Genomic DNA, 70,179 nt, shown 5'->3' on the forward strand with positions numbered 1-70,179 from the left:
GGGATGGTCAGTAGTTGGGGACGAATTGTAAGCTCGTATTTCACATTGCACATCCTAGATTTGATTCCTGGCGCTAATGAATCACACGATGATGGTTAGAGAGAGGCTGAAATGACTCTGTGAGTCTTTCAGACCCTCATAAGGGTGAATTGTCGTGACAAAGTCACCAGCTGGTCTCCATTTTTTAAAATAAAATAAAATAAAATAAAAAATTAAACAACTAAGGGGGCATGGGCATGAATTGAAAGTCTAGAGGGTAAAATAGTATGAGGCTAGAAATTTTCCTTCTTATAAATAGACGAAGAAAAAACTCATTGAAGCTATGGAATAAAAATTAAAGTGTCATTTTTTTTTTTTGCACTCATCGTATTTCAGTTTCTCTTATTAATTATATGGTGGAACCATCTCAATTTTCTTCATTGTATCAAAATAGGATTTTCTTTATTTGGAAACTCAACAAACACATGTTCCCACAGCACCTAATAAGTATTATTACGTGTTATTCCACATTAAAAAACCAGGAAATCTTCTATATCCTTATAGAAGTTAAACTAATCACCTCATCGTCAATCAAATTTAAAATAAAATATCAACTTTCTTATGCCAGTTTATGCAGATAATTGAGCTCTATTTTGGAAAGGTACATCATGTCTACCTCAAGTTGCTATCAGCAATCTCTATTAGGGTGCATAATAAGTGAATTATTCACCAACTCAAGCTACTTACGTATCCAAAATTTCTCTTGTAATTAATAAAATCAGTTCAGTTTGAGTCATTACCAAGGAAACAAATAAAAGTGGGTTCAAGGTGTCAATTTCATAAATGAATGCATACCAACTGAATCCACACGATTTCTGTGACTAATTGGTGCATTCAAACATAGGTTTTTTGTTTTTGTTTAAGATTCACACATAGGCATACTTTTAGGAGCAAAGTTTCTGCTAAGGAAATTTAAAGGAAGTTTCTCTGGCAAAGCAAAGTCAGCTAAGGAAATTTAATGAAAGTTTCCCTGGCAAAGCAAACCCAATGAAAGTTTCAAACTTAGAACCAACCATTTGAAATATTGACACTAGGGAGAAATTTTTTAGTCTGACCAAAACATGGTCTGATATACTAAGTATAATAATACAATTTGTTGAATTTTTTTTTTTAATTTCTAACCAATTGTATTATTACACTTGGTATAAGGGGTTGTATTCCCGGTGCATTGAAAAATCTCTCCTATATAGGGATTGTTTATCTTTTCTTTTTTTTTTAAGAAATTTTTTTAAAGAAATTGTTTTTTGCACTGTAAAAAGTCATCACGCATTTCTATCTTCTTTATTTTTTTATTAGAAAGGAGTGCATACTGAATTGCTCAAAATGTCGATAACAGCTCCATTTTTACAATATTATTTGTAAATATCTCTGTGTTTACAATAGTGCCTACTAATTTGTCATTCATTTGGTTAATATATATTTGATTAGCAGCGCTCCCAAGTTTTTTATTTTTTTATTTTTTAAACCAAAATATAAAAAGTGAAATAAACATATGAGCATTGATTTGTGAAGTTGAATCATAGATAAACTTGGCGCTTGGGATTGTACATATGTACATGAAAACATAAACAAAATAGTTCCTGTAATTTATTTGGATTTTCGCTTCCGCCCGTTCGTAAGTTTTCTGTAACACTTTCGTCTTTGTAATTCATTAACAAGTTAGTCAAATGTATTGAATACGAAAAAACACTTTTTCACTTGGAATTTTATGTGAATAAAAATAGATGAAAATCGAACTAAGTTGACGTATTAAACTAAAGGCAAAACAAAACGAAATAATGAGGACAAAATGCAAGGAAAACTTCTAATAAACTACATCAACTAGTGATGCAATTTGAACGCGGATCCTCTTTGTGAGGATCTCGGAGATCTTTTAATCGTATATTATGCGGTCAGAAATCAATTTAAAATTAATCACAAATAATACCTGACGAAAACTGACCATACAATTTACAATGAACAGATATGATTAAAGAATCAATAAGATCCTTACAAAGAGGAACCAGAGAGGATCCTCATTCATTCAATATTGAGAGAGAGAGAGAGAGAGAGAGAGAGAGAGAGAGAGAGAGAGAGAGAGAGAGAGAGAGAGAGAGAGAGAGAGAGAGAGGCAGAAACTAAATAAACATAAATTTATAAGATTATTATCTGTGGTTACAATTGGAAAAGAGCTCATAATTCCAACACCTTGTCACCGATATCACTTAATAAATCTTACAACAAAATTTAAACAACACTATGATTCATTAAAAACATGATTATTAAATTATTACCAGCACTCAATGCAGAAAAAATGAGAAAAATTACTGAGAGGGGAGAGGAGAGGAGAGGAGAGATAAAAATACGAGAACTCAAAGACGTCAAAACTCAATAGCAGCGGTATAAGGCAACGACGCCGCCACGCCGCGGCGGTGGAGAGAAAATAGTCATGATGACAAGAGCTACGACAATCACCAACAGAAGTGCCGCGAGACTAAGACCACCGTCGTCGTCTTCAAAGCAGCAATACTTCCCCATCACCTGATAGCTTGAAAGCTTGAAAGGTTTTGGAAATGGAGAATGAGATTACTTGAGAGGGAATGAATGAATGAATAATTTGATGAGCGATTTGGTTTATAAAAGTAAGAAGTCAAGTTGACTTGAATTGTTTATTTGCGGTTGCCTCGAAGTCGCAAGTCTGTTTCATATGGTTTTATATAGAAAGATTTAACAAAAAATCAACGGTACTGTTTATTTTAAAGAAAAATTATATTTTTACACTAAAAAGTCAAACATGGTACTATTCATTTTACCCTTTATTTTGTTCTTATCATTAAAACTCAAAGTTTTCAAGCCATTTTCATTAGTTTTTATTTTTATTATATATGCACGGAAATTCCTCCTTTCTTACACGTCTAATAAGCCAAGATCTGAACACAAATACACAAGGGCGATCACAAACCAACAAGGTCTTCTGCTTTGCGATTGTTGAGAGAGAACGTTTATAGTACGCAACCATACATTTGCTTTGCAAAGAGGCTATTTTCAAGACTCGAACTATGACCTTTCGGTCACAAAGAAACAACACTTCTACTTCGCTAAACCTCATTTCAAAATAATATATACTTTCGCAACTTGGTTAGCTACTCATACACGTTAATTAATGTGACAGTCATTGTTCTTAACTTCTTATAAGTAAATGAAGTTATAAGTAACATCAAATGACACGGATGGGTTTGGCCGGTAAATTTGGATTGTATGTACGTCTCGTTACACTTAAGTTTGAATCTTCCTCTTAAGAAATTAAAGTATTTTATTATCACAGCTAAAAACAGCAGGATCAAGCAAATGAAGGGGAAAAGTGTAAAACTAAGAGGTAATTATCATTTACCAAAGGAAATTGTGCAATTATAACTTACCACTATGTCAAATATCAAACTTTTTTACTGGAATAAAAATGTGAGCATTATATGTTGGAATTTTGTTGAGTATTTTAAAATACAAATTCATCGCATCCGTTTCCTTTCCTCCCATTTACTATGCCATATTATTGTTTTTTAATTTGATATTATTGCATGGTCGTTTCATCACTTATAGCCTCATTTGCTATTAGCCAATTCATTTAATTCATATCATAATTGAGAGTTTTTTTTTTTTTTTTTTTTTTTTGAAATTCAAGTACGATATTCATTGAATGATAAGGAATATGTACAAACGGATGATAGGGTGCTAATAGTGGGCTCAAAAAAATAGTGAGCTCGATAAAAAATTTACCGAAGATTTCAACCAGGTTGAAGAGAAAAAAAACATCATGCACCAAACAACTTAACTAATAATATTATCTTCAAACAAAAAATTTGAGATTATATTGAAAGATTCCTCAAACAACGAGACTTGGTGTTTTAATTTCTATCTTAACCTTGCTAGACGATGTGGGGCCTTGTTTGTCTCTCTACGACTGAACGGAGTTTTCCACCGTGCAAAAGTCATTAAAATCTAGGAGTTTTAACGAAAAGCTCACGATACTGTTCATTTTAACGAAAAATCACATTTTTACACTAAAAAGTCAAACTTGATACTATTTATTTTATCCTTATCATTAAAACTCAAAGTTTTCAAACCATTTTCATTAGTTTTCCTTAAAATCTACCGTGTCCTCCAAGAGAGGCCCAAGTGGGCCTTTGTTAGCTGCTGCATTAAGTTGAATTGCAGTTACAACCACGAGGGCATCTCCCTCCACCTCAATAAGTGCATTCGGCCATTAAATGGGCAATTACATAATCTAACGGTTTTACACCCTTTTGTTTTCTTATAAATATTCTCATTTACTATTTTTTAGAAATGTTATTGGCACTTCAAAAATCTCATTATACACTTCTCACAATTGTATTTTTCTTTCCAAATATAGTAAGTTTGAAGTGTAGAATGAGATTTTTGGAGTGCCAATGACAATTCCTTTATTTTTATAATGAGCTCTAAAAGTTGCCTTCTATATATTATTGATTCTTCATTTTCTGTTCAAAGATATTCTTCAAGTTTTATGTACTTGTTAACCCTAAAAACTACCAAACATACGTGGCGCGCAAGCCGAGTAACTAATAAGCTAACTACGTCATTTGGTTGTGTGCAGGGCGTGCCAACTCGTCAAGCAAGCTCAACCGAGGAGTAAAATATGTTGATATGTGTTAAGTGCGTTGCTGACTTCTTAATCTTGCGATTGCGGCCGAGGAAGGAACATGTCTCGGCATTCGGGTTCTATAGCCTGAAGACAAGGTTGCTAGTTCTACGAAGTTTACAAATCGTCAGCACCGGGTTCGGTCTCCATAATTATATTCATAAGAGTATAAGTATGACAAACAGGTATCAGACTATATGAACACAAATACTCCAAAGAGATAAATGTCTTGATGGTAAATGTGGTTCGACTGTTGAAATGCCGAACTCTAAACCGGTATCAGACTATACAGACACAACTCGTAACACCTCATTTCACTGAGAGAGCTGATGAGATGACCTCCACCAATAAGGACTTGAAAACCCTTATTGGTCGAGACTTGGATAAATAACCAGTCGACCTCGAAGCAATGATGTTTATCCAAACTGAATGTGCTCCTTGGTCGGCTGATTCTACGGCTCCAGTGATGTCTATCCAAATTGAAGATGTCGTTGATTGCCTTCACAGTATTGTTTATCCAAACTGAAGATGTGTTGGCGGGAAGAAAGGGGAAGAGGAAAATCTCAAGGTTGTTGAGAAGCTTTGCGCAGGGCAAGTTGTGTGTTGATTTGAAGGGACTTTGAATGATGCACTCCCCTCTCTATTTATAGTAGCGAACCCCCTTATGGCTAAACTAGAACTTTACTAGGATTAGAACTCCTCAACCCAATATGATCAGGTCTCGACCAATCCTAATCCCTATAGAACTTTGAACCAAGCTCCTTAACGAACTAGATTATCCCCTAATCCCAAGCATCCTCAGCTTTAAGACTCCTTGTTGCACTAGGGTTCAACTACCTCACCCTTATCTAAACTAATCCTCTTCATAATGGGATTCGGCCAACCTCTACTAGACGGCCCATGACAAGATTCTAGATGAATGCTACTGGGCCGAAAACGACTCTAAGCTAGGCCCAAAATATTATTTTGGGTCCAAACAGTACCAAAGGAAAGAATCAAATAGTTCATTTGATCAAAGTATTGCGAGCGTATGCTTACGAGGATTAAAGAATGTTGTATCTTGGAGGTTAGGGCACTCTACACCGAGACATTGTCTTGGAGGGGCGAGATCTGACCGTAAGGATAGTGAACAACCTAAAATCTTGTTCTAATCAAGCATCGACAAAGAGCGTTTTCTACCTACAAAAGACAAGTATTTTATCTTATTTCATTTATTTTATTTAATAATTTGTGGAAACAAAATTGTGATATACTAATATTAATTTTATGTGATTTATTGTAGAAGAAGTAGCATCTATATCGCCAATATTTTCAACATTATAAAGGGCAACCTTGTAAACCAAATAACAAAAAAAGAGGAAAGAAAACAGACCGTGAAGAAGGGATCATGTCTGAACCTAAATCAGAGAAGCACAAAATTAACTTGCTTGTTACACTAATCCCAATAATTAAACATTATTAATGTCTTAAACTATTGTATTATTATGCTGATTTAAACCGTTACCTACAAGATGAAGTAAACGCTTTCAAATGTGAGCAGTGGTTGGGACAGTTGCTCACGCGTGCATGACAGGTCAGGAGCGAGTGGAATCACAAACGACCATGTGAGTATTCGTGCAAAAATCGAGAAGAAAAAAATTAGATACATGAGGGGTGATACATCATACGTATAGAGTCAAGTCCCACACAGAACTTGGGACCTATTGCATATATCTCAGCTACCTGTACAGAGATACACAGCTTCGATGGTCGGATAATTCTGGTTGAAGACAGTAAGAATTGTACGTTCTCTACATAAGCGATCCCGCTGTACCGAGTATATCCAAAGTAGACACGAAAATGCAAGACCTTTGGCAGCTCCATGGCGAATGCTCCTTGGGCGCCTTAAACCAATGGTTCCCACTGCTAAATCCAACCCCAACAATGCAAATGGATGCTAGCAGTAATTCATAAACTCTCAAGGAAGTGAGCGAAACTGGGGTATTTTGGCTCCCACCCTATTTCCTCGCGAGTTTTTGAGTTGTTTAATCTCTTACCCAAGGGATCATTGGTCCCTGCACAAACAGCATCAATTGGTGTGAGGTGGATATCAAAATTTTGTAAAACCAGAATTCCCTTTAAATATCTACATGTAATATTAGCAGGAAGCTTACCTGTAAAGGCCTCAAACGTTTCTGAAAATTTGCCACTTTTAGTGACTAAGTCCATCACTTCTTGCCTGCAAAGATATTGGCAGGGCCACAAACGCTCGTGTCACTAGTTAAAAAGGTCGTACCCAGTGCACAAGGCTCCCGCTTTACGCAGGGTCTGGGAGAGGTGAATGTCGGCTAGCCTTACCCCCATTTATGGAGAGGCTGCTCCCAAGTCTCGAACCCGAGACCTACCGCTCGTGTCGCTAGTTCACGGGGATAATTAAGAAGGAAATAACAAAATGACTATAAGATCCGAGTATGAATTGTAATTTAGCAGTGTATGTGTGCGAGCGCACACACGCAACTGGATGCTTTGCATGTGAGTATAGGACGATCAATAGACATCAGTGTAAAACTTGCCAGCTTTTCGTTTGATTCAACCATTGGATTAGCAGTTTAATCATATACAGAATATTATGTACCAACGTGAATTGATCGTAGCCCTACACACGAGTACACACAGAAAACCAGCAACAGTTGATATAGTCAATGCAATTCAATAATGTTGAAAGATGCAATGTTCAGATAGGACCTGGACAATGGATGATTGTCACAACCCAAGAGGATCTGGTTACGTAATCTCTTCTTCAAGATCGCAACAGAGAGGGAAGCTGCATCCTGACAATTCAATGAAACAGGAAGTATATTACTGACCATGACAAAGCGTAACCATCTAAAGCGTGACTTGAAATTTAAAGAGAAATGGAAAAGCCAAATGTAAGTGACTTTTAAGTAACAAAATTGAACAGAGAAATTAATGATAAAAGGGAAAGTAATGCATATTGATAGAACTATATTAAATAACTTTTCACTTTTCAAATACACAAGTACAGTAGGATGATTCCGTCACCTCGTAATGTATAAGATTCAGGACGTGATCTGGGCGAGCTTCTATGATCCCCTTCTTTAACCAATAAACATGTGCACCTCTATCTGATTTGTAGGCATAGTTAAGGACACTTTCAAATATAAAAAATACCAAGATCACCCAAATCCCTGAGTGTTTTCCCCTACGGTACAAATAATCTTTCAGAGTACGACTTTCATAAAGGATGTATAAAGCGCCGCCAATCTAAGAACTACACCGCCAAACTCCAGCACAACTTCTTCTGCTTTAAGAAGGACATCGGTCCTGGGGCTCCTCCCTATTGGCACTACTGGAGTGTCCTGCAGAGAGGAATACGACCAATATGACAAAACGAATCACTCCAAAGTCCAACTCCCACATGACTATGAAATTAAACAAGTTCACAGAATAACGCTACAGCAACTTGGTACCACGAGCAGAAATAAGTGTCTACCTCATCACATGAACCATTGTCGTTGCAATCATACGGTGCAGAGCTTGATGTAAACAAAAACGAACCTTCACCATTCCAGTTCAATGCAGCCATTCTGCTTATTTAAAAATAAGTCCAAACCAAACACATATCAATTGCAGCAAAAATAAATAAACCATTGCCAGCAAGCATTACAATTTACAAGCTATTCTATCATAAATAAATAATACTTAGTAAATAATTAACAAACATGAAACTCTCACTACCCAAGTATCACTTCCATGAGAGTGTTTTTAGTAAGACAGTCACACTGTCGCGCGGGTTAATATATCGGGGATTAAGGGTATGGTGTTAACAGACGATTGCACTTGTAAAATGAGCAGATTGGTAATACAATGTGACGACTGCACCGGAAAAATTCCTCACCTAACATCAGCAGAGTAGTCTGAGGTTCTTGATGGTGGAGCACAAAAGATGACATAAGGAAACTTGTGGGTCGTTTTGGTCCCCTTTAAACATGGATTAATACCCTCCTCACTCAACTCCTCATGGTGATCAGCTGTCACTGTTTGCCCATGTATTTGACACCCAGGATGCTCCTACGTACATTAATTACTTGTTTTACCCACTAATTAATTACTAAATTAAACGTACAGATAGAGCAGCATGGGTAAGATCGGTACCTCCCGCCATTTTTGTGCCACCAAGCGCCCAAGGACACCCGGCCCCACAATCAGCAGGTCATCCGCTCCAACATTCCCAGAAGAAGTTACCTCCTTCTCTTCATCTGGCTCCGACCCGTCAAACAATTACCATTGATAAATGTTGGATATTCACAATCTTGAACAGATATTAGTGAGAAAAATGTTAGAAATAGAGTGCGATTATACCAATGGCAGATGACGGCGACGATGCTGCGGCGAAGACTTGGAAAGGCGCGACGTCCGTGGCTGTGTTGGCGGTGGTCCGGCAATGTGAAAACTTGGAAGAAGGGCAGTGAAGATTAGGGAAACGCCCGATGAGTCCTCGAGGTCTTATCAATGGAGTTGTTGTGAGGAAGATAACGCCAGCAATGGTGCCCATTGTGTTCCAGCTTGGAGAGTCGAGACTGTTCTCGGAGGATTTGATAACGCAGGCGGAGGTGTGGACGGGTGGGAGGCATCGCTCTCTATCATTTTATTTTGGACTGTCTGCCCTCTAATTGGTGCCCTCCGTGCCGTTCTATTTTTGTGGTCCGTTAACATTTTATATTACTATTTTTTTTATTTTTTTATTTTTATAAAAAAATAATATAAAATATTAACGTGGCTTAACCGTGACCACACAAAACAGGAGGGCACGGGAGAGCACCGAAATGGGAAGGCAGACAATCCAAGTCCTTTTATTTTTCAGTAGGATGGGTTAGTTGACGGGGACCCACAGGACGACGTCGTTTGGTGTTTGTTTGGTGTTGGTTGTTTGCCGTGACGACCAAAGCTCGACTAAGATGGAGTGCATATCAAAACTTCAAACTTCTTATTAGCTTCTAAATCCAATAAATGAGAGGATTTGCTCTCTTTCTTTTTTTTTTTCACTTCAAATTTTAAGCTTAATTTTCTAAATTTTGAATTAAATCCTAGTTGTTAGTTTGCCAAATTTTTTAATCAAGACGATATAATATTTTTTTTTTTACATAGAAAATATATCATCGCACATTGATGACAGACTAATCTCTCTTCATCGACCACACATTAGACGACAATATACTTTTAGCGCTAGGGTCAAATGGTACGCCAAAACAGAGCCAATCACTCCAAATAATGTATTCGTGCGATTTCAAACTCAAATTGAGGATTTCAAACCTTTACGCTCTACTATGGGACTTGAATTGAGGATTCCACATAATGTAAGTGTTAGTTGACATAACCTTAAAGCTTATTTGAGCCTTTTTTGTTAGCTTAAGTGGTGAATATGAGTTAAGAGTTCAATTTCTTGTAATGGAAGCGAAAGAAAGAATGGATAACCTCATTATTTAACGAAGATTTATGATCCAAACCGTCACTTATCTGGATCTCCTTTTGAGAAATGAGGCCATTTCCAACCGATGGCTGGCCAAATGGCCCGTTTTAGCCCTCTGACCCTCCAAGATCCTCTATTATATTAATATTTTAATGAATAGTACATGGCCATATTTGCCTCTGTCTCCAATCGGGCCAAAGGGCTCGTTTTAGCCCTGTCACAAAAAATCGTCTCGAACCGAGGGCCAAACATAATTTATTATTTAAAAACTACAACTTAAATGTTGTTTAACTTTCATGTTGTTAAATGTTTTTTTTTTATGTTGTATAATTTTTATGTTGGTTAATGTTATTTAATGTTGTTTCATATTGTTTAATGTTGTTTTATGTTAGTTAATTTAATTTAATGTTGTATAATGGCTTAGGAAGTTATAGGAAAAAAATAGAATTAAAAAAAAATACGAAACAAATTTTGTGAAATAGAAGTTATAGGAAAAAAATAGAATTTAAAATAAAATGAAACAAATTTTGTGAAATAGAAGTTATAGGAAAAAATGGAATTTAAAAAAAATATGAAACAAATTTTGTAAAATAAAAGTTATAGGAAAAAATAGAATTTAAATGAAAAATATGAAAAATAGAAGTTATAGGAAAAATTTTGTAAATAAAAAATAATAATAAAACTGTTAAAAAAATTAAAGCATTCATGTTGGTTATAACCGACAGTAAATCCGACACATTTAAAAAAAATTTGGCCATCCCTCTCCGATTCTGTGGGGCACTCTCAGATTCCACAACCCTCTGGCCTGGCCCTCAGTTGGAGACGGTTTTCGAGTTATTTTTTACCCTCTGGCCCTCTGGACCATTCGGTTGAAGATGACTAGAAACAATCAATTCAACCTAGAGAGAGAGAGATAGAGAGATAGTGTTTGTGGTAAAAATTTCAAAAGGTAATTGTGGAGGGAGACTTTGGCACTGGATTTTTGGTTAACAGTCGTCCCCAAATTTAGCATTGGTGAATAAAAACTCATTATTTTGCATAGTTCAAGAATAAATTTGTCCAGAAATTTATAAGATGTTATATTGTATTAATCCTCACGAATTAGCTCTAGCGGTGAAGGGGTAGGGTAAACGTTATAGGATTTGTTGATGCATAAAATAATAAGGTTTTGGAATAATCTAAAATATTAAGTTTGTGACATTCGGAAAGTTATTCTAGTTACCTAGTGAGGATAATATGTACAGAGGTAGAGATAGGGAAGTAAACACAAGACATGCGTGATTTATCTTAAGTTGAACTTCATCCACAAGGGTAGATGAGTTCTCATTAATATTGAAGAGTTTACACAATACATATATTCAAACATAATCATCATTAGTGAGTTCCAATGACAAGTTTAAGTACAATAATGACATTACTTCCTAATTGTAGGAGAATGATTTCCTTTTATAGTTAACGAGAGTCCTCTGCTTCTGTCCACAGTCGATGTGAGATTCTAAGAACTTTATTATAATGTTGACACGTATCGCGTTGTGATTACCTCATGGTTGGAGATAAACCCTTATGCTTTGGCAGAGGTGCCTCAACATGAATTCTTCAATAGGTCCTTGGACGTATGGAGTTGTCGGTGCTCGATAATTTCAGGATTGGTGAAGTATGGTACAAACAATACTCCTCCAAGTTTCCAAGTGAGGAAAACTTCTCAATTAGGGACTTGTAAAACTCAAGTCACTGAGTAATCATAAAACTTCTGATTACCTAAGTGTAGTACATATGAGGGACTAGGATTCTCTACCCTCATCTTTCCATCATCTCCTCTTATATTCTCTATTTTGTCTTTTTCTTTTTATAAAAAATTAATATAAAATATTGATATGGTTTAACCGTAACTGTTCAAATAAGAAAGAAATGAAGAAGAGGAAAAAAATGAGAGAACCATACTCCCATAATGAGAGTCCCTTAAGTCTCCAATCGAGAAGAATAGTCTAAGAAGGTGACTTGATTTTTGTCCATGTGTGAAGGGGTCAAAGTTCCACCCTTTTCCTTTCTTTGCTTTTTCTAACATGTCCCAACTTTTTTATTTATTTAAAGTGGGAGCCCAAAACCTTTTTTGTTCTATCAGCTAGGTCCAAAGTCAAAATAGAAAAGGGTTTGAGACTGGACTGCAGTCCAAATCATTGCTTTGCTATCCCCCACTTTTGTCTCAAAAAAGCCAAACCCCACAGGCCTCTTCCTTCCCCTTCTCCTCTTCCTTCCCCCACAGTCCACAACCCCCATTCCTTCCCCAAATCATTAGGATTTTTCCTTTACCCTTCCCCTCCCCTGCTCAGTAGAGAAGAAATGAGTCGATGACAGAGAGGAGATGGGGTCCGTCTTAGGGGTGGTTTGGGAGTGAGGTGCTTATAAGCATCCATGAAAAAAAAATATGAGAGTTTTAGGTGTTTGATAAACTGAAGAAAAAAAAAGGCTTATTTTAGAAGCTGCGGTGAGAATAAGCTGAAATCAAAGGAAAAAGTTGAAGCTGTTATTTGTAACTTTGGAAAACTGGTTTTTTTTCAAAGCACACGGAGTTATAGTACTTCTTTAATGAAAAAACCCACTATCAGACTGCTTTTTTTTTTCCAAAAACACTTTTACAAAAAAATTTACCAAACACTTTGTTGATTTATTTCACAGCCGCTTATTCTCACAGCACAGTCGCTTATTCTCATGGCAGTTTTTTTTCAAAGCACAACAATACCAAACCAGCCCTTACCCAAACCAGCCCTTACCCCAACTGCTTTCGCAAAGCCCGTTGGGAACCACGGAGATGGCGAAATTAGGGGTTCCATGCAAGCAGAGGCCGCCGCCGGCGAGGTCAGCGAGGTGAGGAATAGTGTGATTAATAGTATTAGTAACGATGATAGTAATAGTAATCGGATGGAGAATGAGGAGTGGAGTTTGAGGCCTATAGGGGAGAGGAGACGCTACGAGCCCAATCCTAGGCTCAGCAATCCTCCCAAGCACCTCCTTGGCGAGCAGGTCGCCGCTGGTTGGCCCTCCACCGTTGCCGGCGAGGCCATCAATGGCTGGACGCCCCGCCGCGCCCATACATTCGAGAAGATTGATAAGGTGAGAGCTTATTTAGTGTTAAAATGATTTTGGAGCTTCTTAATTACTGTTTGGTTGTTGAGAAAATGCAAGGAGACAAAAAGGGTTAGTGTGAAATTAGAGTAGGAAACAAAAGTTGGAACTTTTTTTCTGGATCATGTTTGGTTTTTAATAGTAGCAATTAACTCAATTTGGTAAGCCTCACTAATGAATGGATTACTTGAACTTTGAATTAAGTATTTAGCCTTTTACTTGTCGAAGTTCTTACCTTTTGCGGAAATGAATGGCTTAGTAAGTTGTACTTGTAAATGTATTATCTTGATCAGATTGGGCAAGGGATGTATAGTAATGTGTACAAAGCTAGGGATCTTTTGACAGGGAAAATTGTTGCTCCGAAGAAAGTTCGGTTTGACAATTTGGAGCCCGAGAGTGTAAGGTTTATGGCCAGAGAGATTCTCATTCTGCATCGTCTGGATCATCCTAATGTTGTAAAATTGGAAGGTTTAGTGACCTCGAGGATGTCGTGTACTGTGTACCTTGTATTTGAATATATGGAGCATGATTTGGCAGGACTTGCTGCAAGCCCTGCAATCAAGTTCACAGAGCCTCAGGTATTGCAAAAGTCTTTTGCTTTTATTTTATTTCGTTTAGTTGGCATATAAAGAAACCATTTTTTCCCTTGTGCAGGGAAAGTGAGCAACTTCTCTCATATCTGTTATATGTAACTATGGCATGTTAAGTGTTATATGAACCAAGTATTATCAGGACTGGAACACTGTCACAACCACAATGTGCTTCATCGTGATATCAAAGGGTCCAATCTTCTTATCGACAATGGTGGTGCCCTAAAGATTGCTGATTTTGGACTGGCTTCTTCTGTGACCCTAATCACAAGCATCCAATGACTAGTAGGGTGGTTACTTTATGGTATTGACCACCAGAGCTTCTTCTAGGTGCCACCGATTATGGTGTAGGTGTGGACCTCTGGAGTGCCGGCTGCATTTTAGCTGAGCTGTTGGCCGGGAAACCAATCATGTCAGGTCGCACAGAAGTATGTTTTGAATGCTTCTGTTTATTAACTGAGTTCCTTCACTTCACTGTGTTTGCCATCGGAAGATCCTTTGCTTAGGTTTACTTTGATGCTTATTGATTCATGGAATTATTTGAATTGTTGGTGTTCTGACTATGTTCGTGCATAAAAGATATGTTTCCAGTCCTCCTAATTTATCTTTTACTTTAAATAGGTAGAGCAGCTACACAAGATATTTAAGTTATGTGGTTCACCTTCTGAAGAATACTGGAGAAAGTCAAGATTGCCTCATGCAACCCTTTTTAAGCCTCAGCAATCATACAAAGGATGCATTGCAAAGGTATTTAAAGATTTTCCACCATCATCATTGCTACTAATCGAGACACTCCTTGCAATTGACCCAGCTGAACGTCGGACTGCCACTGCTGCATTGAGGAATGAAGTGAGATTTTATATTTCACTATTAAATTTATCTTGTTCAGTTTCCTTTCTTCTTTATTGCCTTGAACTGTATCTTGGGTAGTTTCTCATCTTAATGTCGTAGTTTATCATCCTGAGCCTTACGATTTATAATTTATTAAATATTGTCATGTGATGGTGGCCTGTCTTTTGCAGTTATTCACAACCAAACCATATGCCTGTGAACCGTCTAGCCTCCCAAAATATCCACCCAGGAAAGAGATGCTAAGCTATGGGATGTAGAAGCTACAAGGTTGATGATTGCAATGAATAAATTTTTTATTGTTCATCTAACCAATTTTCTTTTAGTTAGATTCACGGCTCACAGCTCCCATGAACCTTTACAGTATTAATTAGATTCAATTGCAGAGATTTAAACCAACAAATTCTAAATGTAGAGAATCATCCACTTCCACTCTAATATTTTGATGAACCAAATGCATTGCCTTGACCCTTCAATTTCCATGCATGACTCTATGTTGGTTTCCACATTTGTCCCTTCGGATTATTGATTCATTTATTTATTTGGGTTAAGTTTTGATTACTATCATGTATCATCTCAATGATGTTATTACTTTCATGTTTCTTTATGAAGTAGTTATTCTTTCATCAGTTTTCTAATCGCTTAGTCGTTTCCGGTTTCTTCTTCTAATTAACCTCCCTCCAAAAGGGAAAATTGCTTGTTATATGCAACCTGAAATGAGTTTCATGATTGTAGACTGAGAGCTGCTGGCAGAGATAACGCAGATCATGTAAGGAAATCTTGCGCATGTGACCGCAAGGGAATTCCTGCTCCAGAAGCCAATGCTGAACGTCAAGGCAATCTTGATGTACGGCATCTAATCTGCTTCTTTAAGCTACAGTATTTTCTTTTGGGGGTTTAATAATTAACATGGAATTCGTTTTTTAAATTGAATTAAGTTTGCAACAGTAACTTTATCCAATGGTATCCCATCTGTCTCTATCAACAAGTGAGATATGTTATCCTAAAATATCCCCTTGCCAGTGGCCACCGCCTTTATTGATTATGTAGGAGTTTAGATGAAGAAGAGGACAAGGATGTCCATACACGGCACTTTTTGTGCATAGCGCGGCAGTGCCCCTAACCTATCTAGCTTTTCCCTGGGCCTCATGGGGAGATAAGCATATGCATAATGCCATCCTCTCATGGGAAAAGTACATCCATATACGCGTATAGGCAGACATTTTAGCTAGAGACATAGTTTGATACCGAACTTAATTGAAGTAGGGAACAAGTTGGTGCTGATTAAGTTCTCGTGGCTGATGGGATTATTGTTAGGCTTTGTATTGGTATTTAAAAAGTTGATCTAATAACACTTGACACATTATATACCATATACTGAAATGGCTAAAACCTCCTCCAACCTTTAAAGTTGGTGGCCTCTGATCATTAAGCATGTGGGGGTAGTTAATTCTGTTGTAGTTAATGCATATGGCTATTGTTTGTTTGAGATTTCAAATAAGATTTAGGCTTCTGATCCTAGTGAGGGGATGACTTAAAAGGGTAACGAATTTATATGAAGTATTGAGCATTGTCGGTTGAGTCGCTGGATGCAGGTGCGTTGACTTTGTTCTTCTGCCATCTTTGCTGATGAGCATATATGTTATAATCGATAAGTCTTGAGACTCTTGACATGCTTTCGGATTTCATACTTGAAACTAAAATCAATGCACTTGGTTCAATATTCAGTTACTAATGCAGCTGATGGTGAGTGGTGACCCTTGACTGTGTAGTCACTACTTGAGGAATTAAACTGGCCTTTTACCCAAACTGAGCACTTGCTAACTGTTATTCTTTATGTGTCGTCCTATTGCAGAGGCAACGTCTTATCACACATGCAAATGTGAAGAGCAAGAGTGAGAAGTTTCCTCCTCCACACCAAGACGGAACACTTGGTTATCCTTTGGGTTCATCAGATCACATTGTTCCTGCTTTTGATCCTTTGGATGTTTCATTTAGTTCCACAAGCTTTGCATATTCAGAAGAATCCGTCCAAACTTGGTCTGGCCCATTGGTAAAACCAGCTGCAGTCGGGGCTCCAGCAACACTCGTCCGGACAAATTCATGTACTCTCGAAGCCCTTAAGGAAAGACTCAAAGGGACAAGGATTGTCTGTCCTCCCGTGCCCTCCTGTTTGTGTGGTCACGGTTAAGCTACGTCAACATTTTATATTACTATTCATTTTTGTCTTATTATCTCTATAAAAATACAATATAAAATGTTGACGTGGTTTAACCATGACCATACAAAACAAGAGGGCACGGGAGGGTTCCGAAAGTGGGAGGGCAGACAATCCTTGTCCGACTCAAAGCGATGAGGGTTCGGCTTGGTTCGGTTAGTAAACAATTGGATTCAGAACAACTCTCTGTCATTTGGTGAGACAATTCATGAGTTTGCAATTGCTGCCGATTCGTCCCAGCCAGGTAGGAACGATGTTGGGTTCCTTTAAAGTGGGCATGCTCAACAAAGCCAACTAGAATGTGTCAAGGTTTTGCTAAACCAAATTAAACCCTACTATAAAAATGAATGTAGGTAATTATGTGAATTCAATATTGTTGTAAAATTGATGTACATCAAATTGAAGGAGAATAGACAGACGTCTAGCCAAGTCAACTAAAACAGTACGTTCTCCCTCCACATGTACGTTTGAATCCTTATTTTTATAGTTTAGATCTTGTATTAAAAAAACTTAAACGTTATGGGGCCGTTTAATAACTATTTTATTTTTAGTTTTCACTTTTTTAAAAACTGAAATCTTGTTTGATAACTACTTTCATTTTTTTGTTTAAAAAAAATGAAAACTTAAAACTAAAAGAAAATGATTAGTCTCACTCACTACTGAATGACAAGGGAAACACGGTGGAAGCTAATGAATCAATTAATTTGTTGGCATAATATGATGCATGCAGAGAAGAAGGAAAAAGACGGGTGACTTATTTGTCAACTTTTTCGTTATCACGTCCAAAAAATCAAATTTTATTTTATATAAAATTGTCAAAATACGCTTAATTTCTGGATTTGAATTACTGTTTATATACATGGTATTAGCCATAATTTAAAAGAACATTCTGTTTGCATGGACCTGGTAATATTCATGCTGTACAGTGCAGGTCATAATTCTGACCATGGATAAAGCACTAGTTCAACATTTGCCAACAGTTTTTGACATTGGCAATGCCTTACCCAACGTAAAAATCGTGTCAAATGCCAGAGCTTACTTTTCTTGACCTCCTTTATTTTAATAATTTGTCACATTCAATTGGTAACCCTTTTTTCTTTGTTGGAAGACTAGATAAATTCAAAATGACGTTTGTACTTTTTATGCGGAAGTTTGAATCTCAACACGCTCCTACAAACACGAACAACTGCTCTAATCCTTCGTGGGTCGTCGAGTTGGCTACGGTATGTCGAGTTGCCCCTTGGTTTTCGCCTCCCTCAAAACCTAGAGCCTGAAAGTGATAGCTCTAAAGACCTAATTAGAATATTTGAACTATGAAAAAACTTGTGTTTCTTGTTATTTCTCTCTTCCCCAAAGCCTCTAGTGGTTGAGAATAATGTACAAAGACTAAAAAGCCTATGAAAATCCCAAGTATATTGTAATATGAATATCTCTTGATTTTTATCTAATTATCACATAGATAATTAGGAGGTTAATATCCTCATGTGGATAGAATGTCCTTCGAAATTTATTTATTTCATAAAATAAATCCTACATTCTTATGGAATTAGAGAAATAATTCCAAGTTTTCCATCGCCATCAGGCTAAACAGAGGAAGATCAAATAATCAAACTTAAAACGATAAAATCCAATTCGTAATACGGAGAGTAGTCATGCAGGTGTCCATTATTCTTCTGCGTCCATTATTCTTCTGCGACTGGATCTGATAATAATTTTGACCCTTTTTATTATTTATCCTTCTGCCATCTAAATTGGATATAGCTCCAAGAAACTACACGAGATTAATTAAAGACCAAGTTTCTTATACTAAAAAGATTGTGGCAAGTCACAGGCTCATGGCGTAGATGGATTAATTTATATATCTTAAAATCTTAGATCTCGTAAAAAGTTGGAGGTTTTAACCTCGCAACTACTCTTCAATATACGAAGTAATTCAACTCTTTATAAACACATGTGAGATTTGTGTTAGGAAAATTTAATAGTAATACTATTATATATTAAATTTGTTAATTGAATTAGAAGTGAAGCCTTTTGGCAAAAAGATGTGTTTATTTATATGGAAGAGTTGTAAATTTTTACTCTTCATGAATGATCACATGTTTTTCTGTCACATCTCAGCCCAGGCCCCCACCATATTCCGAGCTCAACTCTGCCGTAGCATGATATTGTCCGCATTGGGCCCCGACCATGCCCTCATGGTTTTGTTTCTGGGAACTCACACGATAACTTCCCAGTGGATCACCCATCTTGTGATTGCTCTCGTGTGAACTCGCTTAACTTAGGAGTTCCGATGAAACCCGAAGCCAATGAGCTCCCAAAAGGCCTCGTGCTAGATAAAGATGAGAATATACATATAAGGCTTACAGGATCCACTCATCTGGGCGATATGAGATCTTACATTTTCAAAGAGATATCTCAAATTCTATAAATAGGGAAGCCTTTTATAGTCATTAAATAAATTTTAATCATACATGTACTCATGTACTAAATATCAGAGTCTAATTGAGTCCATATGAGAATTTTCAACATAATCGTGGTTAATAGAGTTTTGTGATTTGGATTGCTACTATTACAAGGATGTGGTCGTTGTATCTTGAGAGACAAGCGCCGATCAACCATAAGCACCGTAGTGGGATGCAAACTTATCTTAAGAACAGAGTATCTCACACTTGCCTTGATCATATTTTTTAAGTTTTTCTAATCCATTATGTCATGTTCATTTAATATTGGTTAATCATGTGCGTATTTTGATATATAATTACATGATTGTTTCTTGATTTTCTACTGATTTAATATAACAATTAGACCTTGTTTTTGTTTTTCATGAAGAAATTTTCAATTTAAGGCAACACTGGACATTCTAAATAATGCAGTCGGTTATACAAGGTAATCAAGAGAGCTCCTAAACGTTTTGAACACGTCTGAACAAGTGGCTGAGGCTGATACGATGCCACGTCAGAGTTTTTGCAAGTTGAGGCTCATACCGTCATACGAGGCAAACAAAATCTAGATGCCTAGTTCAATCCCAACTCCTCTTATCCACAACCGCAAGATCTGAGGGCTCTGATGTTGTGGGCTATGGGAGAGATAAGTTTTTAAAGAACTTTAACGAAAAGCTGCCGGTACTGTTAACTTTAACGAAAAAATCATATTTTTACACTAAAAAGTCAATTCTGGTACTATTCACTTTACCATTTATTTTGTCCTTATCATTAAAACTCAAAGTTTTCAAGCCATTTTCATTAGTTTTCCTAAGTTTTTATGGTATGGAATATGGATATACTTCTATATATGGTGGGGTTACGTTGCCAATACACTAAATACCCAATTTACGTGCACAACTCAAGTGCACGGATGATTAAATCTCAAAAAACTTATACATATATAGTACATATATAGTTTTGTATAAGTGATAAGAAAAGTGTTATCCTTGCCATCGCTGGATCCGTATGGTTGGCGATTGATCAATCTCATAAGAAAAAGAGAAAACAAAAACAAAAACTGAGGCATCAAAAATAGCAACTCAAGTTTGTCGATGAAAATATATTAGGGAGCAGTCTGGCCCTGGACATGAGTCAGCAGCACCACATAAAATATTTGCTTCCTCAATTATCTACCACATGCGATGCCACACCAATCCAAACCTCCTTTCCAATATTCCAAAATATAAATCATTGAATTAATTTTCTGAATAAAAATAAAAAGAGAGGAAAAGTGGGATTTGTGGTTGATGGAAATTGGAATGAGGTGGCTGCCTAATATTCCATGCAAACCAAAACCACCGCCCAACTCATCACCTCCTTCTCCACCTCCTCTATGACTACTCCCTCCATTCTTTCCACACCACCCAAATCTATTCAACTCAACAATTCTAGAATTCTTGGTTAAATATAATGTTGTCGACTAATTTTCTGTAATTTTTCTAATAATAAATAACGCTCTATATTTATTTTATCTTTAACAGTTTGGAACTACTCAATCGTATGAGAAACAAAGGGTGAAGAACTGAGAAATGAAACAGTTGACTCTAAAAATTTGACAACAAAGAATATTTACAAAGTCAAAACTATATGGTAGGTTGTACTGCCAAAGGCAATCGGTTCTTGAACTTTTACCTTTGCTTTCTCTTCGGCTCGTGATGTTAATCCTCATTCTTTAGCCTCATGCATTCGTTACATTTTTTTCATTGCATTATGTACTACCAAAGTATCAGAGACATAGATACGGTATATATAATATCAGTTTATACCAACATGATCCTCTCTAGACATAAACATTGTATATATAATTTCTAACTGTACAATATACGATGAACAAATATGATTCACGGATGTCCGGATCCTCACAAAGAGGATCCGGATTCCAATTTGTATACCATTATTGACATTTGTTTATATAATGATTGGCACTTTGACAACGTAGAATTCTTAATAACAGTAATTGACAAAAAAAAAATCTTAATAACAGTATCTAGATACATCGCATGTACTCAAGGTTTTCGTTATGTTAAGGTTTGAATGATTCACAGGATAATTTTGTTTTTGGAATAATATAAATGGATAAGCATGTCCTATATGATTAATAACCTAACAAGACATCACCTAAATACCATTTGGATAACGAAAATTTATAGGTTTCTTATCCAAATAGCCCTGAGATTGATATATAAATCATCACTCTAGTTTTTGAGATTTAAAATTAATATAACTGGTCTATGTATTTGTCAATCATCAATCATTTTGGTTATTTCGTGAAAATCTCAGTTAAATAATGATAAGATGACAAAAATGAGAATTTTTTTTGTCAAATCATTTTGGCACATTGTGTATTAAATCAAAAGTATTATTTTTATCATTTTGGTCCTTATGTAACAAAGATATTTCACGGCAGGCCAAAACAGTTATATTGAATTTAAACATGAGGACCAAAGTGAGGAGTTATAATGGGAATAGGATCCTCGCCAGATCCTTTTCTTGGGAATTCCGGAGATCCTGTGATCGTGACCGTTCATCGTACATCGTGCGGTCAGAAATCATTTTAAATCTGAAATCTAAACTTAAATATATATAGTACCTAATAAAAACTGACCGCACGATATATAATAAACGATCATGATCATGGATCCCCGGGATCACTTGTCCATTATAATAAGTGACCATTTTGAATAAAGAGTCAAATTTATATAAAAAAATTCAAAAAGACAAATTTCAAACCACCTATATGACTATTCTCTCCCTTCTTTTGAAAAAAAAAATTCGAATAATTTAGCGCCGGACTACATTAGATTCCTGTGCGATCGACACGTGGTAGAGTCTTATTGGCCTTTGGTTTTATCTTTTTTTTTTTTTCCAAAAAGAAAAGACGCGTAGGAGGTCCTCTTTGATTATAAATCTCAGCATCGGGCTTGCCGATGCCATAACTTCTCAAAACTCGTCAGCGTCTCATTCGCCTGCATTCAGAAGCTCTCAAACTTTCTGGATTTTCATAAATTAAAGTCACAAAAATCAAATTTTCAATTGTTTCTTTTCTTTGTTGTAGATTTTTTAAGTCTGTTGATTTCGGGTTGTTAAAAGTTTTCGGGTAATCGGGTGTTTGGGAAATGGAGGTTTCGGTGTTTCGCGGCTCTCAGGCAGCGGTCAGAAAGGCGGAGTTGGTGCGAACGGAGTTTGCGTTTTCTAAGTTGAATGGAAATTTGAAGACCAACGTCTGTTTTGGTCAGAGCAAGAGCTGGAAAAGCGCCCGGCTTCAGTTTACTGTGAGGGCCGTACAATCCGATTCACCAGTCCGGTCCGATAAGGTTTCGGGTCCTGCCAAAAGATCCAAACCGGTAAGTGGTTTTTTCTTCAATTTTTTTGTGTTAGATAACTTAGATTTTTGTTTGGTTTCTGAGAAATTGGAGAAAAATGGGAAAATAGTGATTGAATTTCAAATTTTTATTATATAAATTAGAATTGACCTCAAGTTTATGAAATTATAAAAGGGTTTTCAAGAAACATGATAAGTTTTGAATTTGCCTACAATACTTCCATGATAATTTAATGTTTTGTAGTTTCTTAGTTGGTTTGAAGACTAGAATTTCCGTTAGACTTTTTAGTATCTGGGATTTGCATAACTCCTAGTCCTTAAGATTTGAAACCTAACCTATAGAAGGGGCATTTGAGATTGTTCAGCATCAATCATTTTTATCTTTTTTATCCTCATTTAGTAGTGATTTGTAGTGATTTTTCACGGAATAACCAAAATGATTGAGGTAGACAAACTCAGAAACTAATTTTAAATCAATAACCAAAATAAGAATGGATGCAAATCCATTTTAACTAAAAAGCCTTTCATGTAAAACATGTTTGGAATCAAGTAAAACAAAAGACTTTTTAGCCAAAATGGTTATGAGATTGTCGTAACTCTTTATTTTGGTTCATGATATAATCTACCGTCAATTATTTTGATTATTTTGTGAAAAAATTTCTGTTAAATTAAAGAAAATCTAGTTCAAGGGAGGGGTTAATTTGACAAAAATACTCTTAATTAATGGAGACCTATCACTGAATGGCCAAAATGATTGATGGTGAACATCTTAGGGATCACTTCTATTGATTTTAAATCTTAATGACTAAAATGACAAGTTATGCCAATCTCATTGACCATTTTGGATAAAAAGGCCAAAACATTAATTTAACTTATTATGTAGTCCTAGAAGTTTAATGTTCTATTTGTTGATTTTCCGGCCTGATTTATGTAACTTAATTGACTCATTTTTTGTTATGTGTTATACTTTGCAGAATGATGGAGTAAGATTATTTGTTGGGTTACCTCTAGATACAGTTTCAGACTGCAACGCGGTGAATCATGCTAGAGCGATTGCTGCCGGATTAAAGGCTCTGAAGTTGTTGGGGGTGGACGGCGTGGAGCTCCCGGTCTGGTGGGGAGTGGTTGAGAAAGAAGCCATGGGGAAGTACGAGTGGTCAGGCTACCTAGCCGTTGCAGAGATGGTTCAGAAAGCCGGCCTTGAGCTCCATGTCTCGCTCTGCTTCCATGCGTCTAAACAACCGAAGATCCCACTCCCTGCGTGGGTATCTTGCCTTGGCGAGTCCCAACCTGGTCTATTCTTTAAGGACCGGTCAGGGCAGCACTACAAAGAGTGTTTATCGCTTGCTGTCGATGAACTTCCTGTTCTGAATGGAAAGACTCCAATCCAAGTTTACGAAGACTTCTGCGAAAGCTTTAAATCTTCGTTGGCACCTTTCCTTGGTTCCACAATCACGGTAAGGAGTCATGATACTTGAAAACTCCGCATTTCATTAGTCATCATACGTTTTGTTCGCATGCTAAATTGTCAATTTCCTGTATTGCTAAATTTCAGGGCATCTCAATGAGCTTAGGACCAGATGGTGAGCTTCAATATCCTTCTCAGCACCGACTGGTCAAAAATAAAACTCCCGGAGTTGGAGAATTCCAGTGTTATGATGAAAACATGCTAAGGATTCTTAAGCAACATGCTGAAGCAGCCGGAAACCCTCTGTGGGGTCTTGGTGGTCCTCATGATGTTCCTAGCTACGACCAGTCACCAAATGCAAACAACTTCTTCAAGGATAATGGCGGTTCATGGGAGTCTCCATATGGTGACTTCTTCCTCTCCTGGTACTCGAACCAGCTCATTTCTCATGGAGATCGCCTCCTCTCTCTTGCCTCGTCAACTTTCGGTGACACTGAAGTGGAAGTTTGTGGTAAAGTTCCACTAATGCACTCTTGGTATAAAACAAGGGCTCGCCCTTCTGAGCTGACTTCTGGGTTCTACAACACATCCTCTAGAGATGGTTACCAAGCAGTTGCTGAGATGTTTGCGAGGAACTCGTGCAAAATTATATTGCCTGGAATGGACCTATCAGATGAACATCAGCCACGGGACTCCCTTTCAAGTCCCGAGTTATTACTTTCACAAATTAAAACAGCTTGCAGAAAGCATGGGATTGAGATTGCCGGCCAAAACTCATCAGTTATGGGAGCTCGCGGAGGCTTTCAACAGATAAAGAAGAATTTGTTGGGAGAGAATGTGATCAACCTATTCACATATCAGAGAATGGGAGCGGACTTCTTCTCACCTGAACATTTTCCTTCATTTTCTGAGTTTGTTCGGAGCCTTAATCAACCACAACTGGAGTCGGATGATCTACCTACTGAAGAAGAAGCTGCTGAGTCCATACCTACAAATTCGGAATCGGTCATCCGCTTGCAAACCGCTTAATTTCAATTAGAATTTATGGTTGTATTTTTCAATTAGAATTTATGGTTGTATTTGTATATATTAAACTTGTCTGCTATACGTATATCTGGAGAAACGACGCAAAATCGTATAATCCAAATCAGAAGAACAGCAGTATATCACTGCGTTACATTGTACCAAAAACTATGGTCCTATGAGCAATTTTTAGGCTTTTATTCTCCCTGGTGAATGTTAATACTTTAGGCTCCCAAATTTGTTTAAGTTGTATCCTGTTAACCCATTTTTTCCTTTTTCTTTTTGAAGTGCGGGAGAAAACGGTAAACATGGGGTAGGGGTGTCCGAACATATGCTTTCGGATCCCTATAAAATGCATCGGATCGCACCATATTTTAGTGCCACTCGACACCATGCTATCCCACTCAATAAGAAAGCTCCGCAGTGGCGATGCTGGCGTCAGTTGACAAGGTTAAAAAATATAGAATACGCTTTAATTAGGTAGGGGGAGGGACGAGGATTAGACGTCACCCATGTCCTGCGGTCTGTACCTGGTGCCGTCTTAGGATGGGGGCTGGCCGATAATAGCTCGCCCGCATCCCAAAACGCGCTACCCTCCTAGGCATGCAACAGTAAGTAATCTCGGTTGTATGCTGTACACAGAATGCACACCAAAGAGCCAAGGTTTGGTATCGACCTCTGCACCAAATGGCATGCAAACAAACTTTGCAAATTCCAGAGTTTGGCCAACTCAGAGAGCCCTGTTCTGATAACTCGCAAAATAAGGGCAGCATAGAACTCAAAAGACCTGTTCAATCAGTACCATAGTCGAAATACGCGTAGATTCTTTGATAAGAAACAGAAGACGATGAAGTTGTCGGAATTTTTTTTATCGGTGGGTCGAAGGGGCCCCACCCTAACGACACTGATATTGTTCCCAACTTGGTAATTACCATCTACCCAATCCGTCTGATGTGTAGTTTTTATTACAAAAGATCTCAGTATTAGTTAGAGTGGAGCAATCCTATTTAAATTCATTATTTTTCTTTGAACCCACCGATGTGGGATAGCTAACATGCCTCCGCACATGGAACCCCATTTAATGGTTCACACGTGGAGATCCACACATCAACAATTGAAACTCAAAGGTCGATTCCAATGGAGTACAAACTTGTTTCCAATCCTTTCAAGAGGTGCTTCTTAAGAACTCAAATGCCAACTCCATGTTAAGAGTCCATGCTTGTTTACAAGTCCACACTTCCATGTGACAAGCACTTCGGCTTGCACGGGCCGTAACCAAGGCTCTGTTACCATGTTGAAATTTTCGAAGTTTGTAATTTTTCTTCGTCTCTTCCTTGTCAAAAGGAAACAACGGGCGAGGTTTGGGACAGTGCCAGAAGAGCCACCGTCCATGGATGCAGCTTTGCAAAGCAACTCGTTATAAGAATTCCGAATGCAATGGGGGATTGAACAGCCTATACTTGGACGAAACAAAATGTACATATAAAATTAAATGTGGTCAAATTTCAGGAAAACAGGGTTTTGTTAAAATAGCTAATATATACATTCAAAACGTAAAATTTACAGCACATGGAGGAGTGACAAAGAACCAAAGTTCTCCACCTTTATATTCCAGAACTCCGGGGTTTGGCAAAATCATGATCCACGAAGGTCTGGAGCGTCTGAGCACGCTGTATGCCTGCCAATCCCAGCACTACGAACGCCTTCAGTGAACGGCCTCATTGAACTCAACCCACTAAGTGACCTTTAAACCTAACTGCTACTAGAATACGAGAAAAAGATAAGAGTCAATCATACTCGTTTAGCAGATATTGGCACCTAAAGACCAACCGACTCCATCAACATTACAAAGCACAAACAACCGTATGGATTCTGGAAGTGTTATGGGCACTGGGGTGAAAGAGTTGTGTTCAAGTATATAATAGTTGGTCAACTTAGGTTCAAAACTAATTACCAGACTCAGAAAGATTCATCTTTTAAACCTATACCTTTATTCACAGGCAATCTTGGTGTCAAAGCTGCTGAGGCAGATTGAAAATGCCTGGAACGCTGATATTGGATACCGGTAATCCATGGTAAATTGATCCTTGCCCACTTTTCCAAATTGGAGGATGATCTTCTCGTGTTCTGGCCCAGGGGGTCCATTTTCCGGAGAAGCCACCAACTGAAAGTTCTTCACTGAAGCAACTGTTACTCGTCCATGAAAGTTCAAACACCAACACTGGAGTTGCTCATGCCACCGAGGAGACTTGTTTCTTAACACCAGCACCCCATCTTTCTGTCTGGCCAAAGGCCCTGACAGGAAACTCTCCATGCGGTTTGATTTCGATCGATTAAATGAGAGGGATGGAAATAATTCTGCATTGCTATGTGAAAACTCTGCCTGTGTGGGGGCTACTCCTCCAGGCTCAATTGAAGAGGATGGAATTGAATCCATGGTACACTGCATTCTCCTCGGACCCCTGCTTGCAAGAACTCTGTGAGATTTTTAATTTCCTCAGTATTAAAATGAAAATGCACCTTTACCTAAGTGTACTGAACAAATTATGATCACAGCTCACAATGTTGTTGTGAGGATTGCGGAGAATAAGAGAAAAGAATGAAAGCATCACCTATGCCGATGAAATACTAGATGTACTCTTATAATTTCACTTCTAAAGTACGTTCTATAACTTGTCCTACAAGCATAAGGTTTACCTGGAACCCAACATATTTAGTTCATATTGGATTTGAGCCACCGGATAGTTGCCAGCAGGGACTCTAGGGGAAACTTGTTTCAAATTGACAAGCCTAGTGGAGCGACTTTTTGCAATCTTGGCTCCCGAATGACTCGGCTGCCCATCAAAGATTGTAAACTTTGTTCCCAAGAAGTTTGATCTTCACAAAGAGAGAGGGGGGAAAAGTGTGTTAATACTTAAGCTCATGGTGAACAAGAAAACAGGTTACATCATATGCATCTTTCGGCACACCTCAGTTTCCCAACATAGTAGCTGCTCCCCTTTGACATATCATCAGCATACAGTGAGATAACATAATCAGTGCAGGTGGGGCGTTTAAACTTGCGCGCAGCAAGTAGGAACTTGCCTTCGTCAATTAGAGCTGCCATTGACACCAGACAAACAAGAAAAGTTAACACAAACTTATAGCTCAAAAAGGAAACCGAAAGAGGACAGGTCCACCATTTACAGAAAGCAAAAGCGATTTCTTAAGAGAGAAATCAATACCTACATGACCTAACTGAAAAAAAAACTAGAGCAAATATGGAAAACCCATATCTTTGAAAAACAAACCAGAAAAGTTTACCTGTCATTCAAAATGTACTCAAAACAATAGAACTTCCTTTTTCGGTTAAAAAATGCTCACCAGGGGTCAAACCAAGAAAAAGATAATATGTTTGGTCGGAACGGTTCCGTTTGATAAAGCACTGCACGAGATCATCCCTTGGACCAGGCTGCAATCGGATAAAACAGATATTGAAAATATGTACAACGACGATTTCAAAGGTAGAGAACAATAAATCAAAATCTTGGTAAACCAAAGATTTTCCAACCCGAAAATCGAACAAATAAGAATTCAGAACGTGATTCACGTGATCTTAGGCTCTTCCCCTCGCTTGTTAAACCAATTTACACTACATGGTTACTAACGACTGAAATTTTGTAATTTTAGCCACTACAACCGTTAAGAAAAATTGCTTTCCAATTCCAAAAAACATTACAAATTGAAGATTTGGCTAAACTTGCCTGGAAGGCCAAGAATTATGCTAAAAAGTTCACTCCAGTCACACTCCAGAAGCATCACAAACAAATCAAGCAATGCAATTTCCACTGAAACCCAATTGTAATACATCCAGAATCCATGAGAAATGCAAACAAATGTAAATTTTGGACATAAACTCAATCAATTAGAGAAGAAAAAGAACTCAATCAAAATAATTTTCCTTTTTTTCTAGAGAGAGAGAGACCTGCTTGACGGAGATGGGGAAGGTCAACTTTCCAGAGAGTTCAGGAGCCTTGACGATCTCCTTGGTGAGGTGTCTCCAACTCCGGCAGACACCGGCGCAGGCGACGACGCTCTTGCGCGGCGGCCAGGCGGCCTCCGAAGCCTCGATTCTGACCAGAACCTCTCTGAGTAACTCCTGAGGCATCTGAGCCCAGCAGCTCTGCTTCAACGACTCCCCCACCGCCTGGCCGCCCGGCCGAGCCGCCGAGTCCTGCACCACCCGCTGCGACCGCGAGAACTTCATGTCCTGGATTATACTCCTTATCGACATCTCCCAATTGATTCAAACTCCACGACGAAGCAGAATACGATGGGATAAGAAATTGGATTTGGAATGGAGGATTTGGGAATTTTGAAGAAGAATCGAGTGGCCAGAGCAACTAGGAATATTTATTCAATTTTTTTCTCTGTTATTTTAACTCTTTCTTATTTGTTGTTTGGTGAGTGGGAAAATTTTTCTTTTTCATTTTATACTCTTAATTATGTAGAGGGATTAACCACCACGGGTGGCAATGTGAGCACAAATTTTTAGACTCATATTTCACACGATACATTTGTGAATCACACAATAATGATTAAGGGTTTCTATGAGTTCTTTCGGTCCCAAAAGGTTAGACTATAAAAAAAAAAACATTGTTTGGTGGGATTTTCTAATTAATTATTCGAAATTGTTCAACTACAAATTGCAAATCTGTGAATTGGAAAACGTGATTTTATTATATTTTTTCCTTGAGACCTATTTCAATTTTTGAAATAAAACTCAAATTCTAAGTTATAAACTTACTCCAATTTACCCAACCTTGAGGCAAATATCAGTTTTAATCCAAAATTTATTTTTAGTGCAAATTTAGGCTAGAATTCTCCGTGGATTAGAATGGCTGACCCATCATATACGTGTATTTTTTTATTTTTATATTTTATAATTTCATTGAATCCAATCGGCAAAGATCTAATATGATCAAATCCAACGATAAAACAAAGATATAACGGTCCAAATTTAAATCCAATGGCTAAAGTAATTAAAAAAAAATCTTTTATGTGTTTCATATTTCCACAAGTTTCATAATGTTGTTTTAGTGTTTTTTTTCAATATTTAGGAATCAAATTATTTTTAATGGGGTGTATTCAATTGGGATTTTGAAGGATTTTAATTCTTTTAATGAATCTAGGGGTATTCAATCAAGATTTTAAGTGATTCTTTGAAATTCAAAGTGTATTCAATTAGAATTGGGAAATTTTATTTAATCTCATGTAACCTCTTTCTACACCCAACTTAAATTTTAAATGTTAATTGTCTATTTTACCCTATTGCATAATTACTATTAAGTACAAAATGAAATTAATAATAAAACTCAAATTTCTCAATAAATCCAGACACTATAATTAAATTCTAGCATCACCCTTTGTTTATCCTACGTCCATTCCGACTAAAACTCTAATAGTTGTGATAGAGAAAAACAAGTTGTTTTTTATTGATGGATAGTAATTTTGAAGTTTTGAATCCTCCAACTAAGGTATGACTTAAAAATATGGATATTTTGTTTGTTTGCTTTTTCTTTGGATTAAATTTCATACTTATTATATTATATTATATTTGTTTTTCTTTGTCGTCTGTTTGCCCCCAAAACACCATTGCAAGGACTTCTGATTAGTAGTGCAAAGACATATAACTTGATTCTCGATGCAAATAACGATTGCCCAACCTCATAAACATTGACCACTCACTAGCGGGTGACATGTCTCCATCCAAATCCAAAGCATCAAGGTCAAATGTTTTTCTGGCAAAGTGATGGACTAAACTGGAGCTTGCATTGCATTCTCTGGCAAATTCAAATCTATGGAAGGATCTCTTGGATCACAAGTCTATGGATGGTTGGTAGCAGAAAAAAAAAACACAAAAACAAAAGGCCATGGAAATGGTGTCCTATGCAATTATACAGGGGCAAAAGATGCCTCTTTGAAGAAAAAAAAACATTCAGTTAGAGATGTTATTTTATAAAGGGAATGGGTGTAAAGATAACTTTACATTTTGAATTGGATTTGAGAGGGTATTTTAGGTAATAAATTTGGGTTTAAGAGATATTAATTCTTTAATTAAAAAATATGGGTAAAGAGAGTAAGTTGAGTGTAGAAAGATGTTAGATGGGTTCAAATAAAATTTCTCATTAGAATTTTAAGATAGTTTATTAAAATCCATATAAATCCGGATGTATTCAATTAGGATTTTAAAGAAGTTTATAACATTCTTGGTGTATTCAATTAGAAATTGATTTTAAAGAATTTGAGAAAGTTGAAGAATTAGAGGAAATTGGAGAGATTTCGTAGTGTATTTTAAGCATCCACAAATCTCACCTCTCCCCATAAGATTTTGAGGGAATTGAATCAAAATTTATATGAAATCTCTACAAATCAATTAAACTCCATAAAAATCTATGAATTTATAAATCTATTAAAATCTCTCAAATTCTTAATTGAATATACCCCTAAGTTAAAATGTTCATAGAATTAAATTAGGATATTCTATATATATATATATATTAAAGTACTTTATGGAAAACAAATTATTCTTAAAATTTATTTTTTAATAATTTCGAACTCAAAGTTAATCCAAAACTGTTAAAAAAGAATTTTTTTTTTCTAGATTAAAACCTAAATCTTTTGAATTTAAAAATCTTAAGTTCCAATCCAGAGTTGAAAATTGTGAAAAGAGGATTTGGTCAGCCTTTTTTCCATATTTTCCATAAATATATTATTATACATCTAGAATTTTCAACTGTGAAATTATTTTATAGTGTACACGTGGCGAAGTGGGATGATTGATGTGTGCGATGTGGAGATTTATTTAATAATGTGAACGCAAATCTTAAATTTGGAGCGCTATCCACAACCATGGGGCGTTGAAAAAAAAACACCTCAAAATGGGTGAAGGCGAATGTCAACCAAAACATCATCCAAGCCAAAAATAATTTTCTCTTAATATAATATGCAGCTTGTTGTAATCTTTATTAGATTAGAAATGCGATTGTATAAATTTTAATATATTTAGAATATTTATTGGGATTCTAGCATGTATCTTAGACTAATACTATATTATTAAAGTTGTAATCCTATTAGGTAAGGAATTTACCTTCCATATTATTATAAATAAAGAGATTGCCCAGGTTAGTGATCCTCTTCCTAAAAGTTGGGTACGCCCATCATTTCGTACAATCAAAGTGAATGTTAATGGAGCTTGGTTCAAGGCGTTGGGTCGTGGTGGATATGGATAGGTGGCAAGAGATTATGCGGGTATCTTTTAAGGGGCAGGCAACAGTGGAGACCTGCCATATGAATTTAGTTTAATGGTGGAGGCTGAAGCGGTACAAGCGGCAGTGTTGACTTGTATTGAAAAGGGCTTTGAGTCGGTTCAGATAGAGTCGGACTCCAAATGTCTAGTGGATATGCTTGACGGGAAAACTCAACTTGATGTTGTGATTGAAGGCATCCTTTTTGATGTTCAATGGTTGAAACAACAATTGAGGTCAATAGAAGTTATCTTTGCTCATCCTGTTTGCAACAAGACAGCGCATCCAGTGGCTTCTTTTGTTACGCGAGAAGGGGGCTTTCATAATTGGGATGGTCTTGAGCCAGAATCGCTATTTAATATTTTGGCTTCGGATGTAAACATTTACATTTGAATATAATAAAATTTCTTTCTTTTGGAAAAAAAAAATTACTATAAATAAAGACACGGCGTGGCATAACACACACCTCACAATTGCCTATCTCTCTCATCTCTCTATGTTGCACCTCTCTCTCACTATCCTTTATATTGTTCAGTAAATTAGACTTACAACACATCTCTCAATTTCCTTTTCTTTTATTTTAGAAATCTTGAAGAAAAAAAAAATACAAACCCTAAAATATAAAAAGTAAGTTTTAGTGTACCCAACATGATATAATTTTATTCTATTTTATTATTAAAATCATACTATTAACTATAAAATACTGTTGTCACCTAGTTGTACAGTCAATGATATTCATCTTTTTTATTTGTAAGTGAGAGGTTTTGAATTTGATTCTCGCCAAGCGAATTTGAATCTCATATTATTGTTTCGCCCATTATGAGGCTTAGCCTACTAGATAATATCGCTAGTTCAAATAAAAAAAAAACTATAAAATACTGTTTACGCATTTTAGTTGGAATACCAAATTGCCACTTAGTACTACGATCTAATGGTATTCTTCCTCACTTATAAGTGAGAGATTTTAAGTTCGAATCTCGTCAACGACGAATTTGAATCACATTATTGCTAGCTCAGTATGAGACTTAGGACACTCCCTCCCTTTTAGTGTAGATAATATTGCTTATTTAAAAAAAAAAAAATTGGAATACCAAGTGATAGTTCTACACTTGCACTGATAGTTCTACACTTGCACTGAAAGTTCAATACAATTTAGCCAAACTAATTAACCAACTTTTTTTTTTTGCCACTCAATATTACGGTATGTGGTATTTCTCCTTATTTGGAAGTGAGAGGTCTTAGGTTCGAATTTCATGGATGGCGAATTCAATACCAAATTAGGCTGGCCATCGTGTGACTTTGCCGAACTCCCATTCCTCTTAGTGTAAAAATATCGATGTACTTAAAAAAAAAAAAGTTAACCAACTTTTTTTTGGTCAATAAACTAATTAACCAAATTAAGTTCAATCTAATCTAATCTAATTGAATTCAGTTCACCTTTTTATTGTTTTTCTAAAAAGGAATCAGCTAGTGACCTTGCTATGACAGTCTATCATTTTAGAGGTTGAGACGACTCACAGAGGCATTTTATGCTCCTCTGACACCAAGAATCGATCCAAAACGTGGAGTGTGGAATGTTAATGTAGAATATCTTCTCCCGAAAGACCTTTCTAAGCAAGGCAAAGCCTAACCGCCACCTGAAAATGCAACGCAAGAAGTCAGATGGACGACCTCAGAAATACAAATTCATACTATATACATCTTGTTAAAGCTTGTTTAAGGTCCTTGAAAGTGGACCTCGTAAGTTCAGTTCAGATGAGGAAGTCTTAGGTAAAGTTGTCGTAGGGGGGACCAACGCACAAAATACATTGATAATCCGTCTAAACCGATGGGCGGAGATGACACAAAGTTTGCCGGCTAATCAGTGGGTGGAATCTTAATTTGTATTAGACTAATCCGCAAATTAGCCTTCCCTTCCTCTTTATTATACACACACAAACTTTTGTTTTAACGTAAAAGTAAACTAGTGTCCAAATTTTACGTACTCTACGAGCATGACAGCCTTATTTTTGTTTTTCATATTGCTTAGTACCCAAGTGATGATTCTGACGGGATTCTCTAACCTTATTTCATATTTTATCTGTTTTTTTATTACGTTTTTCTAATCGACTTAATTATTTCTAATCTAAATTCACAATTCTATAAGTTTTTTGTGTTTTAAACTCGACATTCCAACCCACGAGAACAACTTACATAGAACTAGTTCACCATCTACGTGCCATCCGGTCCAATAATGCATTGCGCATGAAAAAATTTATGCATAGCGATGCATTATTAAACTGAAATGCTACGAGACAGTGAACTAGTTATATATAAGTCTACCAGACAAGACTTGAACGGCAAGCAAAGTTTGTAAAGATAAGGGGACAAAACCAAAAGGAAACATATGAGAAGAAAACATGTGTACATGAAGACACTTGAATTGAGAGGAACACTTTGTTTGTCGGTTGTTATATTTCAATTATCTGTCTCTCCCTTTGTCTAATCAGAAACCACCAGACAAACAAACTGGCAAATGCTAATACTTCGAGATATATATGAGGTCCTCTTGCGGGAGGAGCCAAACCTGATGTGTTGAGGATCGAATTTGACCTCTCTCCCATACGAGGATCTAGGATTTACACAAAGGTTTGTGTGGGCCTCTGGTTTGAGAGTATCATATTAGAGAGAGAGAGAGGTTTTATGTTGGAATATCGTCTTCTTATCTGCAAATCACAGTTGTTTGTAAAATCAGATCATTCCAATCACAGAAATGAGAGATTCGGACGCATTACACGTCAAACTGTGACTTGTCCGCAACAACATACGAGGAGACAAGAATTTTACTAGTGCTAGCCCACAGGATGGATGGATACTACCCCAAAAACCACCCACTCTTGATTTATTTGCTCTCAAAAAAGTATGAGCCCACATGCCAATTGGTAGGATGAGGAAAGTGACACTCCCCAACTTTTTAAATGGGGGCACTATTGCAAAAAAGAGGATGCCAGCCTTATCAATCACACGACCACCATGATTTCTCAAAGCATATTCCTACACCTACACCTACGTCAGCCTTAAATCATCTTTTAATCACTTGGAAGAGAATTTAAGGAATTCTTACTGACACTCCCGAAAAATTTATTCAGCACTTCCTCAGATACGCACTTTCTCTTTCGTGTTTTTCCGAACGAGAAATACAGAATGAGTTTTTTAGAACGACAATAATTGCTCTCGAAATTCGTACAGATAAAGACGTTGATTAAAAAATTCTTGTTTGGATAAACAAACGAAAGCATCAAACTAAAGAGACCCAAGACATAATTAACATTTATAGGTGTTTCTTTTATCATGAGATCTAGACATGCTTTGGGAACAAGAGCCCATCACGCACTTAAGAAGTAAGAACAAGGACATAATTTAGCATTACTTTTAACTGGCTTGCCGTTTATATCTAAGGATCAAAATATCTAGGATATAATTAATTAAAAAATCTTACCACAATAACAAGAGGCTGTCCAAGTCTGTTGCGGTCACGCGCAAGTCTTGTCTTGCGCTGGCTGCTGTTTTCACACATGAGGCCTGTGCTTCTTTCATTGCATAAATGATAAATGTTGATGGAAACTTACCAGGGCCCCGCCAACTGAGAGCTCCCGCTTAATTTCGTAATCGAACTGGAGCAACATGTTTCCGTCACCACCAAACTTTCGATAGCCACAGCATAGGAAAAAAAGGATGACATGAAACTTTTCTCCATGTACAGAAGAATTATAGTGAATGGAAGGCGACTTCAACGAAACTAATGTAACAGAAAGAATATTGCATCAATTAAAAGGCCACAAATAGTCATATTTAAAAATTCGAGAGTAGCATTTCTTCGGACAGAAACTTGGGACAGCAAGCGATATACAAACATTGCTCAGTCATTGATTCTTATGTAGAGGCCTCGAATGAACGTTTTACTGATGAGTATAGTCAATTTCGGAAAAGAAACCTATGTCCTAACCTCAAGTATTAGGTTCAATTTGAACCTTAACCGAGGCAAAAATTCCTACCAGGACTCCTATATTACGTGAACGCTGCCAGTTTTCTGTTGCATGATCCCCAGTGATTGTCCTACAAAACCAATGAAATTGTCTGGGTGAACGATTTATTTACCATTGTGGAAGTACTTACAGAACAAACAAGTATGATCAAATCTAATGTACACTTCTAATGAAATACTACACATCGTACAAAGGATTCAAGAATACCTGAGTTACGCGCAAAAGAATAAGGTTTCGAAAGAATTTTGCTTCTAGTTAAACGAACACTGGCCACCTCAGGCCTTGGAACATTATCCACGGGTAACTGATTCGAGAAGTCACTGTCAGGCTGGCAACCTACCAAGTTCCCCAAGCAAACTTCTGAATTTTGTGCGAGAATTTGATCAGGTTTCCTTAAAGAAGGCAAATGCTGTGAGTCTCTCTGTTTTACAATTAAGTAATTATATCTCAGATTAGCTGTTTGTCACTAAAACGTTTGATGGAAAAAGGAGAGGGAGACAATCTTGTTTTGATGCAATCCAAAATGTTGTCCGATACTCATTTAACATCTTCATACTAGTGACTCACCATGTCACTACAAAGCTCCTCAGTCGATGCCATTGCCTCATGATAAAGATGACTAAGATCTGACCGGAGCCGATTGCATCTTTGAGAGTAATATACTTTAGTAGCAAGGGGAAGAGGACAATCTGATTAATACAAAACTTTTTGTCAAATACTGTGAACAGAGAGCACGTACGGTAGATTATTGGGAAAGAATGATCATCAGGATAAACTTTCCCAAGAAGTCAATTGAAGTTCAAAAAGTACATATGATGATTCATCTTTAAGATTCAAGACCTTATTGTTAATCTTTGCATGCTAAAGTAAAAGAATTGAGCAAACCGACACTATTATTAGCATACCTTTAATTGGCAGGCAGCATTCAAGGGCTTGCCCGGACTTCTTATACTTAAGAGCAGGATAAGGTATTTCACTTGCAGGAATGGCTCCTTTTGGAGAATCCCTATCTGCACACATGCACGAAATACATACCTTGACGTGAATACACCATAAATTTAGAAGCAACTAGAGAATCAATAAAGTTTTAGTTACGTTAGAGGTGATAGTTACCATATTTATGCATATTTGAAATAATGAAACAATGAAATCCATTTGTAGTTTCTTCCCAATTTCAGTTCTTCGTTTCCTCTAGGGTGTGGGGTGGAAATCTAAAAGTTCTCTGAATTAATGCGTAATGAGAATCAAACATCAAAATCAACCATATCCAACTTCTCATACTATGAAAATGGTGGTGATATACTCATGCCCAAGTAATGAGGGTAGCTATAGATGAAAAGTTCTCTATATTTTAACATTAGGGAGTATTTAAAATACAAAATAAAGTGATTGGATATTCAATACTCGACAAGCAACATGTGAGTGTATAAGATGATGATTTAATATAAAACTTCCAAAAATTAAAGATCCTCACAAGGACATGCATCCTGAGTACTTGCAAGTTTTGATACAGCAGATGCTGTTCCTATATCATCTGATAGTGGCAGCTGCTGACCTGCTACCCTACAAGCGGGGAAAAAGGCATTTGCATCATTTAATGGAAATGAAAGACAAATATCCAACACCATTTAAAGGCTTCTTCTACATCAATACAAAAACAAAACAAAAAATAGAGCGACTGAACATTTCCAACAAGCCATTGCGTTTGACTTGTATACAGGATGCAAGAATGAATCCCACTTTTGTAACATTGCATCACCCTACCCACAATGGGTAGGCAGCTAATAAACAAAAATAAAAATATAAAAATTTTGCGATAAGGCATCAATAAAAGTAGAAAGAAGAAGTCAAAAGAAGTGCCCATGGTCTAGACATTCTTTCTGACCCCACTACAGGGTAAATGTCTAAAGCCACTAAGAGTCCATTTCTCTAAATTGCTCATTAAACACAATGCACAAGTACTCAAAATCCTTAAAAGAGGAAAATGAAAATTGACAGTCCAGTATTCGGCTGTGCATAAGATCAGAGGAAAGGGGGGGGCGAAAGAAACTGACTAAAGGGAAACAGCTAGAGCAGTTGTGTGCATTATATGTTTGAAGTTGAAATAGACTTTTAAAGTACTTAAGATATGTATATAATCACAATGCAAAGATAATTAATGGTCACAAGAATAACAATCGTACATTTTAAATCGTTTCGTTGGTGGAAGTATCACAGATGTTGAGCCATTGGTATTTCCTGGACTAACTCCGGAACCATCCATCATGATTGTCACATCTGCATAAGCTGAATTCACTATATGAAATGATACATATATGAACAAATCCTTATGCAGAATAGCTGTATAATAATTTATTTGATTGCTTTATTTGGGAGCTCATTTTTGCTCTTTGAAAAAGTCAAGCACTCCTCTCTAGTGGAAAATAAAGGAGGGAGGAGTGCACTTGCGCAAATCAACTTAAGAAGGCCATTGTGACATTGCTAGATGATATTAAGAATAGAACTAAACTCTAGGGAGAATCTTATATTTAAAAAAAATCTGCAATATGCCAATACTTCATATACCAGGCCCTAAGTTACAGCCTGATTAATTTGTTCAGGAACATGATTTAAATGGAAAATTGCACCCTAATGGTGAAAAAAAGTAACATGTCGGGCAAGGAAAGAAAAAAAGGTGATAAAAACAAAACAGAGATTTAAAATTAGGAAAGTCAAGATATCAAATTGAAGACAATATTAAGCACAAATAACAGTTACTTTTTGCCTCCATAAAAGAGCCAGGATTCATTCCCATTTTCCCATCCAACTGGAATCGTGACACAGTGATATCATCTGCATCTATAGATTCAGATCGTTCTAGCTCTCCAACTAAAGTGGACTGGTCTAGAAAAGGTTAAGAATCATCAAATTGTCACACCATTTGGTAACATTATCCACTGAATCAGAAAAAAAAAAAAAAAAAAAAAAAAGAGCACCAAGATGCTACTTGAAAAAAAAAAAAAAAACTCAGAAAATGGTGTTTATATCAATAACTACTATTAAATCTTCCATAACACTAAACTTTACTCCATTTTGTTTCAAATAGAAATGAATAAGAGAAACGGGATGAGGCATCAGTACGAAATGTAAGAAAGAACAAGGAAAACACTAAACTTTACTATTGAAATAAATAAAAAAAGGATACCAGAATGAGCAATTGACAACTTTTTCCTCTCCTTCTTCGGAGGCTTCCTTTGCCCCATACTTCCATCAAGCTCCAAAGTAGTTTCCTGCATAGAATTTAAGGACCTACAAAGTTCTGAAAATTCCAGGCCATCCAGCACACTTAAAGAGTTAGGAAGGAACCAATCAGCAAACACTACTTGCAGTCCAATAAACATGGATAAGGTATCTACCACATTGAGAGATCCTAGATTGGAACATGAATTGGGCTATGCATGCAACACATTTTTCTCCATCGAGCATGCAACACACCACATACAAACATTTGAGCAATAAATATTATGAAGAGAACTAATTCACATCCAAAGGTTTCCACTGGGTGCTAGCATCGAGTATTTTCTTACATGGTAGCATGCTTCAAATTGTAAAGCGCAAGAATACTGGGCTGACACACATACACACACAAGAAAGGGAAAACAAACATGTGTGTCTACATATGAAAGGCCTAAGGAACACAGAGAAAACTATTTTGAAGGAAATAGCAGAAAAAAAAGACCTCCAAACCTGCATGAGCCACATACTGACTGGCCTTGACTGGTTTTTTACAAGCATTGCAACACACCTTCACAGTATGTTAAATAATCAAATTAAATAGAGGTTATGCATAGAGATATAACCACACAAACACATCAGATATAAACAACGACACGGATCAGTCAGGTACCTTTTTTATTTTTTACTTAAAGATTTAAAGCAGATCAGCTATATAAAAAGTAATATTCTTCATATCTAACACACTCCATGCAGTAAAGGCAACTTGTGTTGTGCATAATCAAAATATCATGATGTTAATTTTTTGGAGATTACAGAAGCAGAGGGCTTATTGCTGCAACAAACACTCTCACAGGCTAAAGTAGTCACTAGTCAAGTGATGATATCTTGTTTGACCTACATAAATCTAAACCTGAGAGAAATGTATTAATTTCTCAGTCCAGTAAAGGACAGTGGATGGTAGTCCTCTCCCATCCACAAGACCTCAAACCAAGGTAAAGGCCAGATTCAACCCCTGGTCCCTGGATATAAACCCCAAGGAACTTTACCTACTTTTCTGCTAACCACAAAATCATAGTCCATATCAATTACACCCCTGGTCCCTGGATATAAACCCCAAGGAACTTTACCTACTTTTCTGCTAACCACAAAATCATAGTCCATATCAATTACTGTATGCAAGAAGTCATAAGGTTCCTACAGCAATCGCACAGAAAACTATCTATAGTTCCACTCAGCCTCTCACTGCACCATAATTCATACCAACACATTTGTAACCAATATTTTTGGTCTGAGACAGACCACAGTATTGCTGAACATCACATTGATCCACTGTACTCAATTTGACTGTTGATGACTTCGCAATCATTTAATTTCTTCAATGTGTTACTGCAACTATCCACTACTTGAAGTTTATTCGCCCCCATAAAATAAATTCATGCTCATTTATTAGCAAAAGAAGTCACTAGAGACTTAGAAATGGCTAAGGTCTCCTTTATTTCCAGTTAAGGAAGTTATGACCACTATTGTATTAGTACTACAAGCACAAAGGTAGTAAATATGAAGTTTCTAATGTTTAGGATGGAAGAAATAAAGAATTTGCCAGCTTGAACAGTGTTATATACCTACATGATAATGTACAAGTTATTTCTTTGCAAAAGTGTAAATACTCAGCATACATGGGCAAATCGATGTAATCTAAACCTTACCAAATGTAAAGGATCATCCATCGGCTTCAAACCAAACACATGCATATCTGCAGACCCAGATGGAAATCATCAAACAAAATTATCGAACTACAAACTAAAGGCTTGCATGAAACTATAAAATGTTACAATACAGAATTGAACCAAGAGCTGTGATACATATGCATCTAGAAAACCAAATTTTTAGAAACAAAATGAAAACACTTAAAGGTGCATATTAATCTGCCAAATTTGATAAAAATGTTCTTAATCATGTTTATAAATATATAGTATTATAATGTCGAATAAAAGATGTTCCTAGTCGAAACCACCATCACCAGATTATCATTAACCCCGTGACCATAGAACAAATACACTTCTTTATTAAAAAGGTGCGTCTGAATTAAATAAAGAAATCACCTTCTTCGTCAAGCAAATTAGCTTCATTTGCCTCACTTAATTCTCTGCAAATTATTTGAGCGGCAAACTTCTGATGGCCAACATCTTCTGTACAGAGGATACAGGGAATAAGGTTAATGACAAACCAAAACGGGGCAATTGAGTGCTGCTTAAAAGAAAAAATAATTAGTTCCACTAAGCATTGGTAGACCATAAGTGAGGCAGAGTGTAGAAAGCCCACAAAATGCACAAAAACATACAACCCCAAAGTCATATTGTACCATGCAAGTGGTCCTCAACCATAGTGGTGGAGGAGGGTGTTGCCCTTGCACCATGGCGTGCGTTCGAACCCCATCAGCTCTCTAATCTAACAAATCTATCGTTTGACAAAACAAAAAAAACAAAAAATAAAAAATCATATTGTACCTGTTATGCTTTGTGAGACAGTCCCGCCTGCCAGAAGCCTTGCCATGACGGCCATCCTCCCACTTTCAAGTGAACATACCATCGAGACTCGCATACCTGTATGTAACAATACGCTCTACTAACTTCCACTGTCCCAAAAAGAGTCCATGTAAAACCGTACGAACACTATCCAGCCTTGCATTACCACAGTAAAACCGAAAATCACTACGCGGATTGTGAGCCTGCGAGTAAAAATAAATTCATACAGCAACACATTTCAAAATGCACGGGCAATTCACAATGACAAGCACGAAAGAGTCCATCTTTATTTGCAATTCAAACGCATAAATAACCGCTACTCTAAACCCAAATTTAGCAAAGAAAAACTAAAAAAATCGAATTCATCAATGTGCAAACCACAATCCAAAACCCTACCAAAACCTTCAACCTAGAGAGCAATTCGCATAAATGCTTAATCAACCACTTGAAACAATCGAAATAAAAATTCAAGCAGCAGGTGAACCTCACCTACACCACAGTCCGTACAAGCAGCCTTCCTCCGAGTCCCAACAAAACGCCTCGCAATTACCAAAAATGACACCGAATCGGAGAATCCCAACCGGCAGCAATCGAAAGTTCCGGCGAGCTCGGAGCAAGCAATGGTCGCAGTGGCGGAAAGAGAATGCGCGAACGTGCGTGGCAATGGCGGAAGCGGAAACCCTAGAACGGAGAGGGAGAGAGAATCCTACTTTTCTCTTTCGTTTATTTATTTTTTTTTGGAGTGAGATTTGAAACTGGAAAACGATAATTTGAGTGCTCGTGGGTTTTCTGCTGCTCCGACTCCGAGAGGGAGAAGAGAAGAGGAAAAGAGGGAGACGGTTGAGGGGTTTTTGTCTTTTTATTCAATTTGTTTGCCTGCGCCAACTGCCAACACGTGCCCACGGGCCCCACTTGATTTGTAGATAACGTTTTAAGTGTAGTAGTGAATCATATCTATGCATTTTAGTACGAGTTCGATCCTCATTGATCCTCTTACTCCTAATTGTGTTTAAAATTTATTCGATACGGTCGATATTTTCATGAAAATATAAATAAAAAAATATGAAAATTAGGGGTTAAGTCTAAACTTCACCTCATATCGAAGAAACTAATTTTAGACTAAAATCAACATATACCGTCGATTTTGCTGACACATTTTTTAAATATTTGAGCAACTTTTATATTTCGTTAAAACCAATATTTGACAATTCATAAGGTTTCATTATAAATTTTCATTATTTTCATCAAAAGTAATCAATATCGATACTTGATATATCTATTGATATTTTCACAAATTTGCATATCAATATTTCCACCGATACCAATATTTTAAACATTGCTCCTAACAACTAACATTTTAACTTGTTTGTTAAAAAAACTTTTATTTAATTTAAACTTTAAGAAAAATGGGATACCGCAAAGTGATAAAAAAGAGAGGGCGAAAATGTCTTTATATTTTATACAATGATATATTTACACTAAAGGGGTAGAGAAATAATTTGATTGCGAACTCGGCATTTATGAGATTTAAACCTAAAACATTTCACTAACAAGTGAAAATAAATACAATTAAATCATAGTACTAAATATCGAAAACGAAATGTCTTCTTATTAAACATTTTTGTCTCGTATTGTTATAGACACTATAACCGTAACTCATTGAAAGGATTAAAACTATGGACCTATTCTAAAATCCTAGCCCATCACCCAGTCTTCTTCGCCACTTAGCTAAAATCCCAAGAGCTTATGCAAGACATCTTCTTGAGTTCAAATTTTGTGCATACAATTTGTCGTATTGTTGAAATGAAATGCAAAATCTCGAGTCCAACCAACAATTTGATTTCATTTAGCAAAAACACATAAGTGAAATTTTAGTTGTACACGTAGAAAGTGAAGATTGAATGTCGTTAGAGATATATCATCGGTGATAACACATAACTTTGTATATCATTACACTCGGCTAATACCATTTTTTATCACCTTCATTTCTCTTGGGTTGAAGACAAAATTGAGTTGATTGGAATTTGGAGATGGTGGTAAACCAACCCAACAAGCATCCGTACAGGTTTGGCCATGGAGCTATTGGATCCAAGCCCACTGACTATATAGCCCAGCCCAACCTTGAGAACCCCCTCAAGAACCCACAACAACCTTCTGGGCTGGTTAAGCCCATGTTGAATTTGATCTTCGTGATGTTCGTCTTAGGGCCATTATAACAAGATCTAGCTTTTCGGCAATCTTATTAGTGTAATATTACCATATATTTATGTTGTCTTTAAAATGGTTGAAGGTGTTTTGGTGAAAATATTTTTGGAACTAATTCTTAGCAAAAATACAAATAAATCTTGAAAAAACACGCTTTTGGAACCCAAAAACATTTTCTTTAAAAGCGTTTTCAATCATTTTAACAGCACATCCAAACAAGTTCCATGTTTATGGCATTATTATTCTCACTCTTGATTTTTCGTTTGATTTTAGCATGGTATGTGAGCTGCAGTGGCGTAGCCAAGATTTTCAAATAATAGGGTCATAATATCAACCAAAAAGCTTCATTGGGCCATGTCGTCGAGCACCTAGTAGGCACCTGCCAATTTTTGTCAACATTTGTCGAAAGTTTATGCCAATATATGTTGACAACTACTATTACTTGAAGAGGCTTGTCGATGGTTGATGTAGGACACTGTGGAGTAATGTTGAAAACTGTCAAGCCTTTTCAACCAAAGTATTTCATACAAAAAGAGAGAAAATGAAAACAAATATAACATAAGAAAATAGAAGAAGTATGAAGATGAGGTTGTAATTTAGTTTCCCTTAGCTGTTTATAAATGTCAATACAATATACAAACAAATATATATGGGGTTTTTAAAGTTATTGAGATCAAAGACAACTAATGACCTAATGTTGACTTCGTCACTGGTGAGCGGTATAGAATAATAAAATAATGTATATAGTTGGTCGTGTGTTTCTAATCTCGTGTATCATGTATGTTTATACTGTTATTCTGATTGAGCAATCCACATGATTGACTACCACTAACATGCTAGATTCAAGTGAAATTGTATTTTATTATACGATAAAAGACTTTTACTTTCTCGATGTCAGATTACACTCTCACCGTGCATATACTTCTTACGTAGGATTTTAAATTTGAAATCATGCACGAAAAGTGCAGAGAACTTTTAATCTCACGCCAACCAGGAAAAAAATTAGGAGTGTTTGAAAGAGAAGATCAACACAATAATCATGATTAAGCACACATCCATGCGAGAGGCTAATTGGGAAACAGAATCAGTGAGATGGGTTTTGGGGTTTATATGAGTTGCGCAACTCATGCAAACAATGGGTTTTGGGGTTTATATGAGTTGCTCAACTCATGCAAACAATGGGTCTTTGCACAATGAATAATATTAGGGAGATCAAAATTTTAAACCAAATTTATAAAAATATTGTGTCACCAATATAAAATAAGCACGTTAATCAACGCTTAAGTAATAATCTAATCATCCACAACTATATAATTTGGTTTTGAAAATTTAGTCTCCTTTAAGATTATCCATGCATGATACATCTAACACATGGTCTATTAGCAAAGAAAGACTTAAGGCTGGTTTGGTATTGCTATGCTTTGAAAAAAAACTGCTTCTGCTGTGCTGTGAGAATAAGCTCATTTTTGTTGCTTCACTCAGTTTTTTTTCACTCAAAATTATGAAAATAAGTTGTTTTTAAGTGTTTATCAAACACCTTTTTGAGCTCATCTATTTTTGATACCCACTTTTTATAATGGCATTGTTATAGTGGCATCAATGGCGTCATGAGATATTAATATAAAGTTATGTGTACATCTCTTTTGCTTTGTATTAGTGGTTCAAGATACGCTTAAGTCATTCTCCCTATAGCCTTCGTAAAAAAAATTCTCCAATCAATTTTCCTTTACGTGATCTTTAACCTTTATATGATGATATAAATTCACTATCAGTCTATTTTTAGCTACGTCCCTGAAATTTAATTTTGATCTCACCTTGTTCCCTGTAACTCAAAAATTACCACTCTACTTTCTGAAACTCAAAATTCATTTCACTTCGACTTGTGGGCTCAACATTCAACAATCATAAAATATTAAATTTAAAAGAAGAAATTAAGATTGAAATTTTTTTTGGGTTGCTTTGCTTGAGCTGCGGAGATGAAAAAAAAAATTTAATTAGCCTGGTGCACTTAAATCAAACCCACATAACGAAATTAACAAAATTAAGGCATTGTGGAGCGGGTTTTTAGTTTTATATAGTAAAATGATAACTTTTGAGTTTCAGTAGACAAAATACGATCAAAATCGAGTTCCAATGGCAAAATAGAGCATATTTTGAGTTTCAAAAAGTAAAGTGACAACTTTTAAGTTATAGTGAACAAAATAAGACTAATACCAAATTCAAAAAATGTAGTTAAAAATAAGCCTTTCACTATATTATAACACGCCATGTTATAGTGTGCTCGTCCAAAAATTTCTCCATCAAACAATGAACGTGTGTACGTAAGTAACCACGTGGCAATAGAATGGTGATGATTGTGGACCATGCGATTGACTGATCTAATATAATGATGTTGATTCTTCTTCCACTACTCGATCGGTTCCTGTACCTGCATTGTATTGATCGATCTTTAAAGGTGCCGGCATTAAGCTAGCAGCTATCATGGCTTTGCACCCACAAATGGTGCATCGTCAAGCAGCAAGCACCACAAATTGCTTAATGTTGCTCTTTCCTTTTGTACTACATATAGATTACCATCATCCGTACAACTTAATTAAGCACAATTTTCACTTGAGAAATGTTAAGGAGGTTTTTTTTTTAAAGTGAAAATATTTGTCACCTCATGTTTTTTTAGCAATGTTTTATAATGTTGGCACGAAATTTAAGACATCCCTCAAAGACTTGCATCGTCTTCTCCAACATGGGCCGAGCGGCGGTGGGTGGGGGAGTAAGAAACTTAAAAGAGGATGCTCTTCCTTTTGGTCCTTTCTGTTGTATCTGCATTTCCACTGAGTCAATTTGATCTCAGTGGTCTTGTGAGTGGTTGAAAAAGGGGAATAGGGTATTTCCATCGCGAATGAGGTTAGTCAGGTCAGGAAATACAACCCGATCAAATGAGGGTGGAAAGACAACCAAAAGTACGGATAAGTTAAACTATGAGGTGGTAGAAAGTTCATGAAGAGTTTTACTTTGAGAAAGTTTCATTCACATTTCTCTTTTTCACTTTAGGGTTGATCCATTCATCTTCGCTTATAGAGTATTAGGTTCGATCTCTCATTTCTTAACATCCTCTCTCATTTTAGAATATTAATGTCACATTACGGCTCATGATTCATAAAAAATAATTATTCAAGCATTTCGTGTTCCGATCACATTGAAAAATCCCTCCTCTCGCCTATTATTTAACCAAGAGAAATGCTAAGGAATCTCTCTCAACAGTTAAACTTTTCACCATCTCACAGTTTTAACGTCAAATTTCATGTTTATATTATAAAACATTATGCTAAAAAAAATGAAATGACTGAGAATTCATAGAAAATCTTAATTTGAAAGATATTTCTTAACCTTTCTCTTAAACCAATTAAGAAGAAGTCATAAATATTTTGATGGCGATTGTGGGGATTATGATTTCCAAAATGGTGGCCGTACGAACCCTCCCCCAGCACTGTGCCTTGCAAACGTGGGGAACCAGTGTGGTGCAGTGTTAGGTGGGGTTGGCCCATACGTTTAGATTCTTAAACGGTCCTGTTCAATTCAATTGTGGGAAGTCTTAAACGGTCCTGTTCAATTCAATTGTGGGGAAGTCTTTTAATAGAAGAGATATCAATTTTTTTTATAAAAATACGGATTAGTTGTGGGGTTTATACGATATCGAATTTTAACGATTCGAATTGTTTATTTTTTAAGTTGCACCTCATAGATCATTCTTGCAAAATATTAGTTAAATTGGAAATATTTAAACATCTAATTGGGTTTAAAAAAAATAACGAATACTTTGTTATATAAAAAACAATGAAATTTTATCTTGATAATTAAACAGACAAATAATTTTGGATTGAATTGAATTTTTGTAAAGATGATCTATGAATCGAGACTTAGACGGTTCAGATCGTTGAAGTTTGATGCAGGGTGGGCCCCACACCTAATCCCCATTTTTTTGAAAAATTGAGAATCCCTTTGCCTAAAGGGCATGTTCAATTGTGTATTTGAGAATTTAGTCTATAGCGATTGCCACATTGCCTTCTCTATATTTTATGGGCAAAACCTACCTCGATTTTGTTAAGATTTTAAATAGACGAATCAACTTCCTACTACTAAACATATTGATATTATATTATTTGCACAACATGATAAGTGTGAGAGTTTTAATGTAACTAGAAGTGAAACCACTCAAATATTCCTATTTAATTTTGCCAATTTTTCAATGCAGGATTTGTATTCCTCGTTCACCTTCAAGCCTACTGGCTAGGTAGAAGATTTGCGGCTCATTTGGAAATACTTTTAAAAATGACTGAAAACGCTTTTAAAGAAAATATTTTTTGGTCCAAAAGCACTTAAAGTGTTTTATGTTAGAAGCACCAATTATGTGTTTCTTGTATGAAGCACTTCAAGTGTTTTTTCAGGATTTATTTGTAATTTTACTATAGATTTGTTTCAAAAACACTTTCACAAAAAACACTTTTAATCATTTTAAAAGTACTTCCAAACGGGTCACATTGTCAACTCAGCGATACATTAGTATGAATAAACTCTACTTTGCACCCGTTGTCATATACTTGTCATAGTTTGATTTTTATCCTATAAATAATTACTAGTTCTGAACAAAATTATGGAACAAAGAGAGAGCGTGGAAGAGGTAAAAATTTTATTTTTCAAAATCTAAAATTAGAAATATGCTATAATTGAGGATGAAAAATGACACACCCCGACCTAAATTCGAGGCATGCTGGCCATCACGTGAGAGTGACATAGCCAAGTGTACAATGCGGAAGCAATAATGATATAAGAAATGCGAATAAATAAAAACCAACTGACTAAAATACTAGATGAGATAAGATGAAAGTGGGATATTAAAAGTGACTACGCATAACCATAGCGTAGGTAGGCTAAGTGTAGTCCAGCAAGACGAATACTAGTTATACAATACCAAAGATGGTCCTACAATTGTGATGAAATGTCAGAACCACTGTCAATTCCTCGTGAGCCACCAACGAGCAATCCTACCTAAAACCTGGAGGGGTGCAAAACAGAAAGTGTGAGTGGGCAAAAACAAAGTTTTTCAAAACCATTTCACTATCAAAAGTAGTAACCCCTCGCCGTAAAATTCCTAGAAAATAGCATATACGATTATATCTCAAAGCATATTCAAATAGCACCGAAAATACCATGTCAAATCTCAACAAGAAATAAGTAAGCCAGGTGCAATAAATCAATAAGAAATAATACGTCAGTCGGAGTCACCTAAAATGACTTGTACGGCTGGGTCCACAACTCATCAATCAAATTTTGCACACGAGTTGGAACCATCTAATGTGGTCTGAACGATAGGCTAGATGTACATAAATACGCTCAAGTGCTACAGTCACGTGAAAGCTGTGCGAAGTATCGCAAGTCACCTACTAGTCGGAACCACCTAATGTGGTATGTACGACAGGCTAGCACATGTCTTGGATCCAAGGTGAGCGTGAGGTGCGGGAGGTGAACAATCACGTAAAGGCTAGGCCTTATCCTCAGGCGGAGCACTAACACCGGGGTGCAGATTAAATAGCTCGAAATGCATCTCAGCACTAATATATTCACTACCATCACTACCATCAATATACTCACCTGAAGTTTACCTGAGCGTCCACAGCGTCGAGCAACAATATATATATAACCATAATAATGCACAATTAAACATAAAGAGCATTTGACATGGCTTTCAAAGTATCAAATCATTTAATTAAGTTTTATGGGAAAAATACCAAGTGTATATATATATATATTGAAAACCAAAAACCCAATCACTAATATGTGGAAGGGTTGTAACCCCCGAGCCTTGCTTGATTGTGCTCGTCCTTAGGATAGGTCTCACCTATATGCGAACAACTATTTAAACATTATTTTTAAGCACATAAACAAAATTAGGTAATAACTTCTCATACATTACTCAAATGGGGTATTTGAATATACCACCATATCCTACTCAACCTTAGGAACAACCCCATATTTTTAGAAATTTTTTCCGACCACTCATGCGCCGGCCAAGGCACGGCCAGACGTGCGGCCCACGTGCAGGCACGTGCCTGGCACACTGACGGATTCCTTAACATCGTTAGGGAATGTTCCGTTAAATAAAAGCATATTCCATTAAAGATACTTGACGCCTTTAGAATATTCCGTCAACTTTGACGGAATATTCTCCCCCTTCTTCCTTGGTTCGCCGGAGTTCGGCATCGATCACCGCTGCGATCGTCGGATTCTGGAAAAATTTTAAAGCTTCATATCTCTTCCATTTCTCAACCAAATTCGATGAAATTTGAACCAAAATGAAGCTTACAACGAGTAGAACACATTCTTACCACTTTGGGGACCTAAATTCAACGGAAACTCGCCGAAAAAACTCGAGGGAACTGGCCAAAGCCTACAACTATATAAACTCGATTGTTCTTATGTCAAAACCACTCCAAAATTGATCCAACGTGCTAGAATAGTAAGAATAATACTTTCTTAGGTCTCAAAACAACTTAAAACCTTCGCGATCATGTCGGAGGAAAAATCACCCCTCGCCGGAGTTCGGGTAATTCAAGTTCTACAAGCTCTCATGACCAACTAAGGGTATGAATCAACTCTTGGGCTTGCAAGGAACATGAAAACCACCTTCACAGTCTTGATCCATGCCTCCAAAGGTTGGTTTGAAATTTGTCCGTACAATTGTACGGAAATGGAAAGAAGTCCAAGAGGGAAGGAGAGAGAGAAGGGTCAACGTGATTGGTTGGTGTATGTGTGTGTGGTCCATTTTTGCAGCCAATCAACCAAAACCTTAGGCCTTTTAGTTCTAATTGGGTCCAATTAATTAGGAATAGAACTAATTGGTCCAAAACCTTAGCCTATACACACACGACTCAACGTTTAAAGGGCATAATAGAAATTTCCATGCTCTCGAGGATAAAATAATATATACGTTCGGGACGAGCTGTTACAAAAAAGATTAAAATTTAGTTTGTGCGAAATTACATACTATGATTTTATTTTGTGATAAAATATCAAATTGTATTTTCACTTTCTTTTGAGCGAAGGGAGTTTTTTAACAGGTGAGTTTGTTCGTGTTAATGGATTGTTACTAAGCATGAGTGGTTGTATTACATTAATATTCGTAACAAATGAAAAAAATTATATACAATAAGTTGAAGGGCGGTGAGTTGAGTTTCACAACAAACTTGTAATAATGCGATTTAATTTTACTTTTGACGAAAATCAAATCTGAGACCTCTCACTTTTAAATAAAAAAATACCATTAGAATGTAATAACGAAAATTTAATTTAACATTTTAGAATTCTATGACAATGAAAGCCCGATCCCTATCAATCGCATGCTTAAATAAAAAAAATACCATTAGAATGTAATAATGAAAAATTAATTTAACATTTTAGAATTCTATGACAATGAAAGCCCGATCACTATCAATCGCATGCAAAACAAAAAAGCGACCTTCCACAAAAAAGCAAAAGTAATAAAATAATAATAAAAAAATAAAAAAGGATCCTTCATTCAAGGCGACAAAAACTCCAACACAATGATGATGACGCACAACACAACACAACACAACAACAGAGAATATTTCATTCCCATCTCAAGACCGTCAAGACACCTCGTATTACCGCCACTTAAAGTCAAACACAGGCTTACATCTCCACCGTTCATCTGTCATCACTGCTACTCAATCAACGGTCAGCTTCCCTCCAATTTCAAACTCCCCCTTCTCACAAACGGAGGCGAGGCGACCGTATATATTCCACTCGCTTGGCGGTCTGTCTTCCTATCCTCTTCACTCCTCTCACTCCTCTGCTCTCTCTCTCTCTCTCTAAACTTTTCTGGAACTAACAAATCTTGAATTTTGGTAGCTTTTATCAGTAGGAATTATAGAATCCAGATCCAAATTTGGACCATTTCCCCTCAATTTTCTTGTTCAAAGATCAAAACTTTGACCTCCAAAAACTGGTTAGTTACTCAAAAAATGAGTTTATCTTTTTTTTTTTTTTTTTTTTAAACTTTCATTGAATCTTTTTTATTTAATTTCCACAATTTAAGGTGAAATAGTTAGCCTAGGAAAATTTGACATGGGTTGTCAACAGTCACTACTGTCTTGATGTCTAATTCTCTTCTGTTTTGCACACGTCTTTCGAAGTTGACCAGATTAGTGTGCTTTGAAAAATATAGATTAATTTAGTGGGGATAAAATAAAAAGTTAAAGATGTAATGTTTCTTACAAATTTTTTCACTTTTCAGCTTCCCAGAAACGAAGGCCTGACTTGAACTCCAAGTGGAACTTGAACTGAATTGTTCTCTGGTACTGCTAGCAATGGCGGTCGATGCGAGCACAATTGCAACGGAATCAATGAAAATTCTGATGGCCTCCGACCACACATCAGTGGTTTCGATGAACCTTTTCGTGGCGCTTCTCTGCGCTTGTATTCTACTTGGTCATTTGCTGGAGGAAAGTCGATGGATGAACGAGTCCATCACAGCCCTTGTAATTGTAAGTCAGCTTTTATTGTTCTACGACGGTATAGGAAATGATTTCCGCACATCCCTGTTCATTTTTGTCCGTTGATTTGTTCAATCCAATTGCGAGAAATAACGAATGGCGTGCAAGGAGAGGAAATGGACGTGCGGAAATCACTTCCTTACGTGCATATGTATTTGTTATATGTGTGTGTTTATGGAGAACCGGAAATGATTTTGTGGGAGTTTTTGTTTTGGTGGGCAGGGACTGTGCACAGGAGTTGTAATTTTGCTCACAACTGGAGGAAAAAGCTCACATTTGTTGGTGTTCAGTGAAGATCTCTTCTTTATATATCTGCTTCCGCCTATCATTTTTAATGCCGGGTAAGTTCAATGCGGTTTTGTGGATGTAGGTTTAACTCATTGTTTACCTGATCAGTTTAATTAACCGTCAAAACGTACGCAATCGGTATATGGTTTGTTGCTTTTTATATAAGTTTGACAATTTATCTAAATTAACATAAACGGCATGAAATGACCGGAGTTCTGCTCGATAACAGGAGCTGCAGTGCTTAAGCATTAGTACAAGTCAAAATTGATTGTTACTGCATAATAACTCGATCGATGTAAACTTTAAAAGAGTGTATTAATGGAATTTAGTAAATAATTGATCTTTTCTTCTCAACGTCATCAGGTTCCAGGTCAAGAAGAAGCAATTTTTTCGTAATTTCATGACTATCGTGACGTTTGGTGCTGTTGGAACTCTCATATCCTTTGCCATCGTATCCTTAGGTAACTCGACAACCTGAGGATTTTAGCTTTTGTAGCATAGGTTTCTGCTGGAAGGTTTAAAGATGTGAGACATTTGCGTGTTAGGATATTTGTGCAGAGCAAAAATGTTCGAAACAATACATCATTTAAAGTATGAGCAGGACTGCCTCTTCAGTATAATTGGTTTCAAACAAGCTTCTGCGTTGCTAGCTTCTTCGATTTTGATTGACCAGCGGATAATTTCAATGATGGTTTTAATGGTTGTTCATGAATTCTTTTGTATTTTGAACCAGGTGCAATGCACTTTTTTCACAAGTTCAGTGTCGGTTCCCTCAAGATTGGAGATTATCTTGGTATACTTTATGTCTTCAAATTATTGCTGTTTTGTTTTTGTCTTGTTATTTTCTGCTTTATTGGATCAGTCCCTTGGTTGCAGCACTTGGCGCGATATTTTCTGCAACCGATTCTGTTTGCACCTTACAGGTATGCATGGTCTTTGTGTCTTGTGAAGGATGTGCTCCTGTTGCAGATTTCATAACGACGACTGAATTAATCCAAACTTTTGAATGCAGGTGCTGAATCAGGATGAAACGCCTTTGTTGTACAGCCTGGTTTTTGGGGAAGGTGTCGTTAATGATGCTACATCAATAGTGCTTTTCAATGCGATCCAGAGCTTCGACCTCTCTCACATCAATACAAGCACTGCTTTGCAATTTTTTGGAAACTTTTTATATTTGTTTGTTACAAGTACAATCCTGGGAGTCGCAGTAAGCCTCCCTCCCTCCCTCCCTCTCTCTCTCTCTCTCTCTCTCTCCCAAAATAAATTTCAGACACATACATCTTTTTTTTCTTAACGTTACTTTCTTGCAGGCTGGACTACTAAGTGCATTTATCATCAAGAAGCTCTACTTCGGCAGGTTAGTATAATTTTACACCGGAGGACGGAGTTTTTAAACGTGACTTCGAGTAGTGGTCTTATACTTGTTTTTTCTAATTTTCAATAATCAGGCACTCAACTGATCGCGAAGTCGCTCTTATGATACTCATGGCTTACCTGTCATACGTGCTGTCTGAAGTAAGATTTGTGACAACTCGTACATCGTGTTTCTTTGGTTTTGTTTCTTATCTAAAAAGAGCTCTGACCATAAAACAAAATTTTGATTTATCATTCAGCTATGTTATTTGAGTGCCATTCTCACTGTGTTCTTTTGCGGAATTGTTATGTCTCACTACACATGGCATAACGTGACTGAAAGTTCACGAGTGACAACTAAGTACGTTAAATATCCATAAACATCTTCCTGGAAAATTGAGAGGCGTTCTCATTCGATCTGCCGAAACCTGGGGAAAACATTGCTGATGTTTCATTCTCTTTACAAACTAATGCAGGCATACTTTTGCCACTCTCTCATTTGTGGCCGAGATCTTTATCTTTCTTTATGTCGGCATGGATACCCTGGACATTGACAAGTGGAGATTTGTGAGTGATAGGTATGATCAATGCAGAAAAAGGAAATCGGCCTCCTTTTAAACTCGTTACGTCTTGTACAACGTGTTTAGTTGATCTCCGTTGGTTAATTTTGCTTTGCTTTATTTTCATTGTTCAGCCCTGGAAAATCCATGGCGGTGAGTTCGATACTGTTGGTACTGGTTCTGGTTGGAAGAGCAGCCTTTGTTTTTCCCTTGTCTTTCTTATCCAACTTGACTAAGAAATCTCCACAAGACAAGCTTAGTTTAAAGCAACAAGTAAGAGTTTATCCAATTCTATCTCTTTTGGTGTACATTCTTTGAATCAAATGAAATATTACAGATCTCCGCGCATTTCCCGGTTTTCAGGTTACAGTTTGGTGGGCGGGGCTTATGCGTGGCTCTGTTTCAATGGCACTTGCTTATAATCAGGTAAGATTGAACGCTACGTAGTCCTTTCTGTTGCCTATGAAACTCATTTTTTGTAATCTTCGGGACTTTTAAGACAGTTGGACGAAAGCGAGAAGAACTTCATGATTGTGTACTCGTTCTTTGCTTGGGAAAGTTTTGTCACACAAACATTGATATTTTGTTTTGAATGCGTATGCAGTTTAACAGGTCTGGCCATACGGACTTGCGTGCGAATGCGATCATGATCACCAGCACCATCACAGTTGTTCTTTTCAGCACAGTGGTAAGACACCTGCGACTTGAAAACCGGACTCATTCGGGACACATTTTGTATATAAACCCGCAAATGATTGGTTTGGTATATTACATCCTTTTGTTTATGCAGGTGTTTGGTTTGATGACTAAACCACTTGTGAGAATCTTGCTTCCTGTCTCAAAACACGTCTCGAGTATGATTTCTTCTGAACCGTCTAGTCCTAAATCAATCGTTGTGCCACTACTCGGCAATGGCCAAGATTCAGAAGTGAACTGTGGGGTGGAAGATGCAGAGGCAAACATAGGACCCGTGGACATACCCCGTCCAACTAGTTTACGAATGCTCTTAAGCTCTCCTTCGCACACCGTCCACCATTACTGGCGAAGATTTGATAATGCTTTCATGCGGCCTGTTTTTGGCGGGCGGGGTTTTGTGCCTTTCGTTCCAGGCTCACCTGTTGAAGAAATTGGAAATCAATGGCATTGAGACGGAACTAACACACATATATAACTACTTATACACAATTACAGATGAGCACTAATTTATGTAATGTATAGGTTGTGCTTGAGAGTGGCTGCAGTGTGCATTTGTTCATACAAAGGATACTTGTTTCGTGTGGTGACAGCATTTTACACAGGATGAGCTGCTTGTTTCGTGTGGTGGTTCGGAAATTTTCGTGTCTGCGTAGGTTGCTGATTAGGTTAAATCCTTAGCACAGTTGATGCCCTTGTAAGTTTTGTGTGATTGGTGTTGTAATGATCCTTCAAATTTTTTGATTTCGGAAATTGCATCAACTGAGTGGTTTGAAAAATCAACGGTTAGATCTTGCATATAGGGATCTAATATATCTTTGCATCGGTTAGATGAAAAATAAGAGAAGATTTTTGGCTCCGCGTTACCATTTTCATCACCTATAGAAGAGATTAATGTCGTCCGTACAAACAAGCAATCATCAATAGATGACAATACCCTTTTGGCCTACGCCTTATGCCGAAAAGGAAGATTACCAACTAACTCTTAGTTTAGTGGTACTTCTCAAGTGAATTTCGAATGTTTATCAATTTTTTGATTAACAATCGAAAACCTAATCACGCTCATCTGATCACTGAATTTCTTGGAACATAAGCTTCAAAACAAACTTGGTATCCACAGGAGGACATTTTTACAGAACAAAACATTATTTGGGAGAAGTTCTTACATGCAGAATTCAGATTAGATCCATATATTACGCATCACACGGAAGAACATCTTTGGTGTCAGAAACATGCATGCAGATCCTTCTCACCCAGTCAAGAAGGAGAAACAACTTCGTTTCACTGTCTAATATCCAGGACAGAGAATTGTCTCTACGGATGGATATAGTATCCGATTGCTAGACTGACGAGGGCAACCATACAAACATGGAAGAGAGGGAAGCCAACCGTGACTGTTTTTAAATTGTTCTTCCTCCTCCTCAACGACTCCTACGAAGAGAAAAGGCGGACATCAGATCTCCAGACGGGGCACATAAGAGCAGCGAGGTTCAAATGATGAAAAAAGAAGACTGAAACAAAAATAATGAATTGATTGGATGGAAAATCTACTCATCCATATCTCTCATTCTTCATACTATCTGAATCAAAGGCGGTTATGGGAGAGAACGCATACTTCATTTACCGATTATGCAGCTATCCTCTGATGAAGATAATAGAAAAGTGAAGGATTCGCGGGATAAATTACTCACCAATTCATGTTTAAGCATATTCTTCTCTCGAGTGGACCTGCTACTCTCTTCCATTAACTTCATGATGGTAAGTTCAGCCTGCAAAGAATATGTGACAAATTTAAGATCACTTCTATTTACAGTTTCAAGGAGGGGTCACACGAATGTTAACATTACAAAGAGTACTAGAAAGTAGGATCCACCCAATGGAAATTTGAGGAGCAACACACCCGGAATTGGGCCATGTATGGGATACGATCTTCCTACCCAGGAATGAAAAGAATTGATGCATTATAAGCCTAGTCCACTACAATGGAATATGGAATATGGAAGAGGGAGGACGAGAGGAGGAGCGGGGGTGGGAGAGTGTGAGAAATCATACTGCTGAATGTATTTGCAACAATTCACAGTTAACTACGGCACTTCAACATGCTTAAATAGTAACCTCTTCCCATATTATTCCCCTGTCAACTTTCTTAATTTCAGATATCTTTCCTACTATCCTTCCATGAGAATGACAACATCTTTTGTCAAAAATACGTTTTTCATGGTTACCACGTTATAAAGATATCTAGATGAGAAAAACAGACCTCTTTTAGCTTTGAACCCACTGTATTTAGCTTTGATTTCAGTTCCTCAAAATCCTTTGTTAAATTCAACTCAGCAGCACCCCTAGCTGGTTCCAGTTCCTCCATGTCCTTAGCTGTTTTCGATTCTTCCATATTTTTAGTTGGTTTCGATTCCTCCATATCTTTAGCTGGTTTCAAATCCTTCATGTCCTTTGCTGGTTTCAATTCCTCCACATCCTTAGCTGGTTTTGATGCCACAACATCCTTAGCTGCTCTTGACTCATCCACGTCCTTACAAGTTTCAAACGCGTTAACATCCTCAGCAACCCGGCACAAGGAAAACAGATTATGGTTTATTACAATATGTGAACAACTCTTTTTTGACACATCTGATTTCAAAATTGATTACAATATAAAATAACACTTGTTGCACAAAATCATTTACTCCTACTAACATACAGATGAAAATCAATGCTGCCTACCACATTAAAATGCTAGTGCGAATAACATTTGGCACTCTCACACACATGCACATAATCAAGAAAAATTAATATTCGAACACATATACACAGAACAAAGAAACAAGAAATAAAAGATGAACATCAAACAAACGAAGAAGGAATATTCGAACACATACACAGAACAAAGGAACAATAAATAAGAGATGAACATCAAACAAACGAAGAAGGATAAGAGATCAGTCAAGAATTCAGTTCAACGGACAACATTATTGCTCTTACCCCATGACTCGGAGGTATATTTTCAACTCCACTCAAAACCCTATCCATTTTCACTGAAGTGTCATAACATGGATCTTGCTTTGACTCTCCATTGATTGGTACAAATACTGGGGATGCGGTTGGGCTAATAAGCATCACTTTTAACCTCCTTTCTTCAACGTATCTGCTGCTATCTTTTGAAAACTGCCAAAAAAATTGAGAAGTTAAAACAAGAATTTTACCGAACAACTTTAGACCAAGAGACGGCCAATCATTCTTAATATCTTACCATCTGAGATGTAATCTCCTGTTCAGTTGTCCCAAAAGGAATAACGGTGCTCTGGATTAGGAACTTGTCTTTGCACAGCAAATCCGGTGGAGCTACATTCTGAGCTTGCATAGTAACTGCATTGACCAAAAAGGTGAAGAGTCAAAATCCATTTAGCTTCGGCGCTACATTTTGGGTCAGCGCCATAACAGGCAACTAACAATGTCGATGCAAGTTTACGCTTAACAATATGTCCTCATAATCTTACGAACAGACGCATTACAGTACATGTATGAACAGAAAAACGTTGCTAGACTGTCAATTCCAATCAAGTAAATTCGTGTTCCAATATCTGATCCGTATTGACAATCATAACATATAATGCTTCGCCTAAGACGACATATCATCAATGCATGCATTAGGACTCAAACCACAGAGACAACAACACATTACAGAAAAACACAAAAACCCCAAGATGAAGAGAGATGAAGAACACAAGACCTGTGAAATCACATGTTGTGTTAGGCTTTACAATGCCTGCATTCGGCCGCACGCAATATTTCTTCGGAGAAGTGGTCTTCACCTGCAATCAAATTTTGCCAAATAGCAAACCAAAACATTAAGCACACCCAATTCATCTCCTGAAGCCCAAATCAAACCCAAATTTTTCTCAATTTCGGCCACATTTTCATCAAAAGTGACTAAATCATATATGTTTCCATGCACACAACACACGATCTACAAAAAACAATAAGGAATTCAGAAAATTAAAAAAAAAGAAAGAAAAAAACTGTGAAAGTTTGAAGCAACTACAATACCTTGAAAGCAACATAGCGATCGGACTTGTTGCCGAGTTGAATCGAGCACGTACTCTGCTTCTTAACCTCAACTGCAATCGGGAAACAAAACAAGACACGATTAAACAACAATGAATAAACAAGGTAGTGCGATCAGTTGTTTCTTAGGTGTGATGAAATAATACTAATTAAAGTTATGAACCCAAAAAAATGTGGGAAATTAGCAAATTACAAGTGAATGTGAGCTCGGGGGGATGAACATCCAGAAGCTCTGGTGCCGTCGTCATCGGCAGTTCTTGAGGGAATGCAGGCGGATGAGAAGAACCCAGACGAAGAAACTAGAGAGAGAGAGAGAGAGAGAGAGAGAGAGAGAGAGAGAGAGAGAGTGGGATTCTAGAGAGAGAAAGTGTGGGAATGGAGGAATGGGTGGTGGTGGTGGTGCTCAGTTGCTGAAATACAACCACTGACAGTGGCAATGGGTCTCTCTCAATTGTTGAACTGTACCCGCTTCCCCACCTTTATTTTATTTCTTAGCAAGCACCCAAACCAAATTGACCCAATTGCCCCCAACATGGTGAGGTAAATAGTTGTAGTTCTGGGTACGTGTTTGTTGTCAATCTAAGTCAAAATCCAACTTTCAACTCAAATTATGTCTAATTTCACCCATATATGATATATTTGAGAGAGGAGGTATTTTATATAAGCGAATATAACTTATGCACTCGAGTGAGAATTTTTTCTACTCTCTCAATTTAATTTAGTTTAAAGTAAAATATCACTTGAATAAAAATAAATAAAAACTTTTGGATCTTAAATTTAGACTTGAATCCTCGTTTTTACACTTGAAAGTGAAGAATTGGATACCATTTGAATGGAAAGTTCGACTCAGATTGAGACGAACAAAAAATTTAGGACAGTGTTATCTACACACCTATTTTTACTTCTTACACACTCCTTTCAATTTTCGATAATCGAATCGAATGAATTGAAGAAAAAAATCAATAAATAAAAATTAACAAGGATGTGTGACTACTCAAATTTTACCACACATTATTAAGAAGAAGTTTTTCACCACAAATATTAACGTTGACGTTGCATGCACGGTAATTTTGTGCAACTTAAGGCATTCAAGGGCAAAAGGAAAGTAGCAAGTAGCAAAGCAAAGCCACCAAACTAGACAAGAACTGGCCACTGCGTACCACGTGGACGTGGACGTGGACGTGCACACTACCCTTTTTACTTTACCGAAAGTTAAGAGCTTAAAAAGGAGAAGCCAAAAATAAATAACAAAGATTTTCTTCTTCTTTTCACCTGCCCTTTTTCGGTTTTTCCTCTTCTTTTCCAAAGGAAAAGGTGGGAAGTCAAAAATGAATCTAAAGAAATAATTGATTAATGTTATTTTTGTATGTGATGTTGTGTCACACATGATTGCTATAATTATATGAAATGAAAATGTGGAGTTTAGACTTTTAGGTTTGATTTTCTTTGTCAATATTGTACCACGTGTTTAATTTAACTTTAGGCTTTTCTCTATATTTGGGTTGTGTCTGTTGTGAAGAAATGTACAAGGATGAGACACATCTCACTTCAAAAGGTTTGTTCATGCATGTGCATTTCACATCTATATTCCTGCTTCATTTTGACTAGCTTAATTGTTTAGTCAGGCTTGCGTGCGAATTTCCTGCAAGCTGGGCACACAAATTAAGACCTACCCACATGGGCTTCTTGACAGCTTTCTATCGATAGTCAGATCTCAGCCCTTAATCTTGTCTGATCAGTTTGTAGAACGACATGTGTCCTTGGTAGGTGAAAAAAAAATTGAAGCTTTGGAGTTAAGATCCCTAGCTAGGGATTCTTTCTTTTTGGGATTTTTCAGATTATATTTCTAGTGAGAAGTTAGCATGAGAAAGGCATTAAGACTTTACATGCCTTTTTGTTCTTCATTTATGAAACCCTAGTTGCAAAACCTTCTTTCATGCATTAAACACCCAATCATTGAAGAATATGGTTGCGTTGTCTTTGGTTTTGCATTAAATTAGGGGTCAAGTGTTTCTAGTTTCAAATCTTTAAAACTGACCCATTTTAGGATTCTCGTCAGTTTCTTCCTTCAACTGTTTGATTGCAGAAACTAACTAGACATCTGAATCCAGATCTGCATATCATTGTCACATCATCACGTGCATAGTTCGTGAGCTGGTCTCGGTGCCATAAGGTGAAGAGTTCATGAGGAGCTGCCACTTCGTAAAAATCGAAGGAATCCATCTTGTGTGAAGCAAGATTGCACAAAGGTAAAACTACTCCATGGATATGGTTCTAGGAATTGAGCTTTACGTGGTAATTTGTAAGAACCATGATTATACTAATGGATTGGACTCAGTGTAGAGTTCCCGGTTTTTTAACCCAGAGGTTTGTTTTTCCAGCCAAAAAATATTGTGTTCATAGTTACTTATATTGTGTCACATACCTCACATACATATACATATTACATGTATCACTTGAATATTTAATAAGTATGTGCTCACAATCATGCTCACCTGACATGCTAATAACTTGGAACAAACTAAAAGCTTGCTGACTAGGATAAATATTGATAACTGAGATTGGTCATTTAATCTTTGGTTTATTAACAAACATATCTATCTTAGTCGACTAGCAGGCTTGACTAGTCAGTCTAGCAAATTATTATTTTTATATAGAGAATATTCTTCCTGTTACTAATTTAAAAAAAAAAAAAATTTATGGTGGGGTTTGTAAATTTAGTGATAACTAACATTTAATCGTGTATTTAATATCAAAACTCAAGTCTCTTCTCTATTTGTTTTTTTGTAAAGTCTAGCTTTAAGTGTTTGGCTTTCCTTGTCAAGTATTGTAATTGAACCATCACACACGCTCAATTTAGCTTTAGAATATACTCAGATTATGGGCTATTGTTGTTGGAGTAAATGTTTAAGAAGTGGCACATTTCAACTCAAGGGTTTGTTCATGCATGTGTATCTCATATCTCTATTTGTGTTGCATTCTGTCTAGGTTAATTGTCTAGTCAGTTTTGCGCCCTGACTTCCAGTTGTTTAGGCACATAGATTAAGACAGCCCACATGGGCTCACAGACACCTTTTTGATGGTAGTCAACTTCTGGCCATTGATCTGCCTAGATCTCTTTTGTAGCAAACAAGTGTTATTGGGACAAGTTGGCTGATGAAAAATCTGATTTCCTGGGGTATATTTACTTCTAGGGTTTTAGATTGTTCTTGGAGGGGGGGGGGGGAGGGGTTTAGAACTTAGTTTTAGAGATAGGGAGTTGCCTTAAAGGCTTGAAGTTTGCATCTTCTCCATTTATGAACCCTAACTGCCAAACCTTCCTCATGCATTAAACACTCAATTATTGTCTATTAGAGTTGCATTGTTTTAAGATTTTGCATTTAAGTCTTGGTCTGGTTTTAAGCTTTAAATTCGATTTTAGACCAAACTTTTGGATTCAAGTTAGATTCTTCCTTTAATTGTTTGACTGGAGAATCAGACTGAATCAGACTGGTCATTGGAATCCAGATTTCATGTGCATATCATAAAATCATGTCACATCATTGATCGTGTTGATCTTGGTGCCACAAGGTGATAAGCTCAGGAGGAGCTGCCACTTCGTGAAGATCGAAAGAGTCAATCTCGTGTAAGATAAGGTTGCACAAAGGTAAAGCTGCTTTATAGATAGGGATCTATGAATTGAGCTTGTGTGGTCTTTGTATGAGCTTTTGTTGACACTAGTGGATTTGACTCAGTGGAGAGTTCCTGGTTTTTTTTAACCCAAATGTGGGTTTTTTAGGCCAAAAATCTCTTGTGTTCAAGTTATGTTTATTGTGTCACACATCCCACATACACATACATGATACATATATCTGTTGAACATTTAAATGGTATGTGCTCACTATTGTGTTCACTTGACACATTAATAACTTGCAATGATCAACATCCTTGATAACTAGGATAATTTTGGGAACTGAAATTGGTATTTGAATCTTAGATTTATCGACTAACAAATCTATCTTAGTTGACTAGCGAACTTGATTAGTCAGTCCAGCGGATTATAATTTTTATATACAGGATATTCCACATGGTACCAATTTCAATTGGTATCAGAGCATAGCTCTAGATATAAATAGAGTGATCTCTGAAATTTGCTGGTATTGGGTGAAATCTCACCATGGATCGTGATCATGTCAGTGGCTAGTGCAATACACCTCTATTCTTGGATGGTACAAATTATGCTGCTTGGAACGAGAAGTTTCAGAAATTCCTTGAGGCTCAAGATCTTATAACTGCTGATTATATCACTCTTGAGTGGAAGGCTCCATCGAGGTGAGTCAATGAAGAGTCTATGATTAAGCCAAAAGGTGAATGGACTCAAAGAGAAATTGTTTCGGCCATGGCTAATAGGAAAGCAAACAATGCAATTGTTTCTGTCATTTCGTCTAATCAATTTGCTTATGTTCGATATTGCATAACTGCCAAGCAAGCTTGTGACAAACTCCGAATTCTTCATAAGGATGATAAACAAGTGAAAGATTTAAAGCTTCAAATGACCCTTTCGAAATTTGAAGATTTGAGAATGCTCGAGTTTGAGACTTTCTCGGTCTTCTTTGAGAAAGTTGAAATGTTAACAAATGAAGCTTTGGGGTTAGGGAAGCCTATTTATGTAACAATCGTTGTTCAAAAGATTTTAAGATGCTTGCCCAAGAGATTTCAAGCAAAGAAGGCCGTCATTCAAGAATTTCAGGACCTAAATTGTAACATCCCATATCGCCCAAGGGAGTGATCCTTAAATGTATATTCACATCCCTACCTAGCACGAGGCCTTTTGGGAGCTCACTGGCTTCGGGTTCCGTAGGAACTCCAAAGTTAAGCGAGAAAGAGGCCAGAGCACTCCTAGGATGGGTGACCCACTGGGAAGTTGCTTATGAGTTCCCAAAAACAAAACCGTGAGGGAATGGTATGCCCAAAGCTGACAATATCGTGCTACGGTGGTGGAGCAGGCCAGGGAAGTGATCCGTCGCGAGCCGAGATGTGACAATTGGTATCAGAGCCAATCCCTGGGCGGAAGTGTGCCGATGAGGACGTCGGGCCCCTAAGAGGGGTGGATTGTAACATCCCACATCGCCTAGGGGAGTGATCTTTAAATGTATATTCCCATCCCTACCTAGCACGAGGCTTTTTGGGAGCTCACTGGCTTCGGGTTTTGTAGGAACTCCAAAGTTAAGCGAGAAAGAGGCCAGAGCACTCCTAAGATGGGTGACCCACTGGGAAGTTGCTTGTGAGTTCCCAAAAACAAAACCGTGAGGGAATGGTAAGCCCAAATCGGACAATATCATGCTACGGTGGTGGAGCGGGCCCGGAAAGTGATCCACCCCAGGCCGAGATGTGACATAAATGAGATCAAGCTTGAAAAATTGGTTGGGAAGCTCAAAGCTTAACGTGGATGAAAGTGACTCCAAAAAGAGAAAAGAAGTGGCCTTTCAAAGTGTTGAGAACTATGAGGTTGTTGGTGATGTGTGTAGACATGCCTTAGAAGATGATCTTGTCTTATTCGTCAAACAATTCAGAATAATTCTTAAAAAACAAAGGAAATGATTCTAAATGGTTTGGTGAGTCATCAAACAATCGGGAAAAACAATCTACTGGAGTAAAGCACAAAGGGTTCATTAGAAAATGAGACAAAGGTGTGTTAAAAATACCAAGTCCTTACTTTGCATGTGGGGGAAGTGGGCACTGTGCTGCTGATTATGCTAACACCAAACTCTTTGGTCAAAAGCACGAAAAGGCAATGATGGTTACTTGGAGTGATAACAATGATCAAGATTCTGTGCATTTTGATGAGTCATCAGATAATGAAGAAAAAGTTGTTGTTTTTGTTGCTCTAATTGAGGAAGTGTCTCTGAGTGATGATGATTCTGTTCTGAATGGCAATGAGGAGATGTCTTATGATGAATTGTGCATCAAGTATGATTTTCTCTTTGATGAGACTTGTACTAAAAAATGGAGAAGATTGAGCTAACTAAGAAGGTTGCTGAGTTACAGAAAGAAAATAATTCTCTTCGTCTAGTCAGAACTAAATTGGATGAAAAAAATTAGTTATCTTGAGGTCCATGTTGAGGAGCTGAATGAGAAGGCTTCTAATTGCAATGACAAAGTTGAAAAGGATGATGTTATTGCTACTCTTGAAGCTTAGGTTCAAAACTTGCTAGAATCTCGAAAGAACTTGATGAATCAAATTCATGCATTGAAGACAAATAATGTGATGTATCATGAGGGCCAACAGGAAACCGCTATTTGAACTGAATGAGGCAAATGATAAAGTAATTCGGCTACTGAGTATTGGGAAACTACACAGTGACAAATGTGGTTTTGGTTATGTAGAAAGTGGCTCAAGTTCTTTTCCCACCAAAACAAAATTTGTGAGAAAATCTAGGACTATATCTCAGAAAATCAAATCATGTCCAAAGACAACATCTGTTACTACATGTCATCACTACGGTGAAGTTGGGCACATTCATCCAAAATGTAGAAAATTGTACTCTGGAAAGACCAATTCGCTGAAGGGTTAGGTAGATCGTCTATTCATTGAAGTCAACATAATTGCTCAGCTTGTTCAGTCTTCTTCATTTAGAAATATTACGCAAAGTCTGAAGTGGGTTCAAAAGGCCTTGAACAAGTGTTTTGTTGTTCTAAATGCTCTATATGTTACCAAGCCAAATGTATGGTATCTAGATAGTGGGTGTTCTCGTTACATAACTGGAGACAATGAGGCTTTCTTATCTCTTGCTCATTTTATTGACGGTGGTGTTGTGTTTAGTGGTGGAGACAAGTCTTAGATACAGGGAAATGTGATGTCAAGATCCTTAGATTACCTAAGCTTGAAAATGTTATCTATGTTGATGGGTTAAGTCAAATCTTATTAGCATTAGCTAGTTGTGTGATGATGTGGCTGATGAAGTGTGCTTCTAAAAAAAAGGGTGTCAGATTCTCCATTTATGAACCTTAACTACCAAACCTTCCTCTTGCATTAAACACCCAATTATTGTCTATTTAGGTTACATTGTTTTAAGGTTTTGCATTAAAGTCTTGGTCTGGTTTTAAGTTTAAATTCGGTTTTAGACCAAGCTTTTGGATTCAAGTTAGATTTTTCCTTCAACTGTTTGATTGAAGAATCTGACTGGTCATTTGAATCTAGATTTAACATGTATATCATAAAATCATATCACATCATTGATCGTGTTGATCTCGGTGCCACAAGGTGATGAGCTCATGAGGAGCTGCCACTTTGTGAAGACCAAAGGAGTCCATCTTGTGTAAGGCAAGGTGCACAAAGGTAAAACTGCTCTATAGATAAGGATCTAGGAATTGAGCTTGTGTGGTCTTTGTATGAACTTTTGTTTACACTAGTGGATTGGATTCAGTGGGGAGTCCCTGGTTTTTTAATCTAGATGTGGGGTTTTCCGGCCAAAAATATCTTGTGTTCAAGTTATGTTTATTGTGTCACATATCCCACATACACATACATGATACATATATCTGTTGAACATTTAAATGGTATGTGCTCAAGAAAAATATATAATTTGCTTCATTTTTCATTTTTCTTGTTGTCATAAAATTAGCGATATTGAGTGAGAGAGGATTGCTTGAATACAAAAACCTTAGATGCAAAGATATAAGCTCTTGATTACTTGAGCTGCAAGTCTTTTGTTGTTTTGGAATGGGATGAAGTGGTGGTGGTACTCATTTGTGTAATCATCTCGCAATTTTGAAAGAGGTAAAAGGGATACCAAACTCGTGTTTTTGGACTTATTTAGAAATGTTTTTGAAATGACAAAAAGCTCTTTTGATGAAAATATTTTTGAAACCAATTCTTATTAAAAATCTAAGTGGATTCTAGAAAAGCACTTTAAGTTCTGCAAGAATAACATATATGATGTTTTTTTTAAAAGCACTTAAAATGTTTTTGAAATCCAAAATAAATTTCACCAAAAATGATTTAGGCATTTAGTACACTTCCAATCGAGCCCTTTTCATCTCTTTTGAAATCAAAACAAAAAAGGAAGCTGGATTTTTTCTCTGTATTGGTACAACTTCACAACCTTTTCAATTGTAAATCAACTTTTAGATTGCAAATTCGATGATTTTTCTATGTAGTTCAACCACTTATATGTCGAGAAATCAAATTAAAATTGACAGAATAATATTTAAATTTGCCAAACAAAACCTCAAATTATAAAGTTAATTAAGTAATGCTTTTACTAATAGACACTTAGCACTTTAAGGGAGCGTTTGTTGCACCGGACTAGCTTGGACTGGACTAACTTCAGGGACTAAGCTGGACTGGCTTAGACTAGACTAAACTGGACTAACTTAGTGAAGCGTTTGATGCAGTGTCGGATTAAGAAACAAGATAATTAATAAATTCTAATATTATATTAATTTATCTATATCTCTATTAATATTTTATTCTTAATTCTCTCATTTCTTCCCTTTTATTTTTCTTTTCTGAAAGCTCTTCCTCTTCTTCAAAACCCAATTCCATACTTTGAGATCAAATCAAAACCAACTTCCTACAATTGCATATCAGATCAAAACCAACTCCCCGCAATTACAGATCAAATCAAAATCAACTTTTGACAATTTTAAATTCCACAATTTGAGATTAAATCAAAACAAATTCCACAATTTGGCGTCTCAGGTTGCTTACCCCATCTTTATCGCCGGCGATCCCAAGCCGGTGTCGTCCCAATCCAAGACCTTTGCCGTTTTCGTCACCGTCGTGGGCGCCGATGTTTTGGCCTCCAATATTCCTTGATCGCCGTCTTGTTCCTCACCCACCGCTGGGTTCACAAGGATTCCGTGATTTGGGTTTCAACAGCCGTCATGTTCCTCACCCACCATTGGGTTCATAAAGATCCCATGATTCGGGTTAGAACAGAGACCATCGGCGGCGATTTGTGCCCACGACGGTCGGAGGTGGTGTAGTTATGTAGGTCTTGTTGGAGGAGGAAGAGATGGAAGAGAGCAAAGAAGGAAGACGGTCTTAGCTAGTCCCCTCATTTTCAAGGGCTCTCGCTAAGAACTTCTAGCGAGCCTGTTAGTCCACATGAGTCCCCTTTAGTCTCATTAAACATAATCCTAGTATCTATCCAGTCTAAGCCAGTGAGAGTTAAGGAAGCCAAACAAACGCACCCTAAGTGGACAAAAGAAGCAAATCGTTTTGGATCCCTTGCAATAATAAAATATGCAAAAGACAGCATATGTAGCAAGATCGCTAATTTTTTATTATCAGGCCCTTTATTTAAAAAGAAGACTCATTTTTTTATATATAGAAATTGTGATTGATTATGGGGCTCACTTCTCAACAAACTTCAACGATCCAACCATGCACTTCATAGATCATCATTGCAAAATATTAGTCAAATCAGAAATGTTTGAGGTATCTAATTGAGTTTAAAGAAATTGAAGAACACTATGTTCTAAGAAATATTGAAATTTCATCAAGACAATTAAATGGGTATATGCGGATTGAATTGGCTTTTTGAAAGGGTGATCTATGAATGAAGACTCGAAAAATAGACGGTTCGGATCGTTGCAATTCTATGTAGAGTGGCCCCACAACTAGTTCCTATTTTTATTTATAAAAAAAAGTTTTCCTTTTGGATAAAGACTTTGTTTTTATTATGTTTGTATTATATCCTTTCATTTAACTATATATTTTTCAAATAATAAATTTACACACATAAGATCAACCCACTTTGTTGACACTCTTTAATCGAACCCACAAACAAAAAGCATCACCCTTTGTATGAACAATAAAATTATATGACAAGGATTATAATCATAATTATATTTGTGGATTATAATCATAATTATATTTGTTTGTACCATACTTGACCAATCCCGAAACTACTGAGCACTAGTCAACGTTATACTGTCAAGGACCCAGAAGAGTTTCCCTCCAACCAAGAGGCCAATCACAGCGCGACACATGTCGACATCATAAGCCAATCATAGTGCGACACGTGTCAACATCAGAAGCCAATCACAACACGACACGTGTCAATGTCAGAATGAAACTAGAAACTCGCTTCTATAAATAGAGATGATTCTCTCACAATATTTCCTAATGTCATTTGTACTAAATCATTCACTAGCACTTACTAAAGGAGAGCTTGAACCTATATACTTGTGTAAACCCTTCACAATTAATGAGAATTCCTCTACTCCGTGGA

At 36.9% G+C, this 70,179-nt stretch overlaps 6 protein-coding genes and 1 pseudogene across 26 annotated transcripts; 3 read left to right on the forward strand and 4 right to left on the reverse strand.

Annotated features, from left to right (window-relative positions):
- Positions 1–6,148: 6,148 nt before the first annotated feature.
- On the reverse strand, positions 6,149–9,341 carry LOC126609372 (uncharacterized). Its single transcript, XM_050277303.1, has 9 exons — positions 9,056–9,341; positions 8,849–8,952; positions 8,592–8,764; positions 8,187–8,280; positions 7,941–8,052; positions 7,736–7,824; positions 7,418–7,503; positions 6,847–6,911; positions 6,149–6,747 (listed from the first exon to the last, which is right to left on the reverse strand). The coding sequence occupies exons 1-9, from the start codon at positions 9,246–9,248 to the stop codon at positions 6,641–6,643; spliced, it is 1,023 nt and encodes a 340-aa protein (XP_050133260.1). The 5' UTR covers positions 9,249–9,341; the 3' UTR covers positions 6,149–6,640.
- Positions 9,342–12,857: 3,516 nt separating this feature from the next.
- Positions 12,858–17,463, forward strand: LOC126609064 (probable serine/threonine-protein kinase At1g54610; annotated as a pseudogene).
- Positions 17,464–22,349: 4,886 nt separating this feature from the next.
- LOC126607082 (inactive beta-amylase 9-like) lies at positions 22,350–25,416 on the forward strand. The gene is made up of 3 exons (XM_050274516.1): positions 22,350–22,770; positions 23,723–24,205; positions 24,304–25,416. Exons 1-3 carry the CDS (start codon positions 22,543–22,545, stop codon positions 25,183–25,185), a joined length of 1,593 nt encoding a protein of 530 aa, XP_050130473.1. The 5' UTR covers positions 22,350–22,542; the 3' UTR covers positions 25,186–25,416.
- Positions 25,417–26,089: 673 nt separating this feature from the next.
- Positions 26,090–29,637, reverse strand: LOC126607083 (tubby-like F-box protein 3). Of its 3 annotated transcripts, XR_007617488.1 has the most exons (7): positions 29,144–29,636; positions 28,543–28,630; positions 28,149–28,278; positions 27,877–28,056; positions 27,168–27,641; positions 26,782–26,941; positions 26,090–26,633 (listed from the first exon to the last, which is right to left on the reverse strand). XR_007617488.1 is itself a non-coding variant. In XM_050274518.1 (6 exons), exons 1-5 carry the CDS (start codon positions 29,450–29,452, stop codon positions 27,170–27,172), a joined length of 1,179 nt encoding a protein of 392 aa, XP_050130475.1. In that variant the 5' UTR covers positions 29,453–29,637; the 3' UTR covers positions 26,640–26,938; positions 27,168–27,169. The 3 variants fall into 3 exon arrangements, 2 of the variants coding, with proteins under 2 accessions (XP_050130475.1, XP_050130474.1); XM_050274518.1 differs by lacking the exon at positions 26,090–26,633 and having other exon boundaries at positions 26,640–26,938; positions 29,144–29,637; XM_050274517.1 differs by lacking the exon at positions 26,090–26,633 and having other exon boundaries at positions 26,640–26,941.
- Positions 29,638–36,249: 6,612 nt separating this feature from the next.
- Positions 36,250–43,064, reverse strand: LOC126608488 (uncharacterized). Of its 18 annotated transcripts, none has more exons than XM_050276411.1 (14): positions 42,725–43,064; positions 42,398–42,434; positions 42,214–42,309; positions 41,809–41,895; positions 41,413–41,459; positions 40,217–40,274; positions 39,675–39,788; positions 39,248–39,373; positions 38,674–38,776; positions 37,965–38,053; positions 37,396–37,500; positions 37,058–37,179; positions 36,698–36,911; positions 36,250–36,560 (listed from the first exon to the last, which is right to left on the reverse strand). In XM_050276411.1, exons 3-14 carry the CDS (start codon positions 42,305–42,307, stop codon positions 36,508–36,510), a joined length of 1,212 nt encoding a protein of 403 aa, XP_050132368.1. In that variant the 5' UTR covers positions 42,308–42,309; positions 42,398–42,434; positions 42,725–43,064; the 3' UTR covers positions 36,250–36,507. The 18 variants fall into 18 exon arrangements, with proteins under 18 accessions (XP_050132368.1, XP_050132373.1, XP_050132365.1 ...); XM_050276416.1 differs by having other exon boundaries at positions 41,809–41,892; positions 42,721–43,064; XM_050276408.1 differs by having other exon boundaries at positions 42,721–43,064.
- A 9,207-nt stretch (positions 43,065–52,271) lies between these two features.
- Positions 52,272–56,676, forward strand: LOC126608690 (sodium/hydrogen exchanger 1-like). The gene is made up of 15 exons (XM_050276662.1): positions 52,272–52,456; positions 52,745–52,994; positions 53,226–53,344; positions 53,655–53,752; positions 54,025–54,084; positions 54,168–54,214; positions 54,304–54,498; positions 54,602–54,648; positions 54,740–54,806; positions 54,905–55,005; positions 55,121–55,222; positions 55,339–55,477; positions 55,568–55,630; positions 55,809–55,892; positions 55,995–56,676. The coding sequence occupies exons 2-15, from the start codon at positions 52,818–52,820 to the stop codon at positions 56,349–56,351; spliced, it is 1,656 nt and encodes a 551-aa protein (XP_050132619.1). The 5' UTR covers positions 52,272–52,456; positions 52,745–52,817; the 3' UTR covers positions 56,352–56,676.
- Positions 56,677–56,964: 288 nt separating this feature from the next.
- LOC126608691 (vesicle-associated protein 2-2-like) lies at positions 56,965–60,418 on the reverse strand. 2 transcript variants are annotated; one of them, XM_050276664.1, is made up of 9 exons: positions 60,308–60,405; positions 60,153–60,271; positions 59,942–60,012; positions 59,625–59,706; positions 59,145–59,260; positions 58,877–59,059; positions 58,158–58,427; positions 57,589–57,666; positions 56,965–57,328 (listed from the first exon to the last, which is right to left on the reverse strand). In XM_050276664.1, exons 2-9 carry the CDS (start codon positions 60,205–60,207, stop codon positions 57,212–57,214), a joined length of 972 nt encoding a protein of 323 aa, XP_050132621.1. In that variant the 5' UTR covers positions 60,208–60,271; positions 60,308–60,405; the 3' UTR covers positions 56,965–57,211. The 2 variants fall into 2 exon arrangements, with proteins under 2 accessions (XP_050132621.1, XP_050132620.1); XM_050276663.1 differs by having other exon boundaries at positions 60,153–60,418.
- Between the last annotated feature and the right edge of the window lie 9,761 nt (positions 60,419–70,179).

Source organism: Malus sylvestris, chromosome 16, assembly GCF_916048215.2.
Source record: "Malus sylvestris chromosome 16, drMalSylv7.2, whole genome shotgun sequence".
NCBI classification, from domain to species: Eukaryota; Viridiplantae; Streptophyta; class Magnoliopsida; order Rosales; family Rosaceae; genus Malus; species Malus sylvestris.

What these genes read in the sequence shown, in the direction of transcription:
- LOC126608691 (XM_050276663.1), bottom strand. Translation starts at nt 60,207, where the DNA reads ATGACGACGGCACCAGAGCTTCTGGATGTTCATCCCCCCGAGCTCACA. An exon ending in ATCGCTATGTTGCTTTCAAG is followed by an intron (nt 59,707 to 59,941) that starts GTATTGTAGTTG and finishes ATTTGATTGCAG; the next exon opens with GTGAAGACCACTTCTCCGAA. An exon ending in ATATGCTTAAACATGAATTG is followed by an intron (nt 57,329 to 57,588) that starts GTGAGTAATTTA and finishes TTCTCTTCGTAG; the next exon opens with GAGTCGTTGAGGAGGAGGAA.
- LOC126607082 (XM_050274516.1), top strand. Translation starts at nt 22,543, where the DNA reads ATGGAGGTTTCGGTGTTTCGCGGCTCTCAGGCAGCGGTCAGAAAGGCG. An exon ending in CTGCCAAAAGATCCAAACCG is followed by an intron (nt 22,771 to 23,722) that starts GTAAGTGGTTTT and finishes TATACTTTGCAG; the next exon opens with AATGATGGAGTAAGATTATT. An exon ending in TCCTTGGTTCCACAATCACG is followed by an intron (nt 24,206 to 24,303) that starts GTAAGGAGTCAT and finishes GCTAAATTTCAG; the next exon opens with GGCATCTCAATGAGCTTAGG.
- LOC126607083 (XM_050274518.1), bottom strand. Translation starts at nt 29,452, where the DNA reads ATGTCGATAAGGAGTATAATCCAGGACATGAAGTTCTCGCGGTCGCAG. An exon ending in TACTATGTTGGGAAACTGAG is followed by an intron (nt 28,057 to 28,148) that starts GTGTGCCGAAAG and finishes CTCTTTGTGAAG; the next exon opens with ATCAAACTTCTTGGGAACAA. An exon ending in CTAAATATGTTGGGTTCCAG is followed by an intron (nt 27,642 to 27,876) that starts GTAAACCTTATG and finishes TCTTGCAAGCAG; the next exon opens with GGGTCCGAGGAGAATGCAGT.
- LOC126608690 (XM_050276662.1), top strand. Translation starts at nt 52,818, where the DNA reads ATGGCGGTCGATGCGAGCACAATTGCAACGGAATCAATGAAAATTCTG. An exon ending in ATTCTGTTTGCACCTTACAG is followed by an intron (nt 54,215 to 54,303) that starts GTATGCATGGTC and finishes TTTTGAATGCAG; the next exon opens with GTGCTGAATCAGGATGAAAC. An exon ending in AGCTTAGTTTAAAGCAACAA is followed by an intron (nt 55,478 to 55,567) that starts GTAAGAGTTTAT and finishes CCCGGTTTTCAG; the next exon opens with GTTACAGTTTGGTGGGCGGG.
- LOC126609372 (XM_050277303.1), bottom strand. Translation starts at nt 9,248, where the DNA reads ATGGGCACCATTGCTGGCGTTATCTTCCTCACAACAACTCCATTGATA. An exon ending in GTCGCCGTCATCTGCCATTG is followed by an intron (nt 8,953 to 9,055) that starts GTATAATCGCAC and finishes GGTCGGAGCCAG; the next exon opens with ATGAAGAGAAGGAGGTAACT. An exon ending in TGAATCTTATACATTACGAG is followed by an intron (nt 7,504 to 7,735) that starts GTGACGGAATCA and finishes TTGAATTGTCAG; the next exon opens with GATGCAGCTTCCCTCTCTGT.
- LOC126608488 (XM_050276414.1), bottom strand. Translation starts at nt 42,307, where the DNA reads ATGCGAGTCTCGATGGTATGTTCACTTGAAAGTGGGAGGATGGCCGTC. An exon ending in TCAGTATGTGGCTCATGCAG is followed by an intron (nt 39,789 to 40,216) that starts GTTTGGAGGTCT and finishes TGGAATTTTCAG; the next exon opens with AACTTTGTAGGTCCTTAAAT. An exon ending in TACTCAGGATGCATGTCCTT is followed by an intron (nt 37,501 to 37,964) that starts GTGAGGATCTTT and finishes GCATGTGTGCAG; the next exon opens with ATAGGGATTCTCCAAAAGGA.